Here is a 72,089-nt window from a genome sequence, read left to right on the forward strand (position 1 = left end):
TGGTTTATAATTTTGGTAATCAAGTTGTATCACATTTCTCAAATTTCATAATTAATCCAGTCGAATATTGGAATTTGGAATAAATCGGAATATATAATTTGGAATAGTTGATCAAATCAAATATATGAATAATATGCACGAATAAAATTTTGAATTTTGGAACAATAAAATATATAATAAGGAATGATAATTTATGGAATAAGGAATAAAATTTTAATCCAGAATAAGGAACGATAAATCATAATAATTATTATATTATTTTTAAGTTAATCATAGCGTTTTTACTTTTAGCGTTTTATGCGTTTTATATTTTTAGCGTTTTATATTTTATAAGCGTTTAATTTTTCGTGTTTTAGTGTTTAATTAATTTTTGTTTATTTTCTATGTCCCAGGTTAAAATATGCAAATAATATATTATTCACATTTCCCTCTCTTTAAATAAAATTTTAAATTTCACACCCTAATTTTAATTCAAAAAAAAAAAATTCTTCATAAGATGTTTTGAAAATTCACCACATAATTTAAATATATTTTTCTAAAATGAATGTTTTTTTACATAACTTTTTTCAAAGCTTTTAATTTCAAAAACTTTTTATCATATTAAGTATTACTTATAAGGGTTATTTGAATCAATCATGTGATTTAAAAATTACATTTTAACATATTTAAAATTAAGTTTTATCTTCTTGTTTAGGATTTTTAATATTTTTAATTATATTTAAGAATTCATCTTTAGGTTTATGTTAATTTACAACAATTGGTCATCATTCAAGAAATCAAAAAATATCAATATTATCCATTATGATTTTACATTTTAGTAATTTTAAAAATTTATAACATGCCTTTATCCTGGCATAAAATTTTAATTTATAATATTTATTACGTGGATTAGAATAATAAGTAACCATCATTGGTCTCACAAAATAGAATTCATAACCTATCGTTCAACTTCCATATCAGTTCTTCCTAAGTTGTCACATTAGGTTAGGTGCTGGCTATTATATTCCAGTCTAACATCCAGAGCCGGGACACCATAAAGAAAGAAGCTTTTTGCATGAAAGAACGTACTAAGGTTTGATTCTTGGTCATCTCAGTAGTTTAGGTAGTCACAATAGATAAGGTAGTCATAACATCACAATAGATAAGGTAGTCATAATAGGTAGTCATCTCCATAGGTTAAGCACAAGGTAGAGTCATAATAGGTAGTCATCTCCATAGGTTAAGCAATCAACACAATAGGTAGTCATATAAATAGAGTCATCTCAATGGATTAAGCAATCGTCATAGATTAGATGGTCATCTCAGCAGATTAGGTAGTCATCTTTTTCTAGTCCACCACCCAAAGGGCACCATGCAAAGAATAAGGATGGAGACGATGTTGCGCGAGGTTCGAGTCAGTAAAAATATATTTTATTAACTAATTTCTTTTTCTTTTGTTAAGGTATTTATACATTTTCTAACATATAAATTAGAATATAAAACGAAATACAAAAAAGTAAAATAATATATAAAAAAGTAAGGTTACGCCGTTTATAAAATAAAATTAGATTATAACAAAAATAATAAAAGTTCAAATGCAAAAAACAAAAAATAAGATAAAGGAATAACGCAACAACATGAATATATATTTTTAAAAAATCCGAATTAAAAAAAATTATTTATTGCAACTTGTGTTCCCACTAATTATTTGTCTAAATTTTTTATTCTATAAAAGAGAAATATATCCATATGTTTGATGTGGAGGACTCGATCGATAGTAATGCTAAAAATTACTCAAATATTTGTTCATGAATAAAATAAATTAGATTTAACCATTATTGATCATATTCCTGGAAATTCTATGCTCCTTACTGACAAAATTAGATAAGCTATAAAAATAATATCATTAAATTTATTCTACATGAAATGTTAGATATTAGAGAATATAAAAATATAAATACTTATATTAAAGAAGAAGAAGATTCAAATAGTAATAGCAGCCGTAAATTTGCCAAAGTTTATATTATAGGGGAAAATTAATTTTATAATAAAAAAGACTCTACATTATAAAAAAAAAATTGTATTATATATTTTTTGGTGAATCTTAATATTAGAACTTGATATAGTTTGCATCTTTTTTGAAAATATATTTGTAAATTTTTGCATTATATTTATGAATGAAATAATTTACATTTTTTTAAATTTGCAAGCTATTTTAAAGACTGCTTCTGTAACTGGTCTCTGAGTCTGCGACAAAATTATTTTAAGCGATATATGTGCGCCCATGATTTCAAATATAGCCTTAAACTCTAACTCATACTAATATTATGTCTTGGTAAAATTAAACGTATGAGAAAATAATTATTATAATAAACGAATTTTAAAATTGCATCAGGCCTCCATCATATATATACTATCCCCACTAGCCCTTATCAGTCCCTATCCAAAATATTTTCCAATTATTTTAGTATGGCTATGTACCATTATTGGCTGTATATAGCACGATCCTATCATCAAATATTTTTTTTATAGTTGCAATGCAACGTGCAAATATTTTGCGTGTTTTGATAATAAAGTCTATATATTATTATTAAATTTAAATAAAAATATTCTCTCGAATAATTTATATAGGTCTTTTAGTAAAAATTTAGTAAACTCTTTTAAGGTCTAAGAAATTGCCTGATAAATAACCCCGGGACGGGACGTCCTTTAAGTAAATTTATATTGTGAGAATGGAAGGGAAACAAAATGTTTCAGAGTATTTCAGGTAAAGTTTTGTAAAAGCTCAGTTCTCTTACATATAATTATTACGCTATTTTGACGGAAATTTTAATGTTTAAAAAATAGAGAATTCCAAAAAATTTTACTTTTGAATTATTGATAATACAATTATATTATATAGACATTACCAATGGGTAACATATTTATGGAAGCTTATGCATCAGAAGAGAAAATTTCGTTGGTGCGAACACCCTTTATAATTACAATTTGGATTTTAATAGCCAACATATCAAGAATAAGTATATATATTCCTGAAATATCCTATATAGGAAATTTCATTATTCGTTAAAAAAATACAAGGTTTTCATATATCCAAAAAATTCCCTTCGTGGATGCCAGAATCCTGTGTTTTAATCATTACAGGTATTATATATGGGTCGGTGTTTTTTTTCACGAAAATCGCGACTAAGGATGATTATCTATGGTTTACATATATTTTCTTCTTTGTTTTACTTCCGCCGATTGCTTTAAATGCTGGATATTATTTATATGGCCATAAATTTTTTGATAACATATGGACTATATTAAATCTTGCAGTTATAGGTACTTTGTGGAATACATTGGGGATAGGACTTTCATTGTACGGATTAGTTAAATTAGGTATACTACTAGAATATTTTTTAAAAAATATTTTTTTAAGGCGTATTTAGTATAGAAATTACTATTGTGGATTGCCTTTTGTTTGGTAGTTTGATATCGGCAGTAGATCCGGTATCCGTTTTGGCAATATTTGAAGAGATTCACGTCAATGAAATATTATACATTATCATGTTTGGTGAATCTCTACTTAACGATGGTATTTGTGTGGTAAATTATTAAGATTCTATAACACATATTATATATAGTATAAGTCTATTTTATAGGTACTATATAACTTATTTCTGTCTTTCAAAACTTCATCGCACGTTACATTAGATTATAATGACTTGCTAACGGGGGTATCTTCTTTTGCCTTTGTAGCGATGGGGGGAATAGCAGTGGGATTAATGGTAGGAATTATTGCAAGTTATGTAACCAAGTAAAATTTTAACTTTCTTTCTTAATTATAGCCTTAAAAGATATACAAATAAAACACCAAACATTGAACCACTTTTCATGCTTGCAATGGCATACTTATCGTATTTAATTTCCGACTTATTCCAAATTTCAGGAATTATGGCGTAAGTTTAACTTAATATATTATATCAATTTTAATAAAGGCTATATAATATATCGGAGCCCTCTAGATCCCTTCTCCAAACCAATAACGCTGAGAATCCCCATCCTAAAATAATTCAAATATAGAAATGGATACTATCTATGTATATTAACTAACAGGAACTCCCTGCGATTTTAATAAAATCATTAATTCGTATTCCCTCCGTGTTAGAGGTCCCTGATATATATAATTTTATAATCCATGCAATAATTTATAATATATATTTTTAAAATAATTAAAGCATAATTTCTTGCGCAATCGTAAATCAACATTATGCTTCACACAATCTTAGCATGCATTCGAATAATTGCGTGGCTAATTTGTTGGCAATGCTAAGCAGTGTATGCGAATCCATGATCTTCTTATGGATGGGAATTTCAATATTTGGAGACTATCATCTGTGGAATTCTTATTTCATATTTTTCTCTTTATTATTTTGCTTCATCTTCAGGGCTTCTGGTTATAATTTGATATGGAATTTATAATATATATTTTTTAAAGGAATCATAGTTTTGGTATGGATAGCAAATCAAAGAAGATTAATAAAATTAGATAATTTGGAACAATTTATTTTGAGTTACTCTGGATTGCGAGGAGCCATTTCATTTTCTTTAGCTCTGTCATTGATAAAAAATGAGCATTTAACCGAAGATTTAAAAAGAATGTTCTTGACAACAACAATAATCATTGTATTATTTACCACATTTTTTCAAGTACATATATAAGATGATTGTTTTACGGTATATATTGTTGATTAATTTTCCTCTTTGATTAAAACTTTTCCTTCCATTTTTTTTAATAATAAATTGTAGGAGATATTTTTAAAAAATAAATAAAGGGTATGACCATAAAGCCTCTTGTCGATTATTTGCGGATCAAAAAATCAGAAGATAATTCAAAATTACTTTCAGCGATAGTTTTTGGAAGGGTGAATTTATTTAATTTTGATCATATTTTTATATTTATTTCAAAAATGATTTTAACTCCAGTTTTTAAAACATTTGGTAAATGGAATGGAAAGTATTGTCAGTCCACAAGAATTCTTTTTGTTTAAAGAGAAGTTACGTTATATAATTTTTTTATCTTTCTTTCATTTTTTCAACATTTAGTAAATATTTTTTTTTCAATGAACAGAATGCGAAACTTTGACACTAATCAAATTAAACCGATACTAATAAGAGGCACCCCTATAACAAAAGATAAAAAATTAATTGAAATCTGCCATAATTTAAATATCGATTCTTTATCGAAGCACGTGATGGAGTTTGGTGGTAATCATTGTAAATTGTGTCGCCTATTTACCAAAATTGACAATTTTTACGACCCACAAAGGCATTCTTTTTCAGAAAACCGCCCTAGTAGTTTAAGTCCTAAAGAAATGAGAGGAATGATGGATATTTTTCCGAGCGAGATTATAAACCAAGCTGATTTGCATCATATTTTTAAGTTCAAAAATAAAAAGGTATATAATTTCTTTTCTAATCAATTATAGTATTATAATATGTAGGTTGATATTATTTTATTTTTAGCCTCCCAGAAATAAAGCTAACAGTAGACAATTTTTGATTGGCGAAGATTTATTTTTGAACAAATATTATAAGCCAGATGAAGAAAATGAAAGCAATTCCTTATTACAATCAAAGCGCACCTTGGGTATAATATTTTTTTTAAATTTAGAATAATTAGGACATTTAGATTCTAGTCTTGCGATAAGAAAAGGATTTAATATCCCATCTAATGTTAAGATTATCAAAACGACGCGCACCCAATCTTTACCAAAAATTCATCGTTCATCAGGTAAAATTTTAATTTTTTTATTTAAAGAAAATAATTTTTTTTTATAATTTTTGTTTGTTTGATTATTTAAACTTTAAGATTGCATTACAGCGTGAACCATTTTAAGGCTTACAAAGCACGAGATAATATCATTGTTTGAATTAAGAAAGACTACGAATCATTTTAATTGCTTTAATTTAGGATAATTTTATCAAATAATCTTTATTGAAAGTTCAGAGAAAACTCTGGTTGGAGGTGTTAAAACAACCTTATATTTTATTATTTTTCTAATCAACACTCTTTTTAATATATATTTATGTTTTGTTTCTTTTTTTTTGTTTTTACTTACTTCAAGTTTAACGCGGTAGTCTTTTTTGTTTTTTCTTTATTTTTTTTCTTTTCAAAACAACAAGTATACAAAGAAAAATTAATTAATTTTTTTTTCGTCAATTATATATTTATTTTTCACCACATCATCGTTATTCATCAAAAAAAATAATAATAATTTACACAAAAATAACAATAATTTATATAAAAAAATAATAATAATAATTTATAACAAAAAAAATATTAATTTACAAATAACCATTCCTTTTTGCGTTCATCCTTGACAGGAGGGGGGCTGACCCCTCAGCATAAATTTATACCCCTCTCATCTAATAGGAATGTTTAGTAAAATTTTGTAAAATTTATCTGGGCATAGAGGCAATAATAGTTTGCTCTACTTATGCCTATCGTATTAAAATATATGATACTGATGGACATACAACAGAAAAATTTATTTTTAAAAAATTCAAGCCATTGCTCTATTTATACCTATTATATTAAAATATGACGGACATATACAGAAAAATTTATTTTTAAAAATTCCTTAAATCCTCTAATTTTTGTCCACTTCTTAACGCTGCGTTTTAAAAAGCTTTCAATGTTAAAAGATAAAAGATTGAATTCTCACTTTTAATTTATTGATGTTGTTAAAGTTACTTTTTAAGTAACTAGTTACATTCAAAGATTACAATACCCAATGCCCAAAACTTAATATAGGATTACTTTATTTTAAATGAAACTAGCTATAGTTACGCAATTCTATTAGTAACATCATAGTTGTCCTATTTTTTTTTCAAAAGATGTTGTTAATATTTAATATACATTAAACAAAGGTAGATTTAAGAAAAAACTAATATTATTTATTGTGTTTGTATATGTCGCACGAATTTCGCAGGGGATATACTTCATAAATTCGGGTTTTTAGCATATTCTAAAAACATAAAGTGTCTATCCAACTATGTAGAAAAAAATAACTACCCTATATATATATCAAAATTTCTTCAAATATTTAAAAAGAATTTAGCGTGCTCCGTCAGAAATTTATATTGAAATCGCTGTTTAGAATTAACGGTGTCCAATGCAATAATGTGTTACAAGCATTTATCACTTTAAAGCCTTTATTGATATAATATATAGTTTATATAGCCAATTTAACAAAAAATCAAAGAGCGTCGGATTAAATAACGTCTGAACTGGGCAATTAGTTGCTGAAGATTAGAAGGGAACTTGATGTGATGGACATTTACCAATCTTCGTACAATAAAGGCCATTCGATGGTAAATTCTTAACAGATCTCGCCTTGCTGTATGATGTTCTATTTGAATTATCTAATCTTAAGGCTTCAGAAAAGAACAATTAGTTTACCTAAAGCTTAAAAATCAATAAAGCGAATGTAAAATCGTTACTATGCTTGGTAGGTTCTTAATCTTCTTATAATTTCTAAATGAATGTATATTTAATATTTTTAAAGAGGCACTTATTAAAATAGCTCAAGCTAGAAAAATAAATAAATTTGGATTAGTAATATTGAAGGAAAACAGAAGGCACTCTGGTATCAAACAAAATCATTTCATTACTGACTAGACAATGTGCAAAATAGGTTAACGTGCTAATTCCAATAATTCTAACAATGAAAAATTAAAATTATTTTAAAAACCTTAATAAAGCCAAAGGCCTAGCGAACTTAAAGACTTTCAATAAAATTTATAATAATTACGTAATAGCGATTGAAGTTCAATGTATGTGGATCGCAATAAATGTGATGAGGTAATATATTGATGGTGATAATGAAATTAGTAATAAATGCCCCCAAGATTTGAAAAAGTTTTAAAATAGTATTAACATAATTTCGTAGTTCTGCTGAATGTGGCAACGATAACCAATCGAGGAAACGGGCTGTTAATATTTTTGAAAATATTGAAAAAAATTTGCCATGGCGAGTATTGTATTTTTTCCCCACTTTTGTGAGATCTCTTCTGATTCATGCATTGTATTATAATTATTTATATATATCTAAAATACCACATTTTTTATGCAATTTGCAACATTAATATTTTAAAATATTCCAATTTTTAACTTTCTAAATAGCTATTATATAATGATTTTCAAAAAAAATTCTCAAACTAGTTATATTTAAGTTCTTCAAGAAAAGGTTGGTCCATTCCGACGGCATAGGCGAGCAGGGCAACAGTCCATGGCAACCGTTATTTGACTATTTTATGGGCATTCAAATTTTGTTTCTTGTTTAATTTCATAAAAAAAAATGCAAATTTATTATATTTTACTATTAAAATGGTCAATGGAAAAAATGGTTGTATTTAGCAGAAATCATAATCTAAACGAAACATATGTAAAGCCAATAATGAAAAAATAGTTTCTTATATGCCAAAATCTTAAAAAAATAAATATAATTATTTTATAATTTTTTAAAAAATAATAAGGTTTGACATATCAAGCCATATCTTATTAAAACAAAAAAATTAATCTATTTTTAGTTATTGAAATTATCTTTTTACCTTAAAAATATTTTTTTTACAAGATAAATGATAGGAAAAAATATAATAGATTTATATCAATTAGATGGACTATATTTTATTAATTTTTACAAGACTGGTTAATGAAATAGTCTAGGAGTCACTCTTTGGATATTAGGATTAAAGGGTTCAAAAAAATTTTTTACAATTATTTTCAAAATTACCTTTTTATAGTGGTATAAAAAGAAATATTCAAAATTTTGAGGGGGGTCTTAAAATTTTTCAGGGGGTTAGAGCCCCTACTCCTTCCTCCTAGTGGCGCTACTGTTAGTTTTCCTTGAGGATAAAAAAATATTTACATTATATTTATTTAATACATAAGCTTTATGGGTGGGTATTTTAAATTGCCCTCATCTAAATTGAGTTATTTTTTTGTTTTTAATGATTATTTGATAAGCTGTGATTAATATTATTTTTTTAATATGCGTTACTCATATTTATGATTAAAATTTACCATATTACATGCAGCTTTTCTCAGAATACGAAATTATTTTAAATATGGTTTTTTAAAGGGCCCTCAAGGTTTTTGATCCGGGCAGTCAAAAGTCTCGGCACGGTACTGAGAAAAGGTAAACAGTTACATTAACACCCTACTTATAACGTTATAAGCATTTAGGCAGCGTTAGATGAATCAGGTCTTTCAATATGAATGAATAGGACATACTATCATTACAAATTTATAGCTGAATATTACTTCATTCATATTGTATAATTCATATATTAGTCAAAAAAATTGGCCACCTCTATACCCCTTCTCCTTTTTTAAAGATTTCTGCTTACACCACTGGGTATATAGTTCGTTAATGTTTTTACACCTTTAGAAGATTCTAAAATATTTTTATACCATTAGGAATTTGTATTTCTTATTTTTTTTCTTTCTTTATTTAAATTTATAACGAGCCCGATCCATAAAAATTTTTTTTAAAATAAAATGTAAGTTTCTCTATGGCTCAAAATATTTTTTTTTACTGTAATAAATTATTAAAATCAGTTATACCCACCTAGGGTTAACTCGGGTTTATTCCCGGAATTTTTGGGAATCTATGGGAATATTTACTGGAAATTTATTGAAAGAAAATAATCCTAATTTTTGAAAAAAATTAAAATCCCTTTTATAAATAATCATGAATAGTTTCTTACATTCATTCAAATTTTTTGTTTCCTAACTCTAATAACAAATATATTTTCTTTGACAATACAACTTTTCCCAAAATAGATTACTTATACCTAAGTATGATTTAATTACACTAAAAAGGTTAAAGCCTAGTTTTTCTTGAATAATTATGAATAGCTTGGATGCATTCATTCATTCACATGGGATCTCAATAATAGTCTTTTTCTATTACTGATTTTTTAAATTTAGATGGTTTGATTATTCGAAACTTAGGCAATATCGAGCCAAGGATGGTTTTTAAATAAACTCATTTGGGCTGGAGTGAGATGAAATTGAGTTTTGATAATGTATTTAACTAAACAATTGATATATATTATTACAATTTAAGAAGTATTATTAATTCCCATACATTTCCCTCAATTCCCATAAATTCTCATGTGAAGTTATCGCCATTAAAATTCTCGAAAATTTTTCAGGCTTATACTTACCCTGTATATATACTTTTTAAAATTATACAAATTGAATCTATATTTTATTTATTAAAACTTTTTCTGTTGTAGCCCACTAACAATCAGAGTCGGCGTTTAAAATGTTTGTTATTCGCATAATAACGATCTAATAAATTACAAGTGAATCTATCATAAAAAATCTATAGGAATAATTAAAAGGTTTTTTATTAGGTTTGAACAGCCTCCTGACAAAAATGCAAATTTTTTATATATAAGTTCTAATTATTCAATAAAAATTTATATTTCTTCCTATAAATTACTTTATTAGAAAAAGATTAAAAATAACACTTTACTTGTGGCTTATATTTTCTATAAAAAAAGGGCGTAATAATGTATAGCATTGAGCTTTATTGATTTTTTACGTATATTCATAAAATATTAGATCGCGTCGTAAATGGTACTTATATACAAAACATATAGTCAGGTTGGTGTGGCGTTTGTGAGTCGGGAATTTCGGACATCACTTTCGGCTCAGATCTGGGATCGAATCTCAAAAGGATCGACTTTTTTCTGAAGCTAACTAGGTGGTTTGTCCGCTATGGGGTATGATATATAGCAGATAGGAAATATCCCAGTTTTTAGAACTTTGCACCATCAAATAATCAAGTCTTGAAAGATGTTGCAAATTATATGATTTCTATTATAGATAACCAGGAAACACTTACCTAATGCGTAATTGCCAATAATTAAATGATAAAATCGTAGACACATTGATGCCTACTGGTGTAACGCCCATAATAAATGAAGCCCTGTATTTATTTTTCTCCATCGAAAGATTTAGGAAGAGAGAAACACTTTTAGGTAATTATTTCTCCATAAACTTTATTGGAAGTCTTTGGAATTTTATTGGAAGTCTTTGGATCCACTTATTGCAGACCTTTGGTTTTATTACGTTTTTTTTAAATAATAGTTTTTCACCTTTTTTTAAATTATTAAAATGCCTTTCTCCTAAAAATTACATTATTATTAACTTTTACTTATTTTTTATTAAAATTAATATTTATGGGAAGATGGGTGAAGGGGGGAAATTATTTATAAGTTTACAATCGGAGTTATTGTATACTTCCCTTTTTAGCAATAGCGGTAGCGCGCTCCATGTTGGAGAATAGCTAAATATCGCGTTGCTTCTCAAATTTAAAATTTTGTGCAAAATTACTAAAATTTATTTAATTTTAAAATTATAATATTTGTATTTAATTTATTTATAATTTATATTAACGAACTCACGTTGTCGCTTTCGACAATTTATATATTATACCCCGTAGCAAGATACCAACTATTTGGTTTAAGGAAAAAACTTGGTCTTTACTGGATTCGAGCTCAGAACTATTAAGTGATACACGCACTCATCGACTAGGCTACAGATGTTCTCTAAAGCAATAATTATTTTTGTATTTAACAATAAGATTATAACGCTGTCAAATATTTTAATAAAAATTTTTAAAAAACTAATAATTTTTAGCACTATGTATAATTACCCATTTAAAATCAAAATTCCACTAATAGACATGGAATATAATTTCGAGATCGATGATAAAAATCAACTAGAAAATGATATTCTGCAATTTCCATCTCCCATATTGAATATTTTAAGCTTAATAAAAAAAATAGTAAAAGATTAAAATGTAGATGCTTAATACATAGAGCATATTATCTTATCAACAAAAAAATATTCATAAACTTCAATAAAATTATTACCTGCTGTTTTAAATTTGGAATGTTCATCTATATGCCTAAAATTTTACAGATTAAAAAATACCTAGATTTGGTGTATTAGGAGCTATATCCAACATATCAAATATTACCCAGTTTAAAGTGGCTAGCCCTAGAACATAAAATCAATGTGTTTCACGAAAATTAGTTAATAAAGTCATAATCTATTTTATAATTGTTACAGTTCAGCCAATTTCCTTTGTCGATAATTTATCAACCTGATTATATTATCTTATGACATCTAGATATCTTGCTGGAACAGTTATGGCAAGAATTTTGTATAATTTTCAAGAAATTAAAAAGTCCTTTATTAGATCTATCAGATGTCGCTTTCGTCTGTACAACAGCAGACTGTAGGAAGTTAAATAGAACGTAAATTAAAGTATATAAGTTCTCATCTTTTAACTTCCAAAGAGAAAATGATAATGGTAACGTTGACTCATTATTTTTCCATCAAGAATTTTAGATAAAAAATACGTTTGACGCATTTTTTAAATCGCTCAAATAAAGATTTTTGACAATTTCTTTCATATAAAAATTAAATACCGTATTGTCCTCAAGTGCTACTGTTGAGTAATTATTTAGTAAAACAAAGCTTAGTCACTTTCTCGGGGATGATAATACAAAAATAATTTTATTAATAAAATGCAATAAAAATAAATAAAGCATATGATTTACATTTCTATTCATATTTTTGTAACAAGAGTATTTTTTTTTAATATATTTTTTTATCTATCCATCCTATTTTCCGGTTCATCTTTTTGGAAGAATATAACCTAACAAATGAAATGGAATTTTGATGTCTATAGATTCTAATATTCTTAACTCATTCCTTATCATGACTATTCATGAATAATAAACAAATAAGATTTATATGCCTTATATATTTATTTATTTAAATTACAATATCGGAAAGGGTAAGTTCCATTCATTTAGTAAAATACAACTGGGTACAAGGTTTGTTGGTATCCTTGAGAAAAAAAATCGGCATAATTTTATGAAGGGTGGGCCTTCATAAAATTCACTTTCGCTCATTTTGGGCAGGTCTATGATCAACGTGCTAGATAAGATAAGATTTTTGTAACAATATTATTTATATTGAATTTGAAATGTGGACATAAATTAGATACATAAATAAATAAAAGTTATTTTTTCAAAAGTAGCTTAGCCTCTATTCTTTAAAAGGGTAGCTAATAGAGCGCTAATTTCAATCAGGGTGTTCCCTGGTGCAATGTATTTTGTTACTTATTGATGTTTACCCTATGTATGCGACGCCCTAAGTGTTTGGTGGCCATATTTTTGTATGACTGTTTAGTTAAAGCTGTATAGCCAGCTAAACAATCGGCTGTTTAGTATTAAGTCGAACAAGGACACATGTTATTCATGAAATTGAAATTTCCATTCACTCCACCTAAATAAAGGTCATTTTGAAAACTTTGAAAGTTGCACTTAATTAATTGATATAAAAATCATAATGATAGAACTAATTGTATATATTTGTATAATAAGAATTAACATACTACTTTGGGGAAGATTATAATTATGATGTCAGTTGAATAGTTTTTGGCTTAAACATTCCAAAATAGTTTAGTACTAGATAAATTCACTCATCCCTTTTAAAACACTATATAAATAATATTAGTTGGGCAGGTTTTATAAAAAAAGAATCTATATAGATACTTTATATTGAATCTCTTTCTAAATAAGAATATCTTCGATAAATATTTTTATGCAAATTTTATCTATTCCTTTTGCACAATAAGCGCTAAAGTTGATGAGAACAAGATAATCCCGGTTCATAAATAAATCAATATCATTGCTTTTCCACCCAACTTCATGAAGTGGGAATAAGGATATATACAAACCAACCAACAGAATTATCATATAATATTGATTGTTTCAAAGAGCTGATATAAATGACATCAAATATTATTTTATTCCTCAAGAGGAATCATCCTGAATGTTTAGAAATTTTAAGATTGAAAACAAATCAAGAAAACTAACCCCCCCCTCTCAAATAAGAGTCTTCAAAGAATTATTCCAATTAACGAAAACACTAGCAAATCTATGATATTTTGAGGACTATAATAAAATTTACTTAAAATATCATTTATATAAATATAAAATAAATACTAACAAATCGAAACTACACATGAATATTTGGATATTAAGTATTAGGGGTCAAAGCCCAACCAGGGCCGTAGCAGGAGTTTTCAGCAAGGGGGCCAACTGTTTTTTTTTTGGGTGGGGGGCAATATTTTTTCAAATAAAACAATTAGGCATATGGAAATTTTTTGCTATTTTAAAAAATTTGTAAACGACAATTTTTATTTCAACTTTAACATAAATGAATTAAAAGCTAAATTTTGTATTTTTTTTCCCATAATTCAGTAATACTCAATTTTGTTTGCGTTGATCTTTCATCAAATATCTAATGTTCGATAAAACTCTTTTTAGTGTATAGAATGAGGCCTCAGAAAGCCGTTGATACATGATGATGATTGCTGAGTAGCATTTGTACGATTCTTTAAAAGCAATATATTTTTTATATATAATATTTACGATATTTTCAAAATTATGTTTCTTTAATTTCTGCAACTAATAATCCTTTTGCTATTAATATTTCATGATGTAACATTTACATATTTAAGTTTGATGAATCAAGATAGATTTTTATCTGATATGAAATAATCAGGGTCAAAGGGGAGGGCATTAAAACATGATAGAAGATTATAATCATCTTGTGTAAAAAAACGATCTATAAAGTATCAATAATTTAATAATTCATTTTTAAAGAACTTTAATTGAACCTTTTTATAATCAAATTGCAATTTGATATCGATTAAAAATCTTGAAGATTTGAGTTTTACGTACCCTTGATGATTTTTGAGGGATAAGATTAAATTCTGATATAAGTTTCTCATCTTAATTCTTATCAAATCAAAAGAATTATTGCTTCTTTGTTTTTTTAATATGTTAATTGTGGAATCAATACAATTTTCAGCATCCACTATATTAGTACCTACAGACTATAGATATTTAGTCGATTAATTATTATTAATACCTCATAAATTAAAATGACAAATAAAATATAATTTATATTAATGGATTGAGATAGAAAACCAGAGGCTTCAACTGAATCATGAGTGGAAATCCCTATAGATTTCTATTAGGAAAGTAAAATAATGCTTTCCCAATAGCCTCAAAATTCTTATAAATAATACGATATGTTTTTAAATGGCCAGTCCACCTCTGTTTTAAAGGTTCTTAAGAGTATGTCCTGTATATTTACAGGATATGCACGCCTAAAAAAATTATCAATGTATTAGATAAATTAAAAAATTAGAAATGATAACAATATTATTATACCAATTTTGAACCACAAGATGCAACTTGTGGTTGTAGCATTATATATAAAGCACTTTTTTATTAATTTTTTTGAGGCAGATTTTGTACTCCTCCATTTTGGCCACACATGAGGTTTACTAATCATATGGCTAGCTTATTATATTCGATGAATGAATATTTAATTCATTAATTTACTTTAAAATATAATTAGTAATGAATTCAACCAAAAGACATTGTAAATTATAGATTCCTATTAAATTTTCTTAGATTTCTCCATAAAAAACATAATGTAATGAATAATTCTGCTCACGTTTTCACAACTTGTTTATTAATTTGTAAATTAAATAAATAATATTTTTCCAAAAATTTTGCATAATCATTAATGGTAAATTAAAATTTAATAACTAAATAAATTTTTTTATTTGAGGGATGCAAATTCTTTTGGGGGAGCCTGTTCATGCCCCCCCCCCCTCCCATGGCTACAGCTCTGAGCCCAGCCATCTTTGGTTGTTTAATAATTTTTGCACAAGTTGCCTGCCTTATTAAAATTTTTGCCAGGTCAGGACCATTGTAATTTTTTTTAATTTACCCAACTAGGCCCCATTAAAATTTTACAAAAAGTCAATCTTGGCCCATTAAGATTTTATAAAAAATCCACCCAAGCCCATTATTTTACAAATTTTTTGGCAATCATTTTAATACCAATTTTCCCAGTGTCAATTATGGCTATATTTCTCCATCTACAACCTTTTTAAAATAAATCAATTGTTTGATATCTGTATTGTGCTCTTTATGTTTTTAAATAGGCCCAAATATACATTCAAAATAGGAGCAAATCCTTTTATCTTATTTAAACAAATGAAAATGTATCGTAAAATAAAATATTAACTAGTTATATTTAATAAATATTTTTTGTTTTTAGCCACCAATCCATTAACTATTGCTGAATTAACACTCCCATGGAAAACACCTACTAAAGTTCCAGTCAAAATGCCAAGCCCTACTAGAGTGCCTGATAATTTGATCATTCCAGAAAAAATGCATAGCCCAACTAGAATTCCTAGTATAGTGGAAAGTTATAATATTCATGTCAACAAAAAAAGATAAATAATTGCAATATGGAATTATGTAAATTATATATTTTTAATAAAATGGCGTTTATAAGTAAAAACCATACAAGCTTGTGTTTATTTCATTTTCTATATTATATATATTTACTCTTTGTAACTATATATTGCTCTATTCAATCTTTTTCATTTCTGAATAATCTTCTTCTTTCATATTCTCTGGTTTGGGTTTATCAGCAATTTGAACTTGTTGAAAAATTGTATTTACGATTGCCTGATAAATAGGGGTAATATAAGGACTTAGAAACTTATACCATATATAAAATATTATTGGTATGATGATACATGAAATACAAACCATAATAGTTCAATTTATATCATAAATTTTTTAGCAATAGAATATTTTTTTAAGTCGCATTAAATCAATAAAAGTACCGAAAATCAATGATTGAAAGGTGTAATCATTTTCTAGAACCCAACATCATACTCATATTAAATCATTCTAAACTGGTTGCATGCCTCAAAATCAACGATAAATAATTCCTTCTTTCAGAATAAAAAAAGGTGTACAACATGGCTGTACTCTATTGTCACTCCTGTTTAATATCATATTAAATAAAGTCATAAATGAAGCACTGGGTGCGGCCGATCTGGCAGATATAGGGTCAAATGAGACGATACGTTTCAAAAACAGAATAATATCATATGCAGATGACATCGTTGTCATATCCAAAATATAGAAGAAACCATAAATCTACTCTACCTATTAAAGACCTTGAGTTATAGACATAGGAGTAGCCGGGGGGTGCCCCCCCCCATTCAGAAATTTATCACTTTTTGTGAATATTATTTTAATTTGACGCCCAACTTTTTAATAATTAAAAAAAAATGATTCATTTATACACTCCATAGATACCCAAAATGTTTTCAAAATTTTATTATTTTAACCCTTTGACGCCCAACTTTTTAATAATTAAAAAAAAATGATTCATTTATACACTCCATAGATACCCAAAATGTTTTCAAAATTTTATTTTTAAATACACAGGTAAAAAAAAATAGGCTTATTATAATACAATAAAATACAAATATCTATTTATTATAAAAATCACAAAAACAATTTTTATATTGATTAAAATATAAATTATATTTTGCACATTTTGTTCTGGCGTATGCATTTATGCATAACTTGTATCTTTGCTTCGTTTCGCAGGAATTCGGTCACTGACTAATGTTGTCATATCTGATATAAGAGCTATTATAGAAGAACTTTAAAAAAAAATTATTATTCATTCAGAGGTATCTATGATTCTTTTAATAATTTTGCCTGCCGATAACAATGCGTTGACAATATGTGTTTTAAATTTGATAAGTTTCATGAATTTGTTCTCTTTTTCATGGCATATTTACCGCCTATACAAAAAGCTAAGAATTTACTACATACATATCAATGAGATGAAAAATGATTCTCAGGTAGAACCTTTTACCTTTAATATCTATAGCATTCAACAAGCGTATCATGTAAATCGACTCCTTCCATACCTTCATTATATATTTTTAATATATTTGGTTGGCACTTCAATATATTTTTTGCTACTTAGTGACCATCTTTTTACATTTTATATTGATGAACACCGACAAATGATGAGATGACGTGCATAAACTTATTGTCATACCATTTGGCAATTAATATATTTTCTTTTTTATCAACTTTACATACATAACTCCACACTTATCTCCAATTCTGATGATGTTGGATTAGTTTGATTTCCCGCATAAATCTTAAAATCATATACAATCCCGCAACTTTGTTCACATATATTATTTAGTATATCATCTGAAATGAATAATTTAAAGTAGATATGGAGTTAATATATTGGTTAAAGTGGAAAAATGTATTAGTATAATTTGGGTCCAATTGATGGATATCACCTGCTCTCCATTTCATATTATTTTGGATGATAATATTATTATTATTTTTTGGATCTTCTATCTCAACTTGAAGATTATTAGATGTTGGTTTTGATGAAGTTGAAAGAGAATCATCGTAAAAAGTGTGCAAAATATCTTCTTCATTGTCTGATTCATCGATGTAGGCTTCCGAAATGTCTCCCTCAACTAGTATTAAATTATTTGTCATCTAATACTTATACAGATTCATTTAAAAAATATAATAAATGTAAAATTATAATACAAGTCAGAGGAAATATGTCTTATTAACGTCAAATCCAAAATTGGTGTGGTCTGATTGGATTTAGAATAATTATGGTGAAATATAATTATAAGTTTTTTATAAATATAAAATAAAATAAATGTTTAAAAAAGGTATTCTAATATCCCAATGACTTATTTTGGCATTATGCACTCTAAGTTGATATAAAAAAGAGCATTATTCATTTTTAATAAAATAATTATTCGATAATATTATACCCTTATCTTTAATAATGAACAAAAAATTTATGAATTTATTAATAATAATTATCCACAGAATTCGTTATATTGTCGTTATAAAACTTATATAATTCAGCTAAAATGGTAAATATAAAATTATGAAAATATGATTAGATGACTTAATTTAATAAATAAATACATTATGAGTTCAATAATTTTAATAAATTATGACGAAAGTAGTTTTATTATATTTATATCATATGATGCTAAATTAATTACTATTGTCTTTTATAAATTTAAAATATTGTAATTATATTATATGATGTCAAAACAAATCGTGTGACGTTCAAAGGAGTAAAGCTAGGACTAAAGGGAATATATCCCCTTTAGTCCTACCCCCACTCCTCTGAACCCCACACAATGTATGCATATATCTTAAATCATATAATTTGAAAGAAAGAATGTAAAAGTTGATATTTGTCTATAAAACTAATTTAGCATCATAATGTTATACATTTATTGAAAAATACTTTCGTATTTATATATAAAATTAAGTGAACTCAATAATGTTTTATTAAGAAATGGCATCTAAGTCAAATTTGCATAAGTCTTAAATTTACCATTTAAGTGAAATGTATTATAATTATTATTACGATAGATCCATAACGAATTACTGTAAATAATATAATATAAATTCAAATATAATTTGTTCATTATTAAAGATGAGGGTATAATATTATGAATTTATTTATTTTAATAAAAGTGAATATACTCTTTTATATTAACTTAAAACTATTGATAAAATTAAATCATAAATTAAATAAAAAAATTAAAGCACAATACAAACAGTTGAATATTATATTATCTAATTTTTTCAATTATCATATGACAATCAAATAATTTTTACCAATATAGCGAATTATATATTTTACAGAAAACTATAAAATATTGATAAGGACATCAATAAATATCTATTAGCATTATGGGATGAATAATATGAAGATTATTTTTTAATATCATTATTTTTATTTAAAATAAATGGATGGCGTTAAATAATTGAATGCAAATTGTTTCTATATTTATTATCAAGAACATTGATTAGTAAATTTTGTTAAAATAACTGTAATATATTCTATAACTGTCAAATATGTCTGTAAAAGTGGAATTTTACCTATTGTAACCAATTATATATAATAGAGGAATATTAACTATATGTCTACTTACTTTTTATAAATAAATCTCTTATACTGTTTGGAATAAATTATTACCATGCTTTTTATTTATATACAAGTAATTTATTATATTTTATATAAATTAATAAAAATTTATTTCATATTTGTTCCAGGCTTAATTTCTTTATTAAAAATAACCTCCTCTCTTGTAAAAATATTATCTGACTATATAGACTAAGGTAACCCGGCTGAAGGCCTGTCTAAATGGGGTCTGGGGGTGAAGCCCCCAGAAATTTTTTAATCCCCCCTTTAGGAAAATCTTGTCTACGCTTATGGTCATAGAGTTTGATTAACGATAAATTTCAAAAATAGTTATTCTCCCTTCCCCAAACGCGCCAACGCTCGACTTACGGTTGTAGATAATGCAGTTAAAAGAGTAGACAAAATAAAGACTTAGGGGCCACACTGAATAATAAATGCAGTTGCAAATGAAAATTTGAATACAAAAAGCGAGAGGTGCTTTTTATACGTTTATGAAAGTTGGAAAACAAAAGAGATGTAGGTATTTACCAGACTGCGAATCTTCAACTCGACAATAATTCCTGTATTACTCTATGGAGATATGAGAAATATAGGCGACTTCAATCCTTTATCAATAATTTCCTCCGGATAATAAATGGTATCTTCTACCCAAGAATCATCTTAAACTCAAATCTTTGGAAAAGGTCAAATCATACGATAAACACAACGTTAAAAAATAGCCTACATAATAAGAAACTCTGATCACAATCTAGTAAACGATGCCATAACATGGCTTTATAAAAGGGAAACAGTAAACGAAATACAGATTACTATGGTACTACTTAAACTATAAAAGATGTGATGGAATTAAATATCAATATGAAACAATTTATAAAACTAAAAAATTTTACGAAATCTATCAAAAAACTATTTCGGATTAAAGAGATATTTTAAATGAAAGCTCACAATCCAAAATTTCGTCCAATCAAAGGACAATATTATTATCAAATACATCTCTAGTAGATTTTACATAATAAGACAAATTACTATAAAGATTTAGAATTCAAAAGATGCTATATTGTTGAACAATATAAATTATTATCTGTTATTCAAATCTTAGTTTTATTTTAAGATTATATTTTCATTCTAGTTTTACTTTAAGTCAACCTTTTTATATTTATTCAAATCTTAGTTTTACTTTAAGATTATATTTTCATTTTAGTTTTACTTTAAGTTAGCCTTTTTATTATTCAAATATTATTTCTGTAAAAAAGATATAAATACGTTATAAAAAGTGAAATAAAGATAGATAATAAAATAATAGTTTTACTTTTCTTCATGGTGCCCCATTGAGGAATGGCAAAAAATACTCACCACTATGTTATGCATTTTTTTAAAATCTTTTATTAAAAAATTTTTTTTTTCTCTTCCACATTTTCTTATGGTGAGATGTTATATGCAAAAACATTAAATAAAATAAAAAATAAAATAAAATCCTATATAAGGAAGGCAATTTAAGGTAAAAATTATTTTTAAAATGTTTTCTTTTAAATTGATAAATATACCGTACGAAGTGTCAATTTATGACATCCTTTGGGAATTCACATATGATTGTGACATCCAGTATTCAAGAGAACCCACTAGTGGTGATATCATTTTTGAATTTTTTAGTCTCTAAGAGATGCTTAGATATTTTGAACAACGAGACGGAAAATACTATGTTTATAATAATGTGGAGTTTATACAACTCCGGTGTATATTTATAAAAATATAACGTATCATTTTTATTTTAAATGCTTATATGAAATGTTATAAAAATTAACAATAAATGGACACTAAACCTGATTTCATATTTTATAAATTTCCAAAACTTATTGGACCACTCACTGAGATTTACTTAGATAGGGTGTTAAGTTATTTTTCGATTAGCACATTACCGGACATCGTTAAAATAAACACTTAATAATTTATCTGATGATGTGTTTGATAATAATAAATCAATTTGCTCTGATACCTATATATTAGACCTTAAAATAGTGATTAAAAAATTTGGATACCTTTTACCTATACAAGATAAAAATATTTTAATAAATAAATTCAATTTATCACATCAGAATTCGAGTGAAAATTTTATGCAAAGGTACATAAGATTATCAAATTTGCATAAAAAATGTAATTTTTTAGACGACAGTAGGATTAAAGAAAAATTACGTACGTCTACCTTAAATGACAAAATAAAATATAAATTTTGTAAAAATATTAATTTAACTTTAAACGAAATCGTGGAGTTAGGAAGTAGATTAGATAGTAATAATGATAAACTAGATATTGATAATATAAGTTATATAAATCACGATAAAAAGTCTGATAAAGATAAAAACTTTAACAATAGAAATAGAAATGACAATAATAATTATTTTAGACCTGATAATAATTTTAGAAATAATTATGATATTTGAGATAATAATTATAATAGGAATAAAAATAGGAATTACGACAATAGTAATAATTTTAGATACTATGATAGGAATTACGGTAATAATAATTCTAGATACCAAGATAATTATAATAACTATAACTACAACAACTATCGCTACAACAATAATAATCAATCTAATTATGGTAGAGATAATACATGGCATGATAATAATCAAAGAAAACAGATCCAATAAGGTGACGGAAATCGTAACAATTACCAATCCTATAGCAACAATTCAAATAACTATGGAGGTAGCGACAACAATCAGTAAAAGCAAATACAATATAACAACAATTCAAATAAATATAGTGGTAGCGACTGTTATAACCTTGTATATTTTTTTTATTGGGATTATTGATTTAATTTTAAAATGTTATTGAAAATATGAAATAATATTTTTTTTGTGTTGCAGAAAAATAATAATTATTATTCGGTTTTATTTTTATAAAGAAAATTATCAATATTCGATTTTATTATTTTATAAAGAAAATTATTAATATTCGTTTTGTTTGAAAAATATATAATAAAGAATTATTTTATCTGAGTTTAGCATTCGCAACAATTTATATTCGTTAGCAGTCGCAACAATTTGGTGCCGTTTTTTTTAAAAGATACCTACAAAGTTATTCAGCGGCATAAAGCAAGTATTAATCACTATACGAAAATAGAATTTCAATAAAGTAAAAATTTGAAGGTAAAGGTAAAATATTTTTTTAATTTTATTTTAAAATGTATTTTTATATAACTGTAATTATGACCATAATCACTCTTATATATTTGTTGTCGTTAACTAAAGTAAAAATATTTTTAATAAAGGTTTTAATTAATTTTTTGTAATTTTATCTGTTCAAAAATCATAAATTATTATATAAAAATTGAAATATAAAAATTATATAAAACCAATTACGAAGGATATAAAAATTGAAATATAAAAAAATAACCATGTTTAATCGTAAACAAAATATAAAAACGTTTAAATATGTAGAATGTAGTAATAATTATTTTTATGTAATTTTAATTGTACTTATTGGATTAATTTATGTATGGAGAAGAATTAAATTGAAAAATATATTTAAAAAAAGTTATAATGAATGCTAAAAAAAGATGAAAGGGAAAAAATTATTGATGATATATCTAAATTTAAAGATGAAATAATGGAAATATGGAAAGGAAATATCATTAGCGATATTAAAAAATAAATTAATATCGTTAGAGATACTGTAGAAGAAAATAAATTTGAAAATTAATGTTGGAAATGGATAAAATTAAAAAAAAAATAGAAGAAGAAAAAAAATAAATGGATCGGAAAAAGTTAAATGGAAATTAAAAATAAAGAAATAGAAAAATTTAAAATAGTAGAAAGGGGAATTAAAGAAGAAATAATAAATGAATTAGAAAAATTAAAATTAGAAATAGTAAGAAATGAAAAAGAAAAGGAAGAAATAAAAAAAAAGGAAATTGAGGGAATAAGGAAGATATTAAGAGAAGATATTGTACGTGAAAAAAGGGAAGAAGAAGAAATAGAAAATAAAAAGAAAGAAGAGATGGAAAAAGTTGAGGTAAAAAAAAATGGAAAAGGAAATTTTTAAATTGGAAGTAGAAAAAATGAGAATAAAAATAAAAGAAATGGAGGAGCAAATAAAAAAAAAGAAAAATGAATCTGAACGTATTTATGAAGATAATAAAAGAGAAAATATTTATCAAAGAGAGGATGGCAGGAATCGAGGGGGGCAAATTGATCATGTTTTATTTGCGGAAAATATGGACATATAAACCGAGATTGTAATGAAAGAATTATGCAAAAAACTAAGCCAATTGTTTGTGGAAGATGTGAAAATACTGGTCACAATGCAGAAAAATGTTATGTGTCAACTTTTAAAATACAGGAAAACGAACGAAAGGTAATGTCATGTTCAAATTGTGGAAGAACAGGTCATACTTTGGATAAATGTTTCAAAAGGGAACAAACAGGTATCAATGCGTTTAAAAACGGATTACCAGGAACGAATATTAAAAATGAATATAATAATGTAATACCTAAAGAAACGAAAAATGAAGGAAATAATGCTCAAGTAATAACTTGTTTTCGGTGTAGAAATATTGGACATTATGCGAGGGATTATCCTATAGTACATTTGGGGTTATTACATCGGAAAACCCATTAAATCAAAAGAACGAATTAATATTGAAAAATACATTAAGTTTTAAATATAAATTAGGAATCAAAATAAAAGAAGAAATAAGTAATGATTCGGTTATCAAAAATAAAGAAAATGAGAACCCAAGTCAAACGTTCAAATTTGTAATATGCCAATATGTTATTGGATACAGGAGCTACTATATCGGTCATGGGATATAAAGAATTTTATAAATTATGGCCTAATAAGAAAATAATAAATGATAAAATAATAGTAAAACAATTAAATGGAACTGAATTTGTAGTTTTGGGAAGGGTGAATTTACCAATATTAATTAAAGAGACAATGTATTTTTTGGATCTTTGGATACTTAAGGAAGAAATTGGTGCGATATGGGGTGGGCTTGGATATCGAAATTTAGGTTGGAGAATAATTTTTGGGATATGTTTCAGGTAAAAAATAGAGTTAATGAAAATATTGAAATACCAAAAATGACCGTAGAGGAGTTGAATATTAAAAACGTAGAAAATAAATTGGTAAAAAAATATGATGTCAGAAAATTTTAAAATTAAAAATTTGATGAATAATAATCAGGAAATTAAGGAAATTCATAATTTGAAATTAAATGTTGTTTCGAAAACTGATGATAATTTTAAAAAATTGGAAATTAAAAATGAAATAATGAAAGAAGAAATCAAATTAGAATGTAATGAGAGAAGTATAAAGAATGGAGAAATTGTTTGTGTGGAAAATAAGTTAAGGGTATTGATAAAATTGAAAATTTAGTAGATAATATTTTGGAAATTACGGAAAATGTAAAATTAATTTGTGGGGAAACTGATCAAGGTTTTCCTGAAATTGTAAATATTAATTGAGACGAAAATTATAATAATGAAATGGATAAAATTTTGGATTTGAAATTTGGAAGCTAATGTTGGGGATTTTAAGTTGGAAATTGATAATATGGTATTTGAAGAAGAATCCGAGTTAAAGAATAGTTATATAAAATATGATAAAATATATAAAGAATCAAATTTAGAGCAAAAAAAATTGCCTGTATCACTAAAATTCCCGGCGAAATTTGTAAGAAAAAAGATGGAAAACGAAGATTTGTTAAAAGAAAAAAAGTCACATGAAAATGAAAAGTTATACGGTGATAAATTTAGGGATTAAATATGAAGAAATTTTTGGGGAAAAATTGGGATGTTTGGTGGATTATGAAGTAGATATACTTTTAAAAGAGGGATATATACCACAGTATTGTGCAGTTCGCAGGATACCTTTCGAATGGAGGGAGAAATGGAAAATGAAATTGGTTACGTGATGGAATTATTTGTCCTATTGGATATAGTGAATGGGCAATACCATTAGTACCGGTGCGGAAAGCCAATGGATAGTTGAGAATTTGTGCGGATTTCAGTGTTATTCTTAATCCATGGGTAGTTGAAGTAAAATACCCGTTACCAAGAATTGAGGAAATTTTAGCAAATTTAACAGGGGAAAATTATTTTTCTAAAATGGATTTTTCATGTGTATATTTGCAATTACCTATGAAAGAATGTACAAGGAAATTTTTGACAATAACAACGTTTAAAGGATTATTTACTTTTTGTCGGTACCATTTGAGTTAAGTATTTCAGTCCCAATTTTTCAGCGCACTATGGCGGCAGTTTTTCAGGGTTTAGAAAGAATTTTTTATTATATGGATGATGTTTTAGTGACGGGAGTAACGGTTGAGCAACACAATCAGAGATTGGAGGAAGTTTTCATAAGAATCAGAGATAAAGGTTTAAAAGCGAGTCGTGAAAAGAGTGTTATGGGAGTAACTTAAGTTACATATTTGGGATAAATGGGACAGAAATAAGGCCCTACTACGAAAACTGAGGTATAATCATTTTTGGATATGGTGAATTATTATCATCGTTTTATAGAAGATTTTGCTAAATTGGCTGCGCCATTATATGAATTATTAAAGAAAAATATACATTTTGAATGGAAAAATGAACAAGAATTGGCGTTTATGGCATTGAAATTGAAAGTGGGAAAAGAACCCATTATGATTGTTTTAATAATGAATTGGAAGTGATTTTAGCGGTGGACGCATCGAATAAAGGTGTGGGTGGAGCAATATTTAATGGATGGAATTGAGAGACCTGTATTATTTTTTTTGAGAGTATTTCGGGATGTAGAAACATGGTATTCGGTGATTGAACAAGAGGCATTAGCTGTTATTTTCGGTCTTTAAAAATGTCGGGAATATTTAATTGGTAGGAAATTTACAGATCATAAGCCGTTAATTTATTTATTTAAGAAGGACAATAGAGAATTGATGATTTCATCTAAATTTCAACAGTGGTTATTATTAGTGGGTAGTTTTGATTTGGAATTAAGGTATAGGCAAGGAAAAGAAAATCATTTACTAGATTTTATCGAGATTGGGAGTTGGAAGAGACCTATGAGAAACTATCAGGTCGAGATAGGAAAGGTAAAGCAGCCTTAATCTGTACTTTATTTGTGGTTTACGGGGCGGTCCCACCACATGGGAGGATATTAGAAATTATACGTTAAAAGATAAGGAAATGAAATTATTGAAATTGCAAATAACGGGAAAAAACCATGGGAAGCCGGTGAGAATATATTTAAATGTATTAAAACTGAGTTAACGGTGGTAGACGGTTGCATTATGAGAGGGCATAGGGCTATTATACCGAGTCAACTGAGAGATAAAGTTCTAAAAATATTACACGCGGGACATCAAGGGATTTCGCGAATGAAACAATGAGGAAGGGAATATGTTTGGTGGCCGGAAATGAATGGGGAAATTGAAAAAATAGGAAAAAAATGTGAAGTCTGTAACGCATAGGCAAATATGCCGTGTCGGTATAAGAAAAGTGTTTGGCCGAAAGTAATAGGGCTTGGGGAAGGGTTCATATGGATTTTTTTGAGTGTAATGATAAAAAATTTATTTTAAGTGTAGATGCTTTTTCAAAGTGGATTGAATTTGAAGAAGTACATGGTTTAACTACGGGAATTGTTATTAAACATTTAATGAAATTATGGTCTAGATTCTGCATTCCGAAATGTGTGATTTCAGGTGATTCGGGGTTCGTGGGTGAAATATTCGGAAATTTTTATTTGAAAAATAATGTGCAACATATGTTAGCACCATCGTATCACCCTAGTTCTAACGGACATGCAGAAAGATTGATGGCAGTTGTTAAAGGTTGGTTGAGAAAGGCCAAAGAAGGCAAAGAAGAAGTTTGGATAGCTCATTTATATTATAATAATGGGGTAGGAAGGGATGGTAAATCTCCTTCGGAAAAAATGTTGAGAAGGAAAACTAATATTTTTTTAGATATGTTGAAACCTGTTTCGAAAATTTTAGAAATTGAAAATAATAGAGAATATGAATATATAGTTAATCAAATGGTCTGGGTTAGAATGTACGGGAGTGGTAAAAAATGGGATAAAGGAATAATTATAGAAAATTTAGGTTATAAGTTATGTAAAATAAGATTAGAAGATATGACGGAAGTGCGTCGCCATAGAGATCAAATAAAGTGTCGCGTAAATACGCTAGGTTAATTTTTTTTCTTCTCCGTACACCTTATCTTCAACAAACTATTACAATTATGAGATTGATGATACCTAACTGAATGATCATGACTGATCAATGATGTAATGGACAATCAATCTAGGACTCATAAACCCAATACCGTCTGTCCGAAACGCAGCGTCTACATGAGCGGTAGGGGTAGGAACAGTCTGCATCCTATTTTTTGAGGGGGTTAGGGGGTAGGATAAATGTTTTGGAGGGTTATCTATTAAAATTTGAGATGAAATAGGACAAAATTTATTGCTGTAAAAATTAATACTTTTATTATAGAACTATTATAATACAATTCATCGACCAAATCTATATATTGCAAACAATCATACACATTGTTTTCCAAATAAAACTTTCTGCTATCCTCTTAAATGTAATTTAAAAGGTTTTAATATTTCAACATGCTAATAATGCTATAATAATGAATTCATTGTAAATAATGGAGGTTTTATCAATTTATTATCTAAAAAATAAAAATATCGATAGTTGGTAGTAAAGAATGAATAATTTAAGTAATCCTTTATAAATTCTCTGAAAAGAGTATCATTATAATTAAAAAGGTAAAAATAATAATGGGGAAACTTGTCCGCCGAAGGCGGCGGGAATTTTTTAGGGGGTAGGCAAAGGTTTTTGAAGGGGGTTTTCATCCAGTGAAAATCCTGTCATGTAGACGCTGCCGAACGTAAAAGATGAACGAGCAATATTAAAAGGACAACAACGTTATAATCGACTCTTTGATTCAACTGTAACAATACTTCAATCGACTCTTTGATTCAACTGTAACAATACTTCGACGGCTATAATTAAAGACCAGAAAAGGGTGTATGAAATGATAAAAAAAAAGAATAAACATAAAAACAATTCTCATATATGTGAGTTATTTATTGAAATTTTATACACTGATTGTTTTTCTAAAATAATTACTCGAAAATGTATCATTTTTGCTCCGGGTTTTTGTTCCTTAAAAAGGGGGGCTTGTTATAACTTTGTATATTTTTTTTATTGGGATTATTGATTTAATTTTAAAATGTTGTTGAAAATATGTTTAATATTTATTTAATTTTAAAATGTTGTTGAAAATATGTTTAATATTTATTTATTTTGTGTTGTAGAAAAATTATCATCAATTATTCGATATTATTTTTTTTATGTTGTAAAAATTTAGAAAAGAAATAAAATTTTTAAAGAGTGAAAAATCTATTTGCAGAATTCTATAATTACATATCCAACAAAAACTACCCTAGAACTAATAAAAGTGGCACTACTTTTAATAACATAGGTATTTTGAGGAAAGGAAAGAAAAACCTTTTAAAACCTAAGGAGAAATATTTAGTTAACTTTAATATTTTTATTATGGATATGCTACACATATTAAAACGTATAAAAAGCTAATAAGATGTCTAAATAAACTAAATAAAATGTCTAAAAGTTACAAGAAATTAACTCATGTGAAACTAAAATACTTAACAGCTAATAAAATAAAATGTCTTATTTTATCTAATAAGTATATAATGTAATATGTTTATGCTGAGAAGTCAAAACTTTGTCTAAATTAGAAAGCTAAACGTATTAAAACATATAAAAGCGTATAAAAAGCTAATAAAATGTGTCTAAAACCAACTAAATAAAATGTCTGAAAGTTGAGAGAAATTAACTCATGTGAAATTAAAACATTTAACAGCTAAAAAAATAAAATGTAAAATGTCTGAAAGTTACAAGAAATTAACTATTGTGAAACTAAAACATTTAACAGCAAATAAAATAAAATGTCTAAATTTTATCTAATATGTATATAATATAATATGTTAATGTTGAGAAGTAAAAACTTTGTAAAATAAAATGTCTAAATTTTATCTAATATGTATATAATGTAATATGTTAATGTTGAGAAGTCAAAACTTTGTCTAAATTAGGCAAATAATTATATGATGTAATTTATATAGGTCAAAAACTTGTCTAAATTAAACTAATAATTATATAATGTAATTTATATAAGATTTATATAATGTTGAGGAGTCTAATAATTATACAATATAATTTATATATAATGTTAAATAATATAATGCTGAACATCATTAATTTAGTTTAGAAACTCATAAATGTTAAATAATATAATGCTGAACATCATTAATTTAGTTTAGAAACTTATAAATGTTAAATAATATAATGTTAAACATCGTTGTTTTAATTTAGAAACTCATAAAATCACTGAAATTCACTAAATTTAACAAAGGTGAAGCTAAAAAACATTTGAGAGTTGATAAAAATATCAAATTTAACTAATATTGTTAATAAGCAAAACATTATCTAAATTAGACTAATAATTATATAGTGTAATTTATATACAATGTTTATATAATGTAATCAGAGTTGTTAAAGGATCGAATCAAAAGATCGCCGATCCTGGATTCGATTTTAAATTTGTCAATTTTCTCGGATTTAAAATCCTGGCCTTAAAATGTGGATCGTGATCGCTATCATTTTTTTAAATATTCGATCCCGATCCTTTTAAAAATAATTTTTTTACTTAAAAAGCAATAAATAAAATAAAAATTTTAAAAACTCATTCATTCATTCATTACCATGGTGCAATTTCTGGTATCTACATCATATTTTATCAACCACCATTCCACCAGATTTTATATTTCAACAATTTCCCAAATTTTTTGTAAGAACAAGTTATATTTATTAATTATATTATAATATAAATTCTAGGTTTTAATAATGGATATATCTACTTCTATTGATGTGACAGCAGATATAAGTGACAATGAGAATCTTTTATCATTTCATAATTTACGTAAGTATTTTCATTTAAAACGGATGGAAGTAACCATACATTGATCTATGCTAAATGCTCTTTATGCAAAAACAAAATATCTTCTTCAAAGATTTGCAGTTCAAACCTAAAGAGGCATTTAGAAGTAATTAATTCTTTTAAAAATACAATTTTTATTATTTGTGAAGATCATAACCATATGCATATAATAAAAATTATAGATTTCCTTCCTATATGATGACAGTAATACATTGGCATCAATAATTCACCCAACATTTAAGCTTAATTGGCCTTTTATTAATCTGCCACAAATTGTTGCTAAAAGAAAGGTTAATTGCCCATTTAGAAAATATACAGGGTCAACCATATGCAGATCCTTCAAATGAATGCATGGATCGATACCTTTTTTGGGAAAAACTCGTCACCAAAATGCTCTTTCCATTAATAATTTTTTTTATTCTAATGATGATTCAGTGAATATTTTTAATAATTATGTTAATTTAAAAAAACATTTATTGAATATAACACACCTTTACCATCAAGCGCTCCTGTAGAGCGCTTGTTTTGTAAAGCTAAACATGTACTTAATAAAAAACGTGGTTATTTAAATGATGATAATTTAGAAAAATTTTTATTATTAAAGGCTAATTGAATTATAAATATATTCTAATTGTTATACTTATATTATATTATTCAATTACAATAAATTAATTAAAGATTTTATCTGAACATTGTATATATAATGTATATATATATTATAATAATATGTTATTACAAGGTAAGTTATAATAATAGTAAAAAAAAATATAATATTAGTAAATCACAATTATATAAAGTCATTAATTCTTGCTATTTTTTATTGATTGCGATTCAAGTACCCTTTTAACGTTAACATTATAATAGGCAGCAAAATGGCCAAAGTCTATCCTATGCATAGTGTTCAATTAGTGGGTTTCGGATATTGAAAAAATAAAGCTGAGATAATTGTATTTTACTATGTTAATGGCTAATCTTTGGCGTTGATAGAATCCCTCGTTGGGATCCTCGGTCCTAGCAGAGATCCGTTTTCCCAGCTCTTTAAAGAAGGCCAGGGCATGAGAGCCGAACGACGTTAGAGTCGTGGCGATTAATGGTAGGAATGTAATTGGCGGGAAGAGATGGCGAATATTTAGCTAGTTTATTCACTTCGGCATCTAGTATGACATCTTTATTTATATTGGAAGGGGCAAGAGGATCGATGCACGAGAAATCCCAGGTTAGGAATTCCCCTTTTTCCAAGGGATCATAGTCGAACCATCCCGCCCTTACCATCGGAATTGTAAAGGCAGGTAGGTTCGAGGGTTGATAGGATTCCGACGGATTTTAAGGCCCTGGCAATGGTATCATTCATTTTGAATGCTTAATGAATCTGCCTCTACAGCGCTTGCAGTGTAGAGAGTGACGGCCTTTGGAGTTGACAGACGTTTGACAGAGAATACAGTGATAAGTAATTACCATATCGCACTTAAGTCTAAGACCTATGGCGTGACGTAGTTCATCATTGCTTAGGAGCTGGTTAAGGTTTGGCAATGGGAAAGTCGTATCCACTACCTGTGGAAATGGAGAAGAGTAGAGAATGGTCCTCTGGTTGGCTCGATTTAAGAAAAGCAACGGCCAACTAGAGGTTTATCCCAATCCTTCTGTAGTGCCGACGATGGAGGATCGACTAATGAGAGGGACTTCCATAGATCAATTGCCCGTAGGAGTAAGGGGTCAGGATGTTTGAGTGTTTGTATGATGGACTCGCAGGACAGGCGAGAGGATATGAATGCACTAACAGAAAGTAGGGAAGGTGATCTTATGCCAATGCCGCCAGATTTGGTTGGTAAGGTAGCCTGTAACCTTGTTAATTCCCCAAATTTAAGATTGAGTATATCTTCTGTAAGGCGTTTAATCTCCAGTTCGCGTGCAGCGAGGTTGATATTGAAATATCCATGACGAACGGAGTGTATATAAAATTCTTGGAATTAGAAGGTAGTTCTTTAATAAGAAGAAAGCTTGGTGAGCTGGGAGGCGAGATAGTGTATCGCGCATAAAGGATATCTTTCGTGAAATATCGGAAAAGAACTTGATAAACGACTCGTCTTTACCTATTAGAGATCTGAGATGTGATAAAGCGTTCAATGGTGTATGATTGAACATATATCGCGGTTAAGGTCAATGATCCAAAGATGATAATATTAGCTTTTGTCTTGATTAACTCGAAGTCCCAAACTTTTCTCGCTGGATTTTATTATTTGGATTGCCTACATAACTTCAGTCGGTGCCTAGTATACCATCGTCGATATACCAGTTATGAAGATTTAGCTTGCATTGGTCATTAATGTCTCGTATTAGACTATTAATGCCCAGACAGAACAAAAAGGAACCCAGAGGGTCACTTTGTTGTATCCCATTGCTTATTTATTTTTTATATTAGTTAATTTTGCATCGTTTTTTAAAAAAAGATCGATCCTGGATTTCGATCCTCTTTTTTTCAAAAGATCATGATCAGGATTCGATTTTTTTAAAAGGATCGATTACCAAGCCTGAATGTAATTTATATAAAATGTTGAGGAGTCAAAACATTTAGTATAAAAACTCATAAGATCTAAATCAAAACATCATTGATTTAGTTTAAAAACTCCTAAAATCTCTAAAGACGACTAAAATTAACATATGTGAAACTAAAAACATTTAAGAGCTAATAAAATTTCAAAAATTAACTAATATAGATGTGAAACTAAAAACATTTAAAAGCTGACAAAATATCAATAATTTCTAGAGTTTGAAACAATGATATATATAACTATAGATTGACGATCACCTAGTCCACATTCATAAAAAAAGTCTTATGAAAATTTAAGAATAAAAGATACTATAAAATATTATATCATAAATCGAAACCTTTAAAACTAAATTATCGTAGTAGACTTGTTTTCTTTATATTAATATTTCTTGCTGACAAATAATGGATAACCAAACTACAAAATGGCGCTACAGCTGATTACAATGTGTGGACACTTTTATAATGCATTGGATGAATGAATCGTCAATCTATAGTTATATATATCATTGGTTTGAAATTTATTTTATTGTATATTATCATTAAAATAAATGGGCGAAAAATGGAGCGATTTTGTAAAGATTCTTTAAACACAGCTGTTTAATTTACAACAGAATATAAATATACTATATCAATACAAAATAAATTCTCACCTCAACTGATGATTTTAAAATTGTTCTCTGATTCTGATGATGAAAATGATTCTTAGCTACAATTAAATACTACAATTAGCGAAATTAAATCTCCAGTAAACACTACATTTAGCCAAAAACCAAAATTCCTTCCTACCTTGTTAAATGACATTGGTATTTTAGTATTTTAATCCTACCCAATATCTGGCTATCCCTTTGACTTTAAACATAATAACCTAACCATTACACACCACCTTATATATTGCTGCACAACAATCATTAGTATTATAACATTATAGTGACTTGCTCAACAGTAACTTACCACCAAGATTTCTTTGATTCAATCAATGAAGAAATTACTTATCTCAATCAAATATACTTGCTCAACTTACCACCAAGATTTCTTTGACCCAATCAATGATATTCCTGCACAACAATCATTAATACAAGAACATTATTGTGGCTTGCTCAACACTAACATACCACCAAGATGTCTTTGATTCAATCAATGATGAAAATAGTTATCTCAATCATATATAGTTTTAAGTTAATTTATCTAATTGATTTTAAAAATATTTTTAAACATTCCAAAATTCCACAATCATCTAAACCTCAAATTTTAACATATATTTTTCAAAAATATAGATTTTAAATTAGTTTGTTACATTTTTTAAAATATAAATTTTTATTTAAACATTACTCAATTATTCTTAATACAACAAAATTTAAATTTTCAATTTAATTTTATAACTTTTATTTATTAATTTATTTTTTTTAATTATTTTTAAAAAATAATATTTTTGAAAAGTTATTCATTCATACATACCCCCTACCCTCTTCTCCTTTTTTTTTTTTATTCTTCTAAAATGGGTATGTCAAGCATTTGTAATGCCTGCCATAGAAATATAACCTTGACCCAAGCTATTTGTTTTTATAAACATGGGCCCAGGTCAAAACCATGTATAAACTCTGGTAAACCCCCTTCAAATGTAATTTTGTACAACAAAATTGAAACAACCCCCATTGTAATTCAAAATTTTTATCCTGATTTTTATGATAATTTTTTTAAAGTGGGAAAAGCCACCAACCTTAATCCACCTACCCCTTAAATCAAGGTCTTTGATTTCTAATTTTTTAACAACACTTTAATCACATACTCTCTTTTTACATGCACAATTTTTCTTTGTACACATTTATTCCTCACAATTGAACCAAATTAATTTTTTTTTCTTTTTACTTTTTCATTTATATACTCTTCAAGACTCAAATTCTCTCACATTCCTTTTTATATCCCCATTAATACAAAATAATATTTCTTCTCCCTTTCATAAACATACCCAAAATAATTTTTTTTTTCTCCCCTTTTATATATTGTTTCTTTGTAACAACATTCAACATTTCAACTAATTTAACATTTACATATATATATAATTTTTTTATTCTTTCATAATCACAACTCTCTTTTCACATGCATAATATTTTTTTTTTACCTGTACACATTTATTCCTCACAATTGAACCAAATCTTTTTTTTTTTTACTTTCTTATATATATATTCTTCAAGACTCAAATTATCTTACGTTCTTTGTAATATCCCCATTAATACAACATAATTTTTCTTTTCCATTTCATAAACATACCCTAAATAATTATCTTTTTTTCTCCCTTTTATATATGCTCCTCAGTCTTTCAATCTTTTATTTACTTTAACCATTACATTTATTAAAACAAATAACCAACCTCTATCAAACACCAACCAACCCCAACAACCCTTATGCCCATTCTTTCCTCTCATATTTAATAACCTTATCTTTACAACATCATTATTCTCTGCAGATTATTTCTTCCTAGTTTCTGTCACATCCCCATTCTCAACACAATTATTCACAACCTTTCTTTATCCACACAATGGAACGCTGCCCCACGTGCTCCAAAAACATAAAAATCACCAAATCCGGCCTTTTCACCAAGCACAAATCCAAAGGCAGTGCTTGTCCTGAGTCTGGAAAGCGTCCTTCCCCTCCCTTCCAAAATCCCCTCTCCATTTTTTCTACTCACAGTTATACTTCCACCTCACCCAATAACGCCCACATACCAACCACATCAGACACATTCATTTCCCTCCCACCTACCACTCACGTCGACATCATTAACTTTCTAAAATCCGACAAACCTCCCATTATTTCTAGAATTCCCAAAGGCTCTAGAATACAAGTAGCCAAAGCTCTCTCTACCTGTCTTCATTCACTAATAAATAACTTTTCCTCTCTAGATCATTGGCTCAAACTTTTTTCATTTTCTTTCACGACTCTCCAACCTCCCAATCCTGAGATTCACAAATCTTTAACCCAACAAATTAAAGACGCAACCATACACCCCCTCACCCTCACATAACTTTTTCTCCTCATAATTCTAAAAAACTTTCCAGCCTCCAATTAAAGGCTAAGATAATTTCTAACAAAATAAACAATCTAAACATCAAATCTGCTCTCCGCTTACTAGCATCTGACGACTCAATTGCAACCAGTAATGAGGAGAGCTACAACAAACTTAAACTTAAGCACCCTCCTGGAGGTGACCTCATACCTCCTCCTCCGCCCAACATATTTCCCACTAATTTCACCCCCGTCGAGGTGCGCAAAAGTATCCTATCCTTTCATCACGACTCCTCGCCCGGGTATGATGGGCTTCGCCCCATTCCTCCAGGACCTTACATCCCCCCTCATAGTCAGCCAGGTCCCTATTTTACAGAATCTAACAACATTCTGCAACAAAATTGCTCATGGACCTGTTCCCGAATCCATCAGGCCACTCCTGTTCGGCGCTAAATTAATCGCACTCGAAAAGCCGAACAAGGACATCCGGCCGATAGCAATCGGGACCGTATTCCGTCGCCTCGTTGCTAAACTCATAGCTTCCAAAATTAAGGACAACGCAGCCTTAATTTTAGCACTCCATCAACTCGGTATTGGCATCCAGGGAGGTTGCGAAATAGCCACACACGCTACTCGCATCCATCTCCAAACCAACCCTAGTGACGAAATCCTCGTCAAAATTGATTTTTCTAACGCCTTCAACTCCATTCGCCGTTCCCACTTTCTTCCACAAATATACCACTCATTTCCCACCTTCTCCCAATTTTTCCACTCCTGCTATTCCAAGCCATCTCATCTCCAATTCAACAACTACTTACTTTCATCATCTGAAGGGATCCAGCAAGGCGATCCTCTAGGCTCGATACTTTTCTGCATTGGAATCAACGAAATGGTCAAAAACATTTCTACCAACTGCAATCTTCCACTCCACACTTGGTACATCGACGACGGAATGTTCTGCGGCTCCCCTCACGAGGTCGCCAAGGCCCTCGCCATCATTAATACACATTCCGCCGCAATTGGACTTTCACTTAACGAACAAAAAACCGAAATATGTCCACTTCATTGTTCCATCCCATTCACCCATAACTTCCTTACAACCGAGCTATCATCCCTCACTCATCTCGGCTCACCTGTCGGTGGCTTGCAATCCATTAATCACTTCTTCTCTAACGCATCATCCAGCTTACTTCACTTCAAAAACATCTCTAAATTTCTCCCTCGCCATCAAGCTTTTTTTCTCCTCAAAAACTTTTACTACATTCCTAAAATTCTTTACGCTCTTCGATCCACCTCAATCTTTAAATTTCCCGACTCACTAAAATCATTTGAAACTTCCGTCAAATCTCTTGCCGAAGAGATCCTTAATCTTCGTTTCAACCATAATTCATGGCTACAAGCATCACTTCCATGCAAGCACGGGGGCATCGGCTTACGCTCACCTTTAACTCTTTCCATCAGTGGATTCATCGCCTCCCGCCTCTCATCTGACTCACACATTAGCCAGCTTACTCACTTTCCTGACCCATTATTAGCTGAAGCCCAGACCATTTGGGACAATTCCGTTGTCCCAAACACTCCTCGACCCTCCTCCTGTTTACAGAGAGACTGGGATACTCCACTCAACGAAGGCTCCGTCGCTTACCTAAAATCGAGCCTTCATGACGACGATCTCACAGTCTTTCACCAATTAAACCAAGGATCGGGTTACGAGTTTCTGGAAACTATACCCTCCAACAACCTCGACTTATTGCTGACCGCTGACGAGCTAAGATTTGCTATTGGATTACGGCTCAATTGCGAAATTGTTCTACCGTACCAATGCAAACATTGCGAAACCAGCGTCGATCGCAAGGGCAGACATTGCCTCCATTGCCGCTTTTGCCGAGGCCGTTTTCCACGGCACACCAATTGCAATGACATCATATTGCGCGCTCTCAAATCCGCAGGCATTCCATCAAGACTTGAACCGACCGGCATTTTTAGATCCGACGGAAAACGTCCTGATGGAATGTCCTTGATTCCTTGGAGGGGACAGCTACTAGTCTGGGACTTCACCTGCATTGACCCAAATGCACCATCCAACCACAACGTCGATGCCCTCGCTCTAGCAGAAACTCGTAAAACTATCAAATATAGTTCCATAGACCCCTCTTTCTTATTCATACCTATCGCCTGCTCTACTCTTACCACCTTCGGTAGCAAAGCTCTAAGTTTTTTTAAAGAATTAGGCAAACGGATTCGGGAAAAAACCGATCAGCCTAAAGAGTCCCTTTTTTTACGACAAAGACTTGCTACAGCCATCATTCGCTCTAACTACCTAAGTTTCATCTCTTCCATTGAATAATCTCCTATGTCTATGCTCTCTCTCTCCTTTCTCTTTCCTAGTTTCCATTCTTTTATCCCTTACCCTTTCGCAAATTATATTTTTATATTTTTTTACCTTTATTAATTTTACCATATAAAAAATTTATTATTTGCTATAAACTTTTGATAATATATTATATCAGCAACTATTGAAATAAAGAGAGAATTTACCCGTCATTTAATATATAGTGTTAATAAAAGATTTTGATTTAGAAGAGTCACATTTTATTTATTTTATTATATATACTAATCTAATATACTTTAGTGTGAAAATTAAAACACACTTTTAACAATGTACTTTGGTGTGAAATCTAAAAACACGCTTATAAGAATGTATTTTTGGAATATAACAAAGTAGATAAATTACTGATGGAATATAACAAGGTAGACAAATTTCTGACTAATATATTTCCTAATTAGTAAATATAGTGTTAATACTTTACAAAGAGAGGTTTATACTACATATGATGAACAACCAAAAAGAAAAAGAAAATATACCTGTTTTGAGAATACTGAAAAACAACCACTAATTAAAATAGATACTGAAAGCGGATGGGGGAACAGTTCCAAAACTTCATTGCTGGTTTCCATGTTTGAGGTATTCAGAATTTTTAAAAATCTTGTATTCATGCAAGCGGATTGAAGAATTAAACTAAAATATATCTGGTCTTTTATTTCATTCATATTATAAAATTTTCTTTTTACATTTATAATGTTAAAATTGTAAAAAAATCTATTCTATATATTTATCCTTAGTAAAGTTTGAGCCAATGATTGATGACAATCATCCGTTGAAGGTTTTATATTTTTGTGTGAGTGCTTGAAAAGTTCGGTCCTAAACCTTCTTGAATGGGAAATGAAGCTTATTTATAAGAATATAGATAAAGAAAGAAAAGGTGTTATTGTTTTGATTGCTGAAGAGAATGAAGACATGTGGCATGTATATAATCTTATTAATGAAGGAGATAGTTTAAGAGCTTCTACATTTAGAAAAATTCACCAAGAAAGTGCTACTGGTAAATCAGTATTATTTATAAATATTATGATTATATCACATAGGAACTGTTAGCGTGAATAAGGTTAGGACTATGCTTACAATTTGTGTTGAATCAACAGATTTTGATACTCAGGCATGTGTATTGCGTGTGAAAGGTAGAAATATTGAAGAAAATCAGTTTGTAAAAATGGGTGGATATCATACATTAGATTTAGAAGTGAATAGAAAGTTTACAATAGGTATATAAATATTAAATTATTTATATTGATTTCTGATCATATTAAAATGTGATAAAGTTTTAGTTATTCTTTATTTTTCTGAAGACTAGACTGATATTGGTTAAGGTATTTAAGATTCCATAGATTTTATCACCAATTAATTGTCATATAAGCAATAGGTAATTATTTTTAATACAAAAATTATCAGAATTGTTTAACTAATGGTATTGTTTAAAGATCTATCAGATCAAATTATAAGGTTCTAAAAGATTCTAAATACCTAGATAATACAGTACTGAATCTTATAAAAAAAATTTATATTAATTCTCTTATGTAGAATAATAATTAATTGATAATCCTTTATTCATCTAGAGATACATTTTTTTGTGTTTTATAATTATTTTTTAAAAATTAAATTTACATATTTTCGAAATAATATAAATAAAAATAAATATGTTGTTAATTTATATAACCACCCAGGATCTGGTTATTTTAAAAGAGCTAGCCAGATCCAAAGAGGGAAGATATAGGCCTTGATCTCTTATTATATACCTTTGTGATTCTAGTTTTTTTATTAAAGATATTTTTTTGTACAATAATTTTATAAACCTTAAATTGAATAGAAATAATAAAATGAAAATTATTATTAGCAAACTTGAGTAGACTCAGGATAAACATCCTACAATACCTATTAATAATAATCATTAATCTTCATAAATTAAATTTTTAGCTTACATTAAGATAAGAATTTATATAAAAAAATTTAGTGGAAAATTCCTAAACTGATAAGAAATATAGAATGTGCTGTTTATTTTTTCCTAATTCTTTTTATTAGAGCAATATACTGAAGTTGGATTGGCATCAATATTGGTTATTTTTGAAAAAAATTTTGGATTGGCTTATTTAAAACTCAATACAATTTCTTTTTGTTAAAAAAATAATTAAACAATCACATAATAAAATATATTATTGTTGATTTGATACATCATTTTTAAAAAATTTGTTTATTTTTATTATATTTTTATAAGAATGAGTGAGAATAGGATTGTAAAAAGAACAAAAGCTATTTTTTACAATTGTAAGAAAATGAGAAATAAATACTAATATTGTTTTAAGAAAATTAAAATTTTAAAATTAATCAAATTATAAAAAAAATAATGATTGTGATATTGAAAAATTCGTAAATATAAGTTTGAGATTTTTCACAATTGCCTTTAAAAATGGGAGGTTTAGATTTATATCCATTAAACCATATATCTCTAACTTCATTTGTGACAATATTAACTTTTTCAATCAGTTGGAAAATAATAATAACTCATTTATAGTGCTGTAAACATTTTTAAAAAAATCGAACGTGTTCACGATCAACGTTCATTGACAAAAATCGAACACGTTCAAATTAAAAAAAAGGAACGCGTTCAAGTTCATGAACTTCATATGTTCAAAATTTTATGATAAATTCTTTTTTTAATTTAAATTAATACAAATAAATGCCTTATATTTTTCAACACAATATATTAGCCATGATAAAAAATAATAGTTTTATTTTGATAATATAATTATAAATACAATATAATAGAGCGATAAAAAAATAAATTTATAAAAAAAATTTCTTATTAATTTTTAATAATAATTGCTTTTCAAAATTTTCATCTGATAGGCATGAACGCTTGTCAGTTAATACAGCGTTAGCTATACTAAAAACTCGCTCAACAGGGGCGGATGAAGGGATTGCGGTGTTATACTTGATAAACAATTCTTTTAAAAGGGGGAATTTATTAAAAACATTTAATGTTTTATCCATTGTTTCAAAAAATTGAGCTATGTTATCCTCCAATCTGCCCTCTTCTTCCTCGTCAAATAAAAAGGATATCTCGGAATTGATTTTAAAACAGTGAAATATTTTTGATATTTGGGCCATGGTAATTCTAATTCATCTAATATTGAATTTTGATTTTCAGAATCTGATGATGAAATATTTATATCCATGCAAATGCTAATCTATTAAATTAAAATATAAAATATTCAAATTAATAAACTTTAATCTTATCTTCTCTAGCAGTAGCACTATGGTACGTTAATTGCAATATGTAAAAGGAAAAAGTAAAAACAGCTGATTAAAAAATATAAGACTTTTTTGTTAAAAAATTGGATTAAATATTAATTTTTCAAATAAATAAAAATATAAGACTTTTTTGTTAAAAAATGCGGATTAATATTAATTTTTCAAATAAATAAAAAATAAAAATTGTTTTTAAAATTGAACGAACGTAAAATTGAACACGTTCATCAAAGAAAAGGAACACGTTCACTTTCAAAGTTCGTCAAAAAAAAAGGAACGCCGTTCATCACCTTTTTTCAAAGAAACGAACTTCGTAGTTTACAACACTACTCATTTAACATTAATTCTCAATTTCTTGTTCATTGGGCATAATAAGTTAGATTAAATTTTATTAAGCTTATGGTTTGATCTAAGTTTATATAAAAAAATATATATAATGGCTCCAGCCATACTATCTACTTTGGGATTCAAAATCCCAACAAATTTAATATCCTTATAACGTGACAATTGAACTTCTATCCACCCAGCTAACTAAGGACTTGTATATGACATTGATTTGATTAGTTTTAATTATAAAGAATTACTACCACCAGATAGGCGATTCTTATATGATATTAATTTAAATATTATGGCAATGACTAATTAAATTAAAATGACTATCAAAAGACTATGTTTATATTGCCTTAAACTTTATCTATAAATAAAGATAATAAAGTTAGCATCCATGGCCCAACACTATCTTGATGTCCAAGTTCCAAACACCAGGCTCTATCTCTTATTAGTAAACCACCATCCTCATTACACATACCTATAAATCTTCAACCTGAAAATCAAAATACTAATTTAGTATCATCATTTAAAGACAGATAATAATATCAATATTCAATATAATTCTGCAATTGCAAATAATTCAAAATTTTAATGATTCAGATCAATCAATAAGTTATTATTACAAAGAAAGTCCTAAATCAAAATCTATCAATTTATTTTAATAAATAAAAAATTAATAATAATTCACATATGAATTTAAAAATACAAATTTCATTAGAAAATAATATTCAGAAGAATATTTGGCCAAACTTAATATCAAAAAAATAAATGATGTCAATACTAATGGTCCTTTGAAATATTTTTTTAACCATCAATAAATTTCTCCTGCTGATACAGACCAATTCAATTACTTGCTTTCCAAACATCCAACTAATGTTATTAAAAACCTTTCTTGTTATTAAAGATATCTTTTATAAATTAACCATAGATGAAGTGCCTTTCATTTTAAATAGATTCCACCACATTTTTGATGGTATCAGACCAGTTTTTCAACGAGATCTTATAAATATAGACAATTCTTGGTCTCTAATTCTATTACAGGTATTGGTAACCTAAATGGGAGTCTACCTCATCCATTAATTCAACTATTTTTTGAAGCTAGTCTTAAAGTAGCAAGATCAAGGCACTCGCTCAAGATAATGAGGAGTTTTTAGGAGGATTATCTCAAAAATTATATGCAAACATATAAAAAAATCCTTATTAGAAATCCAAACCAATTAGGGTTTGACATAAAATGTGGGTGTGAAACAGCTAGCTACGCAGCAAGAACTACTCTAGATAATCTATTTTCAGAACATGCATTCAATGCTTTAAATCGTAATTTTTTAATATAAAGCTTTTTAGCATTTCTCCAGATTATTTCAATTCAAGCTACTATATACCTCAACCATATTACAATATGGCAAGCAAACTATTCTATCAACACAAGGAATTCAGCAAGGGGATTCACTCTGAATGCCTTTATTCACTTTAGCCATCAACAGTATTTCAAAATAAAATATAAAAACTAATTGCAATCTTGATCTTATATGGTATTTTTGGATGATGTCACATTTTTAAGCATTAGATATCATCGTTTCAAATTTTAAACAACTTAATTCTAAATTATAAAAAATGCTAAATTTACTTAACTTCAAGTTTTTCTTCCCCAGATATTAATATTTTTACCCATGTAATTAAAGATTAAATTTCTATTCTCAAATCACCAATAGAAGGATTTATAGGAATTCAACATTTTTAGAACACAATATGATTAATCTATCAAGAGAAAATATTCTCAAACATTTGTTTTCCCATCAGGCGTTTATTTAATTAAATTTTTTTTAATATTTCCAAAATACAATTCTGCTTTATCGGATGCCAATTTATTTCCTTCTATGCTTCAAAAATATGAAGATTGTCAACCTAAAATTTGACCAAAATAGCTGGCTAAATACTACCCTTCCAACGCTTACTATCATTACCATTTTCAATAGTTTTTATTTCCTTTTTATTAATATACAAAAATTAAATTCTTAAATTATTAAACCTTTTAAGGACATAATGCAATGCTTTATCAAGCTGGTCTGCTAAAACATCCATTGGCTTAATTTATCCACTCTCTAATTTACAAAAGGATTGGGATGGTGCTGTTATGTCACTGTACTAACCTTCATTCATTGGCAAATGGATAAACAGGCCACGATCTAAGTATGTTAAATAAATATCCCCTGAATAAGGAGTTTAGATATTCTTTGGCTATCAGGCTAGGCTTGGACATATCTCTACCTTGTAAAAAATACGGGGTAATGGTTGATTCTAAAGCTAAGCATATACTCCATTGTCTCGTCAAAATTACAAATATATAATACACGAAAATAATAAGATAATTCAAAATTGATTATCCAAAGCCGATGCCCTTCACATTAAGCCGTGATAAATTAACCATCTGATGCTTTAACTCCCTGACATATCGGGAAACACTTGTATTGAGATGTTACGTTTATATACATTCCCTCTTGTATTAATTGTGATATATTGCTTTGGAAAGAAAGCACCAAAATATTCACACCTATCCGAAAACGATATATTCATATTGATTTTTATTTCCCATTTATCCTTGACCCAATGTCATAAAAATATCAATATTTTTTATTTTAAAAAAGATAAACTAACTTTTACAAATGATTGTATATTCATTTTTTTATTCTTCAAAAGTTAATAATCTCATAAATATTTGCAATGTTTATAGGTAAATGTAGTGTTGTTAAATAGCCCATATATCCAATTTTTAAAAAGAACGAAATCAAGATTTTAGCCTGCTATTATCCTAGCCCCTAAATTTTGGAAATAGAAGCCTAATTATTTCTGTCACATGTGGGCAAACTTAATAAACTTGCCTAATTTACAATCAATTGGCCAAAATCTTAAGTTAAACGTTTTAAAAAATTGACTAAATTGAGCCGTTTAATAACACTAGATGAATGCGACTCGTTAGATATTTTAAAATCTTTTTGTTGCAGATAATATATCAAAAAATAGTGTAAAATTTTTAACTATTTATTTAAACATTACAATAAAAAAATTGTATTTTTTCCTTTCATTAATTAATTAAAAATTATATAAAATAACCAATGACAATAAAAATATCAGATCAGTGTTTAAAAAAATATTGATCTGATACTATTTTGGAAACGCTAAATATCATGCCGATTCTATATTTAATATCAGCACAGCCCTAATACTAGTCGTGGTATCGACAAACGGCTTAATCCATAGTAAACGAATCAGCCATAGATCTCTAAAAAACAATTTCGAGGGCCTTTTTATCAAACAAAAATTAGCAAATTTTGCGCTATAATTTTAAATTTAAAGATTCCTGACCATCATCAAAAAAGAACGACTATTTTTAACTTCTTTTTTTAATGTGGTTTTCTAAAAAAATATTTTTGATATTGTTTTTAAATTTTATTTATTTATATTATTTTATGCATAGTTTACGATTATTTTTATTACTTTATATAATATCGAAATAATTTGTTTTAATAATAAAAAAAAGAAATAATAGTAAACTTTTATTTAAAAAAAATACAAGATGTTTTCATAAGTCATCATTCTAACCTTTTTATCTTAAATATTTTTGTATAAGCTATATATATATGATTTATTGAAATATATTGTAAATTTTAATAAAAATAACTTGCAATATAAGAAATTTATATTTCAGAGATTTTATTTTGGCTATTGAAATTTTGCTATTTAAAAATTCAAAATAATAAATAAAATGATACTAATATTTTTTTTATAAGACTAATAAACTAATTTAGAACCTATTGTTATTTGTTAGATAAATTACCATTAATGAAATATAAAATTTAATACTAAAATCAAAAAAGTGAAATTTTTAAGATAAAATAAATTTTTACCCTTTTAACAGACAATTTGTATTTGTAACTTTTTATACCAATGTCTCTTCACTTGCATCTGGGATTTTTTTTCTGGTTGTTAACATATTTTCTTCTTTATATTTACTTATATCTTATCAAATGTTCTAGAGATTTTAAGTAGATTAGATTTTGATCGAATAAATACCGAAATATTAAATGATATTAAAGTTCTTACTTTATATTTGAGTAAGCTATATATTTGCATCATACCTTAATTCAGGACGTTTCTTCCAGTTGCACCTACAATAGGGGGGGGGGGTACGAAGCAACGGTTATACCTCCATGACGATGGGGAAACTTTTTGAAATTTCTTTTATAAATTTTTACAAAAAAATATTAAACTTTTTTTAAAAAATTTTAATTTCATTTATCGTGAAGGCTTAGATAATGGCAGAATATCAATCGCGATATTATTGTACATGAATCTTCTTTGACACATATGTTGGCTGATTATGGAAGACTTGCCCATAACAAAAATTCCATATTAAAATATCTGATATCCCCGGAAGAATGTGTTAATAATAAACTCCCAATCATAAGAATAATAAGAAGATGTCTTGGTTATTTGATTTTCGTAACCAAGCCCCTGCAAGGGAACTAAGAAATTTCGTAATGTATTTCAATGGATATAAAAGATACGTAGAAAATGTCTGAGTGATGTACTGACAAAACGCAACAATTTTTACACATCAAGAATACCGCTCGGTAATATTATCTTATTTGTTTAGATTTAAATGTTAATTTTATATATTTAGAAGCTGGTTATCATAGAGCTATTGAATTTTTTATTATTATTTAGGATGCCTTGAGGGCAGCTTTGACAAATTTAAAGGTTTCTGAAGATCCTACCACTTCTACCATGACAATTGCTATAATTTTTAGAATAAAAAATAATAATTTTATTTTTTCACTTTGTGTTTTGGATAAAATATTATTGATAACAAACTTGACTTGTGATATAGGATTTGCAATGAATCAAATTTAATTGGCAAACGATTGTGTGATTAAGTTGAGAAGTATAATTTAAGTTATTGTCCTTACATTTTTAGCTAATGCCATAGCACGTTAAATATTTTTCTATGGCTCAAGATTTTATTAAACAGTGAAATTTATCTTTTGATTTTGAAAGTTCTTGGCTTCAAACATATGAATTCAAAAAGGAAGGGTTTATATACTTATTATTAAATATAATATTTTATCTATGCTTTAAAACATGTTTTATGCTGTAATCGATTTGATAATGCAGTTTAATCTGAAATTTAATGACGGATAATATTTAAATCGAATCTCGTTTTTTACACCAAAGGAAATAATTGAAAAGACATTTGTTGAAGATAATATTGAAAATATCTCTGAGTTTTACCAATTGAATTCGAGTCAAGTTTTCGACGAAATGTCTAACTTTCGAAATATTTATATGATGGCTAAAAAGGGGAATGTAATTGTTGCAGATGACCTGGAAGTTAAATAATCAGAAGACTTTTTAGAGTCTGAAAATTGTAAATTTATTTTATTGAAATTATTTACCTTTTTCTGTTGATTATTCTGAGACTTGTTGTGATTGACGGGAAAAGCTATTCTTTTATTTTACCTTATGGTTTACTTTCTAATTTTTCTGCTTTCCCTAATTTTTCAATATTATAAAGATATTTATAAGCTAATACAACCTCATGCATTGCCGAAAGTGTCATAAGCAAAATAAAACTAATTAATAGAAGCGGAGTACTATGAAGATCCATTTCTTATAACTTAACCATTTTATCAATGGTACAAAATTATTTCGACAATTAGATATCGACGAAAATATAGCTTCTTTTCCTTCACTTTGTTGATATGGCTAATTTAAGAAAAATATTTCAAATTTCTTTGCTTCCAATTTTAAAAGTTTATAATATTTTTTTACAGAAATAAAAATTATATTACTTATTATTTTTGAAATTTATAATAATTGCTTCTTTTGGATGGGGGTATTCTTTTTTTTTAGCTCAGGGAGTGGATTAGAAATAATGATTTTATTGACATAATAGTTGACATTGATGCATCTACGTGCCTCTATTCAAATCTAGGAAAATAATTCCTCGAAAAAAAATCCCCGTTTTTTAAGATATTAAAAATTACAATAATAAAATAGGAAAAAAATTCCCTATAAATATATCGATGGAATAAAAATCCTCAAATAGTATATTTTAAAATTTTGATAAAATCAATTCCCAGAGAATTTTTATTTAAGAATTATTATTGGATATATTTTTTCCGCTTACCCTTCTATCCTGCATGCCCCTAGTCCACCATTTTAATAAATGATGAAATAGAAAATACTAAAACTTACTCTTATAATATTAAACTCGAATCTAGGAAAATAATTCCCCGAAAAAAAAATCCCCGTTTTTTAAGATATTAAAATTACAAAATTAATAAATAAGATAAAATTCCCTATAAATATATCCATATAAGGTTTAGGAATTCGTTTTATATAATATTTATGTTATCTAAGATATTAAAAATCTAGTCGTAAAATTAGTAAATTAAATTTAGTTATTTTTAGAGTATAAAAACATATTTTTTTAATGTAAATTTATACTTGAATGACATAGATTTATGTGATAGGCATATATCATAATTTACATAAGGTTTACTTTTGAAAAGATTTTATTATCTATGTAAATTGAAATTGTCCTAACTCAATTTTATTGGTGGTATCATATTTAGATTGTGCCCACTTAGTGTGGAATTTTTTTAATTGAGAAAGATTGAAATATCAAGTTTATACCAGGGATCCAAACCGAACCGTTAAACCGCTAAAAACCCGTATTTTTTATCAAACCTGAACCGAACCTAAACCGCTAAAAAATGCTAGCCGAACCGCTATAATGTCTCTGAACCGGTTCGAGCCTCATGATTTTATGCTCATAAAATAATATGTAAGTTATTATTAGTATATTGAAAAAATTTCAATTACATTCAAATTATTTTAAAGATTATCATCAATCACATTTGATTGATAAGTGTCGGTCATAATTTTTATAAACTTTAGTATATTGTCATTTTACAACATTTTTTTAAAATATTTTAAGCTTGTAAATTATAATGCTTAGAGAAAAATAAAATCCAAAATATTATTATAAATGACACATCAAATCTGATATCACATTGGCAGTGTCGGCTACCCGTCAGTGTGGAAAGATGCTTTTTAACAATTAAATTTATACTATCTCCTTATAGTGTAATTTGAGAGATACGAATTTTGAAAATATATTAATTGTGCGGCTTAATAAAAAAAATTTAAGTAAAAAAAATAAAATATTGTTCATATTAAAATTAATCATTGATATATATTCTTATCTTATTTTTATATTTATAAATTAAATATTATTTTATAATGTGCAATTAATAAAAATGAAGGTTTTATACATGTGGTTTTTAAATTAATGATAAAATAAAAAGAAAAATTTCCCTATACATAATTCGAATGTAGGTTTGGATACAAAAGTGTTCAAACCGGTTCTTAGAGGTTCGAACCGAACCGATAATTTAATTTTTTACAAACCGAACCTGAACTTGAACCGTTATTTTTATCCGATGAACCCGAACCGAACCGATATTCGTTTCGGTTTGGGTCCCTGGTTTATACAGCGCGTAAAAAGTTTATAAATGAAAATATTCAAAAAGCGCCTTAATTTTTTTGAATCAAAATAAAATTATAATTTCGTGCTTTATAGTGCAGGATAGTATTATAAAATAGAATGAACATTATACTCTTAACTTTTCGAATTTGCCAAATTATTTGGAAAGCAATTAGAATAATTAATAATATCTTAATAATTTATATATATAACCATTTTCCATGGTATAGGCAAAGACGAATGGGACAGCGTAAGTCTAGAACGTGTGGAATTGGCATGTGACCCGGTAAAGCATGCAGATCTTGCTGCGGTCGTCTTGCAAGAAGGACTTGCTCACATATGCCTCGTAACTTCACATATGACCCTCGTGCGTTGCCGCGTCGAGCAAAACATTCCTAAGAAACGTGAGGGTTCTGGTTCTCAACGAGAAAGAGCCTTGTCTCGCTTTTATGATTCATTAGCCCGCGCTCTTTTAAGACACATCGATTTTGAAGTGGTCAAATGCGTGTTGTTGGCTAGTCCTGGATTCGTTAAAGACCGTTTCTTCGAGCATTTAATGAGCCCATCACTATCCGCTTCTCTTTCGGCTTCCTCCCAGTCCTCGTCTTCTACTACCACCTCGTTTTCTCCATCCAATGCATCAATGAACGACAGTGCTTCGCCCAATAATTTTAATTCCTTGACGACACCCCTATCATCAGACCCATCACGCCTCCTTATTGAAAATCGATCTAAGTTTTTGCTCGTGCATTGCTCCACTGGATATCGGCATTCTCTGCGAGAAGTGCTTTCTGACCCTGCTGTCATCGCCCGAGCGGCTGATACCAAGGCTGCTCGGGAAGTACGCGCATTGGCCCGGTTCACTGTAGTCCTTAACACAGACCCAGATCGTGCCCATTACGGGCTAGAACATGTCATTCGTGTTGCTAACGCTGATGCCGTTGATTCCCTTTTGATAAGTGATTCGCTTTTTCGTAATGCCGCTACTCGTGCGCGCTCTATTGCGGTATTTGAGCGTGTCAAGTTGGGTGGAGGCGAGACTCATTTATTTTCTAGCCTTCACGTGTCAGGGGAACAATTGGATAGGCTAACAGGTATCGCTGCTATCTTACGATACCCGATCCCCGAACTTGATACCGACGATGATGACGAGGATGATAAGATAGGAGTAAATGGTGTAGGGGATATTAAATAGATTGTTATCTTTATAATGCGAAACCGAAATATCTTACATTATTAATATTATAATATATTACCGAATGCGACTATATTAATATTGGAAAATAAAATTTTAGTGTAATTTAATAAAATATATATAACTTCTATTTGACGGATCTAAATATCAAAAATACAAGGCATGATTAAAAATTTATAATTTTATAATTAAATACTCGAATTTTACCTGGTTAGGTATCATACTTGAGAAAAGTATTATTTCGAACTCTACGAGTATTATTTTAAATAACTCACTAGGTAAAATTTTATATAATATAATTAATTTTTTAAATTTTCAACTTCAAACAAGTGGGCCCATAAGAGAAAAATATACTTATTTAATTTTAAATATTACTAAATATAATTAAGCTACATAATTTAAATTTCATGTTATAACTTAATAGTAGGTCTTTACAATGATATTATTCAAATGAGTTGAAATAATTTAAATATAAAAAACCAGGAAGTATTGAATCGAATTGTATGCGAACTATAGTTGGATAATTATTATATTTTTAGCCATTTAAGCCAATTTTTAGTCGGCGAAACAAGTTTTTAGCCGAAGACTCTCACTTTGGTCTCGGGATTTTTCTTAAAAAGATAGCAGCTCAAATTTGAAGGAAACAATATATATTAAAACGCTTTAATGTTAACGGATTTTCTCCGACAGGCGTCTGAAGATTGATCCGAATTAGCCGACATTTAGCCATTGCCCAACTATAGTGCGAACCGAATAATTTTATATTGCATTATTCATAATCTTTCCTAATTGTTTCTTCTTTTTAGAGACAAACGGTTTTTGATAACAGTTGTGTCTAAAAATAGACGCTCACAGGGTGTAAAAGAGAGCCCTTAAAGTATATGTTAAAAAACTGGCTATTTTTGTCAAAACAAAAAATCACACCAAGTGCAATTTCTATCAAGGCTTAGCGGATTCATATTAAGTTTAATAATTGGCTTCTCTACATATGGATTCACAATTTTGGAAGGAAAAAAAGTTCTAACTTATCAACTTTTGATATTTTCTCTTTCTAATTGATAGCATAATCTTACAATTTATTTATAAATTTTTTATTTCGTTATAGAAAATTTTAAACAATAAGCTCTATATAAGAAAATTAATATTACAGTGCCCAAAAAAAATATTTGATAAAAAAATATATTTAAAAATGATTTAAAATATAATTATTACATGGCATCGAAACCTTCGAAATATTTTTTCCAAGTTTGGTTAGGGCTCAAACCCAGATCAAATCAGAATTCCGGTTCCATTTAAGGTGGGTTCTGTAAAAATAAAATTCAGAAATGTCTTAAAATATTTAATTATCTAAATTAATAAGTTTATTTTTAAGGGTATATTTAATATTTCTTTCTGACTTTTAAACAAAATAAATTATAATGTCATAAATATTGATAATCTTTATAATATGCATAATTTAAAATACTATATTTTATTCATTAGTATTAAAGATTTTATTCAATCGCGCAATGAGAATATTCATCTTTCAACATCCCCTCATTAAATTTAAAAATTAGTATGAACCCAAACCGAGTTCTACTTTTTTTTGAAAAATAGGCTCGGGTTCATAAGGAGTTTGAAAACGGGTTCGGTTCTCAAAAAATGCCCTCTCAAGTTTGAATATTGTTCACAGATCTGATTTGGATTTGATTCGAAGCCCTGAATGATTATTCGTGAATTCGAATAAATTTTTGATAGGCCTATATTATGGAGTAGAGATCTGCAACTGGCTTGGTACCCGCGTCTGAAAAAAATTAAAGGACCGAGCGCGTGAAAAAAAGAAGAGATGCCCTGAGCGCTTAATAGAGAATAGAAATAAAATTCTAAAGTAAAAATGTGTTATTATTCTTAAATTTTAATGATTAAATAACCTGCTACTATGATCATTCATAAATACGGTTTCCTTTTCCATTTTGTATTTATTGCTTTAATAAGAAAATCATGAAACCTAAATCATCATTATTAATTATTTTAATATATATTTCTGGGTTTTAAAAGCCGGGCCAGTATCCTTAATAAAAAATTGTAATAGTGTGGGACCGGGCAAAAAAATCCGATTTAGCTGGGTCTGAATTGCCATTTGCAGACCTATGAAAAATACTATTAAATTTATTATAGATCCGAGAAAACATTTAAAAAATACTACAGTACAGATCAATGTTAAAATTTATGGTAAACGTGTTTCATTAAGAGATTCGATTTCTATTATAAATATTAAACTTCTCTGAGGTGATGTACTTTAATGCGATTTCCTTATTTTTAGCTACTTGTTTGCCTCATTATGATTGACTGAATCTAAGTTTTAAAAAAAAGTGTTTAAAATTTTACATATCTGAAAATATGTGTATTTTTTTTAACAACTATCAGAATCATTGCATTCTTGCATAATATTAATCAAAATGAGATTTATGTATAACTAAAAAACTATGATAGAAAAATTTAAATACTTAATTTTTTCGGGGAAAATAAATTTGAAAAGATTTTGCTAAGCTTCTAAAATATTTTATAGTACCCAAATATGGTAGATAATTTTTTCAAAAGAATTATAAAAAATTCATCGTTAATGCTTTCAATCCCTCGGCTAACTTCACGCAAATCGTGACGCCATAATTTTTATTTAGCTTAGAAATTATTTTTATAATGGAATTCAAATTTAATAATTAAGCACTATAATGGCGAAAACAAGATTTTTGTCTTTGCTATATTTTTGTTCAGGTGTGCCAAGATCTTTTTGATTTCTTTAATAACTTAACATGGGCTACTATCTACTAATTAAGCATTAAAGAATGATATATATAAATGTTGTCTTTGATGCTTCAAGTTTTGCTGGCCAGAAATTTACCTCAAAACATTTATTAGCGTATAACTATTTTTTCATATGGCGATTTACCAAATTAGTAAATGAATTGAAATTTACTAATTAAGAATTAAATAATGGTTAAAACCGGATGTTAAATACTACTATAGTTTTTGTTTTGGCAAGCCACCTTTTGTTGTTTATTTTTGTTTTTTTCTATAACTGTTATTTTAATAGTGGCTGCTAAACTGATTGAAGCAACCTCTACTAACGAAGCACTGAAGAATGATATAAGTTTCATCGTTAGTGCTGCCAATCGTTCGGCCAATTCACGCTTATATCGTGACGTCATCATTTTTATTTTTTTTAAGGCGGTTTACTAAATTAATAACGGAATTTAAATATATTAATTAAGCACTAAACATTGCTTTTATGGTTCTTATTTTGGCATGTCATCAGTATTTGTTTAACTTGTGAAGTTAGCCAAAGTTTTTGTTTTTGCTTATAAACTTTTTTCCTTAACTTCGGCTACACGATGGTTTGAAGAAGCGTCTACATGAGCGGGTTGTTAGGAACAGTTTGCTTCCAATTTTTTTTAGGGGGGAGGGAGTTGGCATTTAAGGGGGTAGGCTAAATTTATTGGGGAGTTTTCTATTAAATTTTTAAGTGAAATAGGACAAAATATATTGCTGTAAAATATTATTTAATATTTTTAATATAGGCCTATTATAATAATACAATTATATTAAATAATGACTTATTTATTGCATACAATCATAGTCATTATTTTTCAAAGAAAACTCATTTATGGATAATTTTCTGCTATCTTTTTAAATATAATTTTAAAGAATAGACATTCTATCAGCAAACTCATATAATATACTATAATGATGCATTGGGGGTTTTTAATTTATTCGTGTTCTAAATAATAACACTTTTTCATTTACTTTTTTTAGTTGGTAATAGAGTATTGATAATTTAAAATGTATAAAGGGAGTGGCATTATAATTAATAACGCATACAAAATATGAGTAGGTGTAGGTTTTTGTGAGGAGGGGGGGTTTGCATATTAGGTCATATAGACGCTGGTTTGAAACACTAAAAAATAACGTGTTATTCATCGTTAGTGCTTTCAATCGTTCCGCCAGGTTCGGAACTGAGAATTGTCTATAAATATTTAAATTATTCATAAGTACTTAACATATTTTGTTTTTTTTACATTTTTTTATTTTTAAAAGTATTTTAAGAGAATTTAATTTTCCAATCGAATATTCGACTAATCTAATCGAATAATTAAAAAAAAAATTATTAAAGCGATTGTTTTTATTCTTCGAATGAATAAAAAATAAGGAATTATTTTCGATTTGTATTTTTGTAGTTATAACAAAAACAAATATACTCCATTATTTTGTAATAAAATTTTGTCAACATTTTTTTTATATTGGTAATAAGATTTTTCCTGTTTCCTCACAAGATTAAAAACTGGCGCAATTATGCGAGGAATATCTCAGTATTTATATAAGGCGGGTTGTAGACGAAAACGTGCAAAATGAATAAATAATTTTATTCGAATATTTTACTATTCGATGCATTAAATATTCGATTCGTTTTTGAATAGGCCTAGCTTACCAATCAATATGATGATAATGCATAAATAAAATTGAGCTTAGTTTTCGTCTATTTAAAAGATGAAAAAGTGGCTTGATATGGATGTTATAAAGTACAAAATATAACTAGTATATCAATCACATGTTAATTATATAAGTAATGTACTTTAATAAACCGCTAATGCTGGCACAAACTTTTTAAGACTTATGTTTACTAAACCTCAATTAAAAGTTGTTTAATTTATTACACCTCTTTTTTAAAAAATTAAGTTTTAATTTAGAGTATAAATATATAAATAATAATTTTAACGAACAACGAAATTAAAACTATCTGCTGAAATTATCAGCAATATAAGATTTGCAATCTAATTTTTAAATAGTTAATCTATTTATAAATTATTTTTCTGGCATCCCCTTCCTTTAAGGCCTGGCGTAATCACCTAACGGGTTAAAAAGTGCCGTATTTATGAGAAAATGGGAAATGGAATGAGAACAATATTTTAAAAATTTCCCGATTCCAGAATTTTTTAGTTTCTAAACTGAATATTTCTAATCTCCCTATTTTGTTATAACTCACTAACCTTTAATTCGCAATTTATATTTAAATACCTTTTTTTTGTTTTTAAATTTAAAATACATTTTTTAACACATAGTTGTATTTATGTTATAATACTTGGAAGAAAAAATTAATACATTTAAGAATAAGGAGAATTATATTTAATTACTTTTAAATGATTATAAAATTGGAAAACGTTAAATTTATTATTTTTAGAGCATGGATTGCTTTGTGCCTTTAATTGAGTTTGGAAGATATTTCCAAAAACCTTCGGTTTCACAGGGTTAAATGACATGTATAGGATGTTGCGGCTTTACAGATACTCTGATAAAAATATCCTAAAAAAAATAGTCGAGGAACTGGAATATTATTATAATAAATTAGGATGAAACAGAGAAGGCCATAATTTTTCTTTCTCTAACACGGATCACAAAATTAATATTAAATAAATTGTGGATTTTTAAAATACAAGATACATTTATATTTCAGTATACATAGTAAAAAAAATTCTTAAATATTTAAATAAATATAAAAAGTATTTTATATTAAGAAATTTTTAAATACAAGTATTCCTACCTGGTAGTAACAGAGTTAAGATAAGATATCAGCCATTCATCTACACGATTTGGACTATTTAGAACCTCAGGACTACAAACTTGAAGAACCTCAGGACTACAAACTTGAAAAATCTTTTGCATTACTTGATCCTTTTCCTGCATTTGTCTCACCCTAAATATCGCGTCAATCCAAACTATATATCAAATTTATACGTAATCCCTAATTATTTTAAAACGTCTATAGCCACTCCAAGAACTTAAAATTTTTCATTTTTATAGAATAATTAAAAAATAATCGAATTTAATTCATATGAAGGAGTTTTGTAAAATTAAAATATTAAAAATGATTTAAACTTTGTTATCTGACAAAATTTATATAAGTTTATTAAGAGGAAAGTTACAAAACCAATATATAAATATATAATCATGTAAAACTTTTGAAATATAAATAATTAATTTAGATTGATATATTGCACAAATAATACTAATTAAACCACACGTAATATGAATAAATTATATTGAAAGAAAGGTTAACTATATTAAAAACATAAGATAATACCTTAGATATTATTTATAAAGTAGAATTAATTTAATCCATCTCTTCTTTACAGGGGTGATTTTGACGAGGAGCCAAGCCATTCACAATGCAATTAGTATTTTTATCAAGAACCGGAACGCTAAAGAGTTTGCCACTTGGCATGCACACACAAAGCTTAAAACTAGGAAGCAATTTTCCGTCTGAAGACGCGTCTATATTCCCGTCGGCAAAGCCTTGAAATGGCAGATATTGGGTAGGTATAAAAATATTACCTTTCGTGTTGGTAAATAATATGGATCCTTCCTAGCAAAAATATGAAATATAATTTAAAAAATAATAATTTAGAACTAAAAAGCAAAAAAAATATTGAACAAACAAAAACTAAAATATAAACAAAAATTTTAATTTTTTAAATATTAAAAAACAAAAAATTTCATCCAGTTAGTAGAAATTTTTATTGTATTGGACGATATAATTATTTTAAAAAATCCATAAATAAAATTATTTAAATTATGATTAACTTCAAAAACCATTTTTAAATTCAAAATTTCCAACCCTATAAAGAATGATAAATTTGACTTTTTAATTCTTAAGATTGAAAGGAAAAATATAAATTTAATAAACATTTCAATTTTACTTTCGACATAATATTTATATCTTGTGTAGCATTGAGATTTAGATCAGTAGTTGTAAAAGTAATCCCTTGGTTACCTCTCAATTTTATGAATTGGCCATCCGAAACGATTCTCATTTTGAATGCATTTTCATCATAAGCAAAATCGTTAACATAATTAGATACCTTAAATTTTAAATTTCCTTATTAAACTTAGTTACTAAATACAATGTAAAAATAAGTAAAATAGCTATTGATATTTAGTGATCCATATATGTTAATGGTAATCGAGGAGAGCTTAGTAAGATTTTACGCAGTTTAAATCGATAAAAAAAATTGGAAATATTTCTTATACATTCTCATAAAAATCTGAAATAATATTGATAGATACTGGGGAAAATAATTATCAATGTCTCAATTGAATTTTAGATATATATTGCTAAAAATGGAGATTTCTCAAATTTTAACGATTTAAAACTTGTAATGTATTATATCTTGTATAAACAATTATGAGTGAATGTAAGTATGATTGTATAAATATCAGAGACCACAGAGGTACCATTTGCACGGTCGGCCAGAATTTTTTTTACTAATTTTTTTCGGCCCAACCAGGGTTTTATATTTTCAAACCCGACTTAGGTCCGAATTTTTTGAAAAAAAAATTTTCAGCCAGGATTAAATTTTTTAAAATTATATTTTATTTATTTTTAATTTTTATAGCTAATAATGGTGATTTAAAATAATAGGGTTTAAAATATCCCGGGTAAATTTTAAAAAATCAAAATATCGGGCTTGCAGTTCTCTGATAAATATACAAGTTTCAATGGCCAACTTTATTATGATTTATACTGAAAAAAAAATTTGCAAATAATGATAAATAACATTAATAATCCTTTCTTTATATATAATATAATATAATAACAATCAATTAACATGTTTTTTCCCCTTTTTCTTATCAAAATAATGACACATAATTTACATATTTTCATACTATTCTGACACACCACCCATTATTGAAATCCATGTCCCTTGTCATTTTTCTTCCACCTAATATTTCCGCCAATTCCTCATCCCTGATAAGAAACTCCAACCAACAACTCTTCTTCCCCAAATACAGTTTCTCTAGTTTCCAATTGTTTACTTGTTGCTTTTGACGGTTCCCGTTCTAATTTTATAGGCGTCTCTAATTCCATAGAATCTGTTGCAGCTACCTCCGCTGGTTCCTTCGTATCAATCGGCCCAGAGATATCTATTAGTGGTTACCTGACCCCAATTCGAACAATTCTGCTGAAGTGGGCGCCTCTGTTGTCCCTTCTACCGTTACGGAGGTGGTCCAGCTCTACTACCTACTATTTCAGCCAGAGGTCTCGCATCGGGTATGGACACAAACCTGATAGAAGACCTCACTCCAAATTCGTTATAATGATTATTTTCCCCATTTCTGGCCCCTTATATTGAAGTTATACAATGATTAGGGGTGTACCGATACCACTTTTTGGAGGCCAATCCGATATTAAATTGATATCGGCCGATTTCCGATCCGATATCATATCTAATTTTGTATTCTGTAAAGATACCAATGGTTCTAATTTCTAATATACTTATTATTAGTATAACATCTATGATCTAACTATACCATAACTTATGCCATTTAAATATATTATAATGATCAGTTATAGTTTATATTCAATTTAATTGCAATTCTAAAAGTATATAAAATATTTTTATTGATAAATTACTTTTATATATTAAGTAATAACATTAATCTATATACATAATAAGTAATAAACAAATATATTATGAAATTTGAAATAAATATTTAACTTTAATATATCGAAATTTCTTTTTAGAAATACCAAAATTTCCAATTTATCAGAGGTCAGCCTGCGTCGATGTTAACTGTCAATATCCCCAGCTTCACTAAAAACAGATTCTGAAGAGATTATCGCACACTTTTATAAACAGATGCGCAAAAAAAATAACAATATGGCAGAATGTTTATTAATTATATTATTAATATTAAAAAAATAAACATAAAAATGGATTTCGATTTTATTTATAAAATAAATGATTTTTTAACATTTTATTTTTGTTTAAAGCGCCATTTTTTATCGGATCGGATCGGAAAATTTAAGACCGATAACCGATATTTTAAAATGGGTGAAATATCGACCTGATCCGATAAAAAATATTGGACATCCCTATAATTGAGCAAATTCTTATATTATATCACATGCTTAACCCAACTCACTACTAATATGATGATCCCCTTATATCGGGAATCCAATAAATAATCAGCAGTTCAGTGTGAGCACGTGTACTCGGATTGTTTTCTTTTTCAAACGTACCTTTAATTTTTTTTCATCAGGTGGAGAAATTGTAAAATCATGGCATGATTGTATTATGTGTTTTCCAAATTAAACATCTCATTATTTACGTAGGCCAAAGTGCATTTATCCCTTTGCACTTGCAACAATAAGATAGCTAAATGTTTAAGAATAGTTTAAAATTTTAAATTTCCAAAATATCATTTAATAAATTATTGGTAGATTCTTGCATATTTGTATTTTCTCCTTACATTTTATTGAAGATGCCCATCTTGTTCGGATAATTGTACATAATGTAATATAAATTGGTAATTAGTAATTTTCTCAAACCATGCTTTAGCCAAATTATTATATTCATTTATATATTGAGATCCAATCAAATTAATAATGAACAAAATTCTTTTTTTATATTTCAAAATGAAATTCTAATTTTTTATTATGAAAATTTTATATTTTTATATAAAATTATAATGATGCCTTGAAGATACAAATATTTTTTAAATAAATTGTAATCTTATTAGATTGATAAACATGATTTAAGTACATATTAGTTAATTAAATCAATATAGTTATTCATCAATAACATTTTAGAGTATTTGACTGTATTTACCAGGTCAAATATTCCTTCTGTCAATTGACCAAATTTGCCAACCCTGATTAGAACAATCAACTCAAGATATTATGCCAAAATAAAATGCGAATAAGAACTTGGGAACGATAATGAAGGCTTCAGCAAAGATGATTTTTGGTAGAAAATTGCATACAGTTTTTGATTAAAGGCGTGTAGATGAAAGAGAGGTCAATCAAAAGAATAGAGACAATGATATTACCATGATAGAAAAACTGTGGTATGTGAATTCAAAGAAGGCCAACAGGTTTGGATTAGGAAAGATGGAGGAGGGTGGATAAATGGCAACAAAATATGATGTTCAGGTAAGAGAAAGAGTGTATAGATGACATTATAAGCAATACATATCAAAACTCAGGCAATGTAGGCACAGATAAGCAGTTAAGGAAATCAAAACTTTTGACCAACATTCATCCTGCTCCTGAGTAAGATCGGAGAAATGTTATTATGTTACAATTGTTAAATATCTTTATAAATAAATATAATAATATGAATGAATATTATGCGGGTATGATGGTAATTATATATATTTTGTATTATGCATATAGTGTAAATCATAGTTGCCCATTGAAACTTGTATAAACTTACGTCATTTAAAAATGCTTAAATCTTAGTATAGTGGTATTGAAGCTACTTTTCTTTTGAGATATATTAATTTAAGAGATTATGAAAAACTAGTTTATAGGACATAAATAAAATATAGCTAAAAAATTATTTGGAATTTATTTTCACATATTTAAAAAATTTTAATAACTTTTGGTGTCCAAACTCTATTCAAAATGATTGAATCTGGAAGAAAGGGTAGACTTTTGTCATTAACAAAACCTGAAAAGTAGACATTATCTGCCATAATGGATTCATTTAAATGGGTTGAGGGTAATATAAATGCGAATTGCTCGGTATCCTCAAAGATAGTTTGATTTGCATCAAATCTTACTTAATTTTAAAAGTTTATTATAAAAATAAAACAAATTTCATGCAAAATAGGTATGTATATATACTTTATAGATATTTGCAAAGTTGGGTGGTTCATATTTGTACTTAAGTTTCTTACCAACCCTGATTTATATTTTTTAGTGTTGTAAATTGGTTGATTTTTAAAATAACCCACTATGTTAGCCAAAAAATATAATGCAAGCCTGGAGATAGGTGCAAAAAGGTTTGCACATCTATTAAGAAAATCTTGAGGCTTGTGTAATATAATTTAAAATTGACTAAAACAGATAATTTTAATAATACCGTTATGTATGAAAAATTTTCAATTCTAAATTTACTAAGTTATTGTACCATATAAGAATTTTATCATTTTAACCTAGCTACATTGATTACAAGCTATTTAAATATGGGAAATATAACAGTAAAATTTTATGAACAATATAAATAGGAATGATTTTTTATTTTATAAAACTTAAAAGCTATTTAAAAAAGTAATTATTGTGTTAATTTATAAATATACAGGTAAAAATGTATTACATTTTGTGTTTTTAGTATTTAGACTACGTTTTGATCTATTGCTGAATTGAGAATTTATAAAAACCTTTAAAGATTGTCATATTATTATATTATTAAATACTTTTACTTCATTATTTCTATTAGCAGTTACAATTAATTCCTGTCCAGGTATATTTAATAACTCATTATTTGATGGTAATGCATTTGTAATTAAAACTTCCCTATTAAATGATATTTTATCTTTATGAGACCAGAAATCTACAAAAGCATGATGAGGATTATAAAGCTTGTATGCAAAAAATAATAAAAGGTTCAACTATAAAAAAGTATATAGTTTATTGTATTTCTTAAATAAACTCACCAAAATATTTAATAGTGTTAATAAAGATAATAACCCTAATAGTCCATAAAATAAACATTTTTTTCGTCCTCTTAATCCAATTCTATGTATGCTTTCATCGTCTATAGGTATATAACCACAATCCCTATTACTATTGCATAAATAACTTTGTTGCTGCCTAAATTTGTGTTTGGCCCACATTGAGACCATTTTTTTTAGAGCTTTTAAAAAAAATACACTGCTAAAATTAAAAAAACTAAACAACATATCCTGTCACATTTGACATCTAATTTACAAGACATGTAATAGCTTTAAATAATATTTATCAGAGACCTGCAGAGGTACCATTTGCACGGCCCGGCCCGGTTTTAGATTTTTTAGGCCCGGCCCGGCCCGGATATTTTTTAAAAAATTTTTTACGGCCCGGCCCGGATATTTTGTAAAAAAAAAATTTCAGGCCTGGCTCGGAATTTTTTAAAATTATATTCGACCTGGTATATACAAAAATTCACCTATGAGGTATTTTACAATATTTTTCAGCGAGTATTATCGCTTATTATTTAAAAAATCCATGTAAAAAGCTAATATTTTGAGAATATTATATTGAATTTATAAAAATTATAAAACTGTTATTTATAAAAATGGATATTTTAAGAATATACTATATTTTATATTGCATTTATAAAAATAAAACTTATATTCATTAAAATGGTAATAATATTTTGAGCATATACTATATTTTATATTGCATTTAAAAAAAATAAAACTTATATTTAATTTGTAAAAATGTAAAATATTTTGAGAATATAATATATTGTATTTAATTTACTATTTAATTTATAAAATAAAAATAATCGCTATTTAAAAAAATGCATGTGTAATAAATAGTATTTTGAAAATATAATCTAATTGCACAATATTAATATAATTTATTTTATAATATAAACTTTTAACAAAAGAAGATAATTGTATTATATAATATTGTAAAAAAAAATAATGAAAAATGTTGGATTAAAAACTTTAATGACTCAAGGTAAATATAATAAATGCAATAAATATATCCACCTTAAATGTTTCATCTATTTTTTTATTTATGTAATTATAATATTCATCATCGAGTATTGACATATTACCAGAATTACCATTGCCCCATTTGTCATAAAACGATTCAGTTTGTTTAACAACAGTCGTAATTTGACTGGTCGATGGTATTTCATTTACTTCCTGAGCCTCTGGTAATTTAATATAATCTTTTATATAGTTTTCCGTCATCTTGCGATCTGTCCCTGACTACATACGTAATTGCTTGAATTTGAGACAGAGAAAAGGAGAAATAAAATGATACTTGTGTAAAACAAATTTTTAAATTAAAAAATGCTTTATATTAAGTAAAATCAATTTTATTTCTCCTTTTTCGCTTTGAAAGGTATTACAAACTTCAAGAAGTGATATTCCTTTATTTGATTGTTTTGGTAAAATATATTCTAAAAATTTAGATATGAATTATAAAAAAATATATTAATAATACTTGAATATTGGGGCTTATTTAAGATATTCCTTTATTTGATTGTTTTGGTAAAATATGTTGTAAAAATTTAGATATGAATTATAAAAAAATATATTAATACTTTAATTAAATTTGCAGGAAATTAATAATTAGATCGATCTATGGGTGTTAGGTAGTGTAAACCATCGCCCAATATTATATTAATCATAAATATAATATAATATAATCTTATAACCATTAACTCATAATGTAAAAATTTTTATAAAAAATATTAAGGCCCGGCCTGGCCCGGGTTTAACAATCTTAGGCCCGGCCCGGATATATTTAAAAAAAAATTTTTAGGTTTTGCCGGGCCGGGCTTAGGGCCGGGCCTGCAGGTCTCTGATATTTATATTATTTTTCTAACTCTATGATCTTGTAGTTTCTCTCTTTTAAGATTTAACTCTTTAAAAATAATGATATAAAAGATGACCAAGAATGTTGGAAGCTTTGCCTAGAAAAGGCGTAGCCAAGGGGAGGGGCAAGGAGAATTCCCCCCCCCCCCACCTCTTCGGATATTTATCACTTTTTGTGACTATCATTTTAAGTCAATAAAAAATCATCCTCAGTCCTCTCCTTACCCTCTGTCCCCCAAAAATGTATGAATATACCTTAAACTATTGATTATAATTCATACTTTTTTGGAAAAAAGCAAATTATATATTTAAAAAGTGAAACCAAAAATGTTTTTTAGGAAATTAAATAAAAGCCAAAGGAAAGTCTTAGGGCATAAGTGAAATGTGTTTAATGACATATAATAATACCTAGACTGACGATTCATTCTTTAAAGGGTACCTCAATGCAAATCAGCTGGAGACGCCATATTGGTTGCCTATACCATTAAAATTTTAAACGAAACTTTATTAAAGAATTGCCTTATCATCTAGATAATAAGGAAGCAAGTTACCATTACCTATATAATAATTCTCTAGAATCATTATTAAAATTTAACAACATTTTTAAAAATAATAATGTTAATACAGTTGTTTGTTTCACATTTTCATCACCACAATATCCAATTTTTCCTATGTTATCCGACTAAACATCCTTTATTTCTACATCTATAAGCATTAATGGTACCTTCAAATATCCTATCTCACAATTATTTCAAGGCTATTCTTCCAATGAAATATGTATTTAAAGAACCATATTCAAATAATTTAAAATATTATGAGATTTAGATAGTTATAATAATATTCATTAAAATATATATTTTTATCATGCTACTAGTAAATCTTATGTATTTTGATTATATATAAAAATCCCTTACTTATCTTATTTGTTTTTCTTAAGAAATAATATAATTGTTTTAAATTTCTATTCAATTCTTAAAATATCTAATAAGCTAGATATATACAAAGCATTGCTTGAATTTATGTTTATTTGAGACTTTATTAACCCTTTAATATTTGGAACCTTATAAGGTTATTATTTACATTATATTATCCAGCTTATTTTATCATTCAAAAAAATTATCACTTTTACATTTTTTCAAACACAAAAATTATTGATTAATAAAAATAAAACATTATAAGACTTCATTTATTAAAAAAAAGGACCTTAACACTTCAGATCAATTTAGTTTAATCTTACCTCCTTATTTTAAGAATTTCATAAAAAGTTAGGGACCTATTAATTAAATGATGAAAAACAATAATTTTCCTTTCAATATACTATAGAATCTTTAATGAAAATAAATGTTGATAAAAACAGGGAAAAATATTTCTATTTTATATCTATAAAGCTAAATAATAATTAAATTTTTTTTTATTCAATTTGTTTTTTTTGTACAAAAAATAGTTTATTATAAATTACAAAAATCATTAAAATATAGTATCCACATTTATATATACATTTACGATATAAATTTAATATAAATTTAATATCATTTTAAAAATCAAATATAAATTAAAAATGATCATAAGTTATTCTCCAGCAAATAAAATTGCTTTTGTCAGCTTCTGTCGAATGTTTTTGATTTTTTTGTTTTGTATATCTGCAAAATGATATAATCTAATGTTTATATAGCGTTCCACTATTAATGTTATTAATATTTGGTAGTGGCTGAATGCTGCTTCCTGGTCTAGCATATGATCTACCAGGTCATCAAAAATGTCGTTATTGTTCAGGTATAAACCAAAAATAAAGAATTTTCCATGGATAACGCCAGCAATGCAGTATTTCGGTTTAAAATCGGTTATCGGTCAAATCATGATATTTTAAAAATATATTTTGGGATAATGTTTTACACGTATTTATAGATAAATAAACCAAAAATGATCATTTTCCAAATAATATTAATACCAAATTTGGTCGATCGAATATTTAGTAAGTGGTCGGTTTTGAGCTCGCCATTCGGTCAAATCTTAATATTTTCAAAAAATTATTTAGGATAATGCTTAACACGTTTTCACGTATAAACCAAAAATGAAGAATTTTCCATGGATAACGCCAGCAATGCAGTATTTAGTCATTGGCCTAGTTTCAAATCGGTTATCTGTCAAATCACGATTTTTTAAAATATTTTCTCGGATAATGATTTACACGTATTTATAGATAAATAAACCAAAAATGATCATTTTCCAAATAATATTAATACCAAATTTGGTCGATCGAATATTTAGTAAGTGGTCGGGTTTGAGCTCGGCATTCGGTCAAATCATAATATATTCAAAATATTTTTTAGGATAATGTTTAACCTAAATATACACGTATAAACCTAAAATGAAGAGATTTTGATCAATAACGCTAGCAATATGTTCTTTACAAATTTTCTACTATTTTTCGATTCTAAACCTACTCATTAATTAAATGTCAAAGAAACCTATAATTTTTAAAAAATTTTTAGGTTTTTCACATGTATTTACACCCAAATATATAAAAAACGCTATCCAATAATTATTCTGGTTTCCTAAGAGTATATTTTTATATTTATGCATTTAACGCCCTCTTATGGATTTATATTTGTTAAATTTTGCAATTGAAAAATAAAATTTAAGTTGTAATAAGCTAGTAAATATTTTTTTTACCAATAATATTACGTAAAAATAGAATTATAAATTATTTGATATTTAATCTCAATTTTTTACTGAATAATTGATTTATATACATTAAAAAAAATGTTTATGAAAATTATTTAAAAAAAAATTATATATAATCAAATTTTGATTGATTATGATTAATTGCTTATCAATGAAGTTTAGCAATGCAATATTTAGTCATAATACCCGTTCTCAACGCTCCTCGATAAATACTTGCCTATTTTTAATAAACCTTCCAATCCTCAATTACAACCTCATAACCTTTTATCATATGATGACCTTAGAAAACTATCTTCACGGGCAAATCTCTCATCTAGGATTATACCTGTAACCACTTTTCCCACAAATATCAACAGTAACACATTTATTCAAATCAAAACAAAAAAAATTAAAAGAATTGAACTTTTAAAAAAATCAATAGACAAATTTCTATTTTTATTTAGATAAATGTTAAATGTAGGTATTTAAAATGTTTTATATAATAAATAAATTTCATTCTATTAATTTTTGTTTATATACATAATATGTTTTCATAGTCTATTTATTGAAATTTATGAATTTATATTATTTTTTAAAGTGTGTTATAACAAGGGTTGTGACTTAGGGAAATTTTCTAGAGAAATTTAGACATTTTCAGGAAATTTCTGACAAAGGTTTCCCGATATTTATATTGAGTTTAATTAAATGATCACGACTTTATTCATTAAATTTTATTTTTATTTATCCCAAATAAGATTGAATCATTTTGAAATTTAATGTGGCGTTTTATCCTTCAAATTAATTAATGATTTCAAAGGCATATAAAATAATAATATACCTAAACCGAATAATTTAAAATTACATTTAGCATAGTTAGCTTAAATAATTAAGTATATTTGTTATCTTAGCGTGAGCTGTAATTAAGAACAGGGTTGGCTGTCGATCTTAGGCCTTAATTAGAATCTTCAATAAATGAAAAATTATTTTATATTTTATAGCTAGTTATTAATGTTGTAGTAATTTATTGAACGCGTTCGTGAACAATATGTTAGTTTCTTACGGTTGTTCATTTTCGAAAAACTTATTATTTTTATTCATGTTTCCTTTATCACAAATAAATTTTTTAACCCGCCACTATTTCTGTCCTATGATAATTTGAATATTATTTTTTATATTTTATGATTAGCATAAGCATGGATGTTGTTATTTCATCGTTCAGAATCAGATAAATTAACATAATAATGGCTAAAAAAATAAATACTTTACAGTACATTCTATATTCAAAACTAATTTTATCCTTAGTAAAATGTGTTCAAAAGTAATAATATCAACTTCAAAATCTTCTAGTTCTAATTTAAAAAGTCACTTGATTGTAATTAATATTTATTATTTTATATAATATAATATAACTTAAAGTAGCCTGTTAATAATTTATTTTAGTTTTGACAATGGTTATGAAAATAAAATGATATAGAAGGTAGACGTAGATTTAGTGGTGATTAATTAGTTCCAATATCGGCAAGAATAAAGAATTGTGTTTATTTTTTTAAATAGAGATTTCTATAGATTAGTTTATTTGTTGTATTATATGTTTACTTTCTGTGAATATTAATTCTAAAAGCAGAAAAAAATATATTTAAAAGAATAAAAACATGTTGATATTGGTTATTAGCTTTGTGTTTGTATAAAATTTATTCTTATGGTAAGCGGAAAATAATTCCCCAGAAAAAACCTCGATAATCCCAGGAAAAAATATCCCCTTGAGATAAATACCCGGATAATTCAATGGAAAAAAATATCCTATAAAAATAATCACCCAGGAAAAAAAACCCATAGGAAATTATTCCTGAAAAAAATTTTCCAGGAAATAAATTTCCCATTTTTAGATTTTAATATAGCTAAATATAAATCCCCGAAAAAAAACAGGAAAAAAATTCTCCGAATAATATAATTTTTTTTAAATTATCAAAAATTGCCCCGTGGTTAAAATAACGAAAATATAAATGATTAAATAGGGCAATCTTAAAATTTGTTAATTGATAAATCGGTTGCTTTGATGCTTTAAAATTTAGTTGATAGCATAAAAAGTATAGATTTGTGACATCTTGCAAAGAAAACATGATAGATTTTTATGGATATAAAATTATGAAAGATGTTTTACAATTTAAAATTGAAAAAAAGGTGAAAGAAAATTTTTTCATAGAGAGAGGGAGATTATTTCCATAATCCACTTTCATTTAGATATATATCAATAGATATTATGAAAATAATTCATTTTACCACATTATGTTTACCATGAAGAGGAGATGGGTATTTTCAACCTACATTCCACAAGGTTAAAAATATATATAACATTAAAAATGAATATTATAACACTACTCTGTTCCGTACGTTTATATCAGTCTGAATCCCGGAAAATATAACGAAATGGAATTTTTTATGTTAATACTATTGATTATTGCACCTGATTATAAATTTTCAAAAAATAAAGGGCTTATTTAAAAAATGGTTTAAGACCTTATTCCAATTTTCAAATTCTGTTTACTCAAATTTGTAAAATATTGATATAATTTTAAAAAGAAATGTGAAAACACTAATATATTAAAACAATTATATAAAAATATGTAAAAATTTATAAAATGACTAAATAAAAATATATATTAAAAGTATCGAAAGCTCTAAAAAAAGCTTAATTTTATAATGAAAAAACATTATAAAAAAATATACTATTTATTCTAAAATATTCATTTTTATAATATTATAATTTTAAAATATATTTAATTCATTTACATCATCGAAAATATTGAAAAATTTTGTGTTAAATTACAGAAGTAGAAAACACAGGAGGAACTATAGTCTTAAAATATAAATTTATTTTATTTGAAAAATTTCCAACTCCGGAAATATTATTATATAATCCCAATTCAGTTTGTTCATTGATATTATTTTAATTTATAATATTGAAAGGAAAGTTATGTTTAAATTTATATATGGGTAGTATATGAAATCATTATTCATTGGAAAATATGGCTCATATTCATCCTATAAACCCACATGAACATAAAATTGAAAATGCTATAAACACTATGAAATGAAAATCCTAAGAAACAAATCAAAATCATGCCCAAATATACGCAGAAGAAATGTTTAAATTGTCTCCCGAATCCAGAAAAAAACTTTCTAATGAGGATAGTATCAAGTTGATACATACAAATCACACAAAATGAAGAGTTTTCTCTATATTACTACCACTTTGGAAGAATTAAGCATTTCAGGTTAAATTATATTTAAGCCTATAAATAACTTATTATTTTTTTGAAAATATCTTTTAATATTAAAGGATTAGGCCACAACAGGATCTCCCATGACCGAGAGATTTCTTTCGCATGATAATGGCAGAGATTCAAATGAACGAATATTTATATATGCTACCAATCATATGCTTAAGATTTTAGCTAAAACCAAGTCTTGGTATATAGACGAGAATTTTAAATTGGCTCCTCATTTTTTTGCAGCTATATGTAATTAAGATATCCTTTAAAACGCTGTTTGTCACAGAGGTATATTTTTTGTTACAAAGAAAAACGTATATAACGTATGAAGAAATTTTTAAGATTTTACTCGAAAAAGCTCAAGAACAAATTTAGTGATAGATCGGGCAACAATATATATGGATACTGAAAAGGCCGCAATCAATGCTATTGAAAATACTCTAGGTTTCTTTTAATGATTTAATTATATCAAATTGCCGAGATATGTAAGGACCTTGATTTTAATTTATATTTTGGACCGATGGACCTTAAATTTTTTTAAATTTCTTATTTTCTTTTTCATGATTTTTGTGATTATTAAAATTAATAAAAATATAAACAAATAACCAAATAATAAGTTTAATCTATGGTAGGGATATCACAGGATGTTTCTATCATCTAACTCAATCTACCCATAGGAAGATTCAAGAATTAGGATTAGAATCAGCATATCGGAATGATCCATTGCTAAGTTTATTTGCAGCAATATCGACGGATTAATATTCTTACCTGTAAATGATGTCAAACGAGGGATGGAGTATTTAAGGACTATTGTATCGGATGAAAACAGATAATTATTCTTATATAATAAAAATTATGTAAATGGAGAGTTAAAGGGAGAAATTCAAAGGCAAATAGAGCAATTGTTTCCACTTGAAACACGGAATGTATTCAACGTTACGATTGCTGGCAAAAACAGAATGAATAATTATGTGAGGGTGGAAAAATCGATTTCATTATATTAAAGGTCACAAATAACCTAAGAAATAGAAATAGGCTTCGACATGGACAAAATCGACCAATGGAGTATTGTACCTAGACTGCCAAAAAAAAATACGCGGCAAAATAAAATATTTTGAAAATTTTATGTATTGATTTTTTAGAAGAGTTAAGGGACTTACCTAATTTTCTCTCTTCAATTGGAGAAAATATAGGTTCTAGAATTGCTTTATTTGAATAATATAACTTACAGTGACGAAGCGTCAAGTTTACTTAGGGAAGTATTATACATGTTATTGTTAGATTTTAATTTTTTAATAAGTTTATTTCAATCGAAATCAAAAATAGATGAAAAATTTTAAAAAAAAATTCTTTTCAACAATATCAACAATTCAGAAAATTGGAAAGATCTATTCTTTTTCACCTCTACTCATTTGAGTTCTCCTTCTCATAAAGATAATCTATCACGCCAAATTAAAAACTCTTTTGACACTAAAGCCCTACCTTGCTCCTTATTCCCTAAAAAGCAAATCAGCAACTTTCAACCCTCAACCCTCAATGTCCCAGAAAGCATAATT

The 72,089-nt window shown here is 27.2% G+C and overlaps 5 protein-coding genes across 5 annotated transcripts; 4 read left to right on the forward strand and 1 right to left on the reverse strand.

Annotated features, from left to right (window-relative positions):
* The first annotated feature begins 1,905 nt into the window (after nucleotides 1-1,905).
* LOC135930164 (sodium/hydrogen exchanger 2-like) lies at nucleotides 1,906-5,133 on the forward strand. Its single transcript, XM_065466947.1, has 11 exons — nucleotides 1,906-1,995; nucleotides 2,882-2,999; nucleotides 3,061-3,360; nucleotides 3,401-3,567; nucleotides 3,624-3,778; nucleotides 3,819-3,920; nucleotides 4,200-4,417; nucleotides 4,460-4,671; nucleotides 4,797-4,886; nucleotides 4,948-5,023; nucleotides 5,093-5,133. Exons 1-11 carry the CDS (start codon nucleotides 1,906-1,908, stop codon nucleotides 5,131-5,133), a joined length of 1,569 nt encoding a protein of 522 aa, XP_065323019.1.
* A 133-nt stretch (nucleotides 5,134-5,266) lies between these two features.
* On the forward strand, nucleotides 5,267-16,442 carry LOC135929940 (uncharacterized). The gene is made up of 4 exons (XM_065466693.1): nucleotides 5,267-5,420; nucleotides 5,488-5,611; nucleotides 5,654-5,755; nucleotides 16,202-16,442. Exons 1-4 carry the CDS (start codon nucleotides 5,337-5,339, stop codon nucleotides 16,384-16,386), a joined length of 495 nt encoding a protein of 164 aa, XP_065322765.1. The 5' UTR covers nucleotides 5,267-5,336; the 3' UTR covers nucleotides 16,387-16,442.
* Nucleotides 16,443-23,725: 7,283 nt separating this feature from the next.
* On the forward strand, nucleotides 23,726-25,720 carry LOC135930165 (histone-lysine N-methyltransferase, H3 lysine-79 specific-like). Its single transcript, XM_065466948.1, has 4 exons — nucleotides 23,726-23,968; nucleotides 24,296-24,481; nucleotides 25,142-25,265; nucleotides 25,575-25,720. The coding sequence occupies exons 1-4, from the start codon at nucleotides 23,726-23,728 to the stop codon at nucleotides 25,718-25,720; spliced, it is 699 nt and encodes a 232-aa protein (XP_065323020.1).
* A 13,983-nt stretch (nucleotides 25,721-39,703) lies between these two features.
* LOC135930519 (protein pelota-like) lies at nucleotides 39,704-51,371 on the forward strand. The gene is made up of 3 exons (XM_065467322.1): nucleotides 39,704-39,906; nucleotides 39,950-40,126; nucleotides 50,277-51,371. Exons 1-3 carry the CDS (start codon nucleotides 39,747-39,749, stop codon nucleotides 51,239-51,241), a joined length of 1,302 nt encoding a protein of 433 aa, XP_065323394.1. The 5' UTR covers nucleotides 39,704-39,746; the 3' UTR covers nucleotides 51,242-51,371.
* Nucleotides 51,372-57,234: 5,863 nt separating this feature from the next.
* LOC135929733 (beta-sarcoglycan-like) lies at nucleotides 57,235-62,950 on the reverse strand. Its single transcript, XM_065466435.1, has 6 exons — nucleotides 62,717-62,950; nucleotides 62,483-62,671; nucleotides 62,377-62,440; nucleotides 61,658-61,839; nucleotides 57,973-58,134; nucleotides 57,235-57,638 (listed from the first exon to the last, which is right to left on the reverse strand). The coding sequence occupies exons 1-6, from the start codon at nucleotides 62,903-62,905 to the stop codon at nucleotides 57,387-57,389; spliced, it is 1,038 nt and encodes a 345-aa protein (XP_065322507.1). The 5' UTR covers nucleotides 62,906-62,950; the 3' UTR covers nucleotides 57,235-57,386.
* Nucleotides 62,951-72,089: the final 9,139 nt, after the last annotated feature.

Source organism: Gordionus sp. m RMFG-2023, chromosome 5, assembly GCF_954871325.1.
Source record: "Gordionus sp. m RMFG-2023 chromosome 5, tfGorSpeb1-WG-v2, whole genome shotgun sequence".
Lineage (NCBI taxonomy): Eukaryota > Metazoa > Nematomorpha > Gordioida > Chordodea > Parachordodidae > Gordionus > Gordionus sp. m RMFG-2023.

What these genes read in the sequence shown, in the direction of transcription:
- LOC135930164 (XM_065466947.1), top strand. Translation starts at nt 1,906, where the DNA reads ATGTTAGATATTAGAGAATATAAAAATATAAATACTTATATTAAAGAA. An exon ending in TATTTACCACATTTTTTCAA is followed by an intron (nt 4,672 to 4,796) that starts GTACATATATAA and finishes AAATAAATAAAG; the next exon opens with GGTATGACCATAAAGCCTCT. An exon ending in CAGCGATAGTTTTTGGAAGG is followed by an intron (nt 4,887 to 4,947) that starts GTGAATTTATTT and finishes TTTTAACTCCAG; the next exon opens with TTTTTAAAACATTTGGTAAA.
- LOC135929940 (XM_065466693.1), top strand. Translation starts at nt 5,337, where the DNA reads ATGAGAGGAATGATGGATATTTTTCCGAGCGAGATTATAAACCAAGCT. An exon ending in TTAAGTTCAAAAATAAAAAG is followed by an intron (nt 5,421 to 5,487) that starts GTATATAATTTC and finishes TTTTATTTTTAG; the next exon opens with CCTCCCAGAAATAAAGCTAA. An exon ending in ACAATCAAAGCGCACCTTGG is followed by an intron (nt 5,612 to 5,653) that starts GTATAATATTTT and finishes TAGGACATTTAG; the next exon opens with ATTCTAGTCTTGCGATAAGA.
- LOC135930165 (XM_065466948.1), top strand. Translation starts at nt 23,726, where the DNA reads ATGGAAATTAAAAATAAAGAAATAGAAAAATTTAAAATAGTAGAAAGG. An exon ending in AAGAGATGGAAAAAGTTGAG is followed by an intron (nt 23,969 to 24,295) that starts GTAAAAAAAAAT and finishes TTTAAAATACAG; the next exon opens with GAAAACGAACGAAAGGTAAT. An exon ending in ATTAGAATGTAATGAGAGAA is followed by an intron (nt 25,266 to 25,574) that starts GTATAAAGAATG and finishes AAATATATAAAG; the next exon opens with AATCAAATTTAGAGCAAAAA.
- LOC135930519 (XM_065467322.1), top strand. Translation starts at nt 39,747, where the DNA reads ATGAAGCTTATTTATAAGAATATAGATAAAGAAAGAAAAGGTGTTATT. An exon ending in TCACCAAGAAAGTGCTACTG is followed by an intron (nt 39,907 to 39,949) that starts GTAAATCAGTAT and finishes TATATCACATAG; the next exon opens with GAACTGTTAGCGTGAATAAG. An exon ending in GAATAGAAAGTTTACAATAG is followed by an intron (nt 40,127 to 50,276) that starts GTATATAAATAT and finishes TCCATGGTATAG; the next exon opens with GCAAAGACGAATGGGACAGC.
- LOC135929733 (XM_065466435.1), bottom strand. Translation starts at nt 62,905, where the DNA reads ATGGTCTCAATGTGGGCCAAACACAAATTTAGGCAGCAACAAAGTTAT. An exon ending in CTGCTAATAGAAATAATGAA is followed by an intron (nt 62,441 to 62,482) that starts GTAAAAGTATTT and finishes CAATCTTTAAAG; the next exon opens with GTTTTTATAAATTCTCAATT. An exon ending in AAATACTAAAAACACAAAAT is followed by an intron (nt 61,840 to 62,376) that starts GTAATACATTTT and finishes TTTAAAATTAAG; the next exon opens with TAAGATTTGATGCAAATCAA.